The sequence below is a fragment of the Miniopterus natalensis genome, chromosome 7 (assembly GCF_054644295.1).
Source record: "Miniopterus natalensis isolate mMinNat1 chromosome 7, mMinNat1.hap1, whole genome shotgun sequence".
In the NCBI taxonomy this organism is placed as follows: Eukaryota; Metazoa; Chordata; class Mammalia; order Chiroptera; family Miniopteridae; genus Miniopterus; species Miniopterus natalensis.
Window position 1 is genome coordinate 22,503,076 of NC_142087.1, and position 72,089 is coordinate 22,575,164.

The 72,089-nt window shown below is 41.9% G+C and overlaps 1 protein-coding gene across 1 annotated transcript; it reads left to right on the forward strand.

Annotated features, from left to right (window-relative positions):
* The first annotated feature begins 15,104 nt into the window (after positions 1-15,104).
* On the forward strand, positions 15,105-30,139 carry BTBD3 (BTB domain containing 3). The gene is made up of 4 exons (XM_016212019.2): positions 15,105-21,382; positions 21,888-21,978; positions 22,550-22,668; positions 26,142-30,139. Exons 1-4 carry the CDS (start codon positions 21,048-21,050, stop codon positions 27,172-27,174), a joined length of 1,578 nt encoding a protein of 525 aa, XP_016067505.1. The 5' UTR covers positions 15,105-21,047; the 3' UTR covers positions 27,175-30,139.
* The last annotated feature ends 41,950 nt before the right edge of the window (positions 30,140-72,089 follow it).

Consider the following 72,089-nt stretch of genomic DNA (forward strand, 5'->3'; position numbering starts at 1 on the left):
GTCTCAGCGCAGGTAAGGGTGAGCTGATCCAGGTCTGGTTTTTTTCCAGGTAATCGCAGAATTATTTAATAATGCTGTCGTGCGAGGTGGTGTGCTGGCGGCGGTGCTGTTTCTTGAATATTCATCTCCCCCCGTCCCCCCCGTCTTCGCTTTGAAACTTGTTTAACAAAGTTCCAAAATAAAGTGGAAACAGTTTTTTAAGGAAACCAACAGTCTTCCTGCGCGGCACACAGACCTAAGAATGGTACCATCATTTCTCTAAAGTCCTAAAACCTTAACAGTTAAGACATTGTAAAAGTGAAATGTAATCCTGCAGCCATGCAAAAAAAAAACAACACCTTTGATAATGTGTAGCCCCCCCCGCCCCCCAAAAGGCAATGTCAGTATCAGCTTTTAATTTGTTTTGTTCCTAGAAAGCACTCTGCCATGATCCTTTACAAAAAGTTAAACGACTTGTAACGTTATACTCTAAACTAACAAAGGAAAGGCACAGTTTGTCCGCAGATGCGCCCACTCCTCTTCCCCAGGGCGCACACATCCAAACAAAGATACTTTAAAAATGTTAATTCTTTCATGCTCAAAACAGGTACTTGGTAGTCCTCTAATCCCAGTTTCCATTGCAAGGAACGCTTAAAACTGTTCTCAACAAAATAGTATAGAAATATGTCACTTGTCTCAGGCTCATTGTTTTTTGAAACCTTTCTAACTTTACTGTGTAAATAATAGTGGGAGTTCAATCAGTGAATTCCAATAGGCTTCTTAGTAGTCCACTGATTTGGAGCATGTATTGGGTGTTGAAGAGGTTTTCTCTTGCTAATCTCTTGCTTTATGTGCTAGTTAAATTTCAGTTAACTGGACTACCAAGCAAGTTCTGTAAGGCTAATTTTTCCAACTTCACTCTGAGAAAAGAATAATGATGGAAGATCCTCTCATTTGCTGGACCTCGTAGTTCAACAGTATTGCCCTCCTGCTAAGATAGTAACATCTCACCTGATCTTTCCTGTTTTCATTGCTTGTTTAAAAATTAAGGCTTTCTAAGCAGGCACAGTTAAGAATTTCTGTTGTTTCTGTTTTTTAAACATTTAAAAACAAAAAGCATTTATCCCTGTTGTAGACATTTTTCAGAAGTAACCCCCCCCCCAAAAAAAAAAGGTTAAGAAAATAAAAATCACAACAACTGCTCATGGGATGAAGTTCTTCCACTTGTCCATTTTTATTTGTCTGCACAGACATATTTTTAAACAAAATTGGCACTTTAATTTCACCTGTAATTTTAAATATTGCCTTTTCATTTAATCTGTTACAGATTTCCTATGCCCTTAAATCTTCTTTGAAAATAAGTTTAATGATGGATATGCCCACGTTTAACTTGTTTCCTGGTGTTTGACATATTTCCATTTTTAGTAGTTGATAATATGGTATTAAACGCTGGTTGCAAATTCTAGCTTGGCTACTTCTGATTGCTACTTACCTTAATTACCTAATTTTTCATTGCATTTCTTTATGATTGCAGGGTAGATTGAGAGTAATAAAGGTGGCCACAATGTAGAGTTTTGGAAAGAGGGAATGAACAATACAGGAGGGTCCTCCACAGAGTCTGACAAAGGAGGTAGGCTCAGAAAGTAACAGACATGCAGGCCCAGCTGGGATAAATGCCCTTGTCTGAAAGTCTCAGTTTGTCTGACCTATTTGGGTTAGATTTAAAGAGAATTTCTCAGGCAGAGGTGAAGTCTTTTCATGACTCCTGAGGCATGTTGCCAAATTGCTTATTCCGGACACACTGATTCCCTTGAGCGCAGAATGGTCTTCCCATGATGTCACCATTCCAATGTTAAATCTTTCCTAATTTTCTATAAAAATGGGGTCTTGTTTTAATTTATATTTTTTGGTAGCTAGTGAAACTAGTATTTAGTTTTTTGTTTTACCCTTTGAGAGTTTATTCAGGTACTTTGCCCATTTTACTCTTAATTGATGATTTTTAGAAATGATTTTAAATGCCTGTTTTATAAAATGTAGAAATGATTTAAATGCCTGCCTTTATATTTGTAGTGATCCCCCCACCCACCCTCAGGTCATAATTGTCTTTTACTTTATGGCATTTTCCAAACAACAAAATATTTTCATTTTTATATAGTCAGCTCTCTATATCTTGTCCTTTATGATTTTTCCTTGTGAACATTTGTTTTTGGAAAACCCAGAGGTGAAGTAAATGAAACAAAATTTTGAAAATATATTGTTTTTACATTTAATTCTCTATTAGTGTATGGATATGAATTGTCTTGTGCCACCTTCTCCCCTTCCCCACTAGCCAAGTCTATCAGCACCATTTGTTAAATATAGTGTATCCTTTCCTCACTAGTTAGTAGTCTTTCCTTTATTATATTTTAAGATCTTAACTAGTTTTTGGGTCTAGTTCTGTTTTGGGCCTTACTCAAATACACATTGATCTCTACTCTTAATCAATGCCAGATCTTTTTAATGTAGATTTAGAATACATAGAAATACCTGGTAGAGCAAATCCCACCATTTAAAAAACACACAACATAGTTACATGCATCTGTCCTGAGATAAAGAATATTGTCTTGTTATCATTAACACATGCATGAAGTTTAAATCTAAGAATACTAAAAGGGAGGCATCTGTCTGGAATGCTAGCAATCTCTTTGTATAGTCACTTTGGGAAGGTTCCCATGCTTTCAGGGTTGAAAGACTTACCTGTTTTATCTACTCTCTCAAGAGTCACTGTGCAGTCTTGCTGGGTTTGGGACTGTCATCCAGAGCTCTACAGTGAGGAGGTGGGAACGGCAGGCATCCAGGGATGTAGGACTTCTGAAACAGCCTTTACTAACCTTTTATTAGCCCACCCCCTTTCCCCTCCAGTTTTTGAGTAATCTGGAGTGCTGCTCAGCTTTCCTTACTGAAGAGTAGTAACTTCACTCTTTGGGCTCTGCTAAGTTGCTAACTTGTCCCTGCTTTTCACTTCCATGATTGTGTTTCAGTTTCTACTCCAGTTCTTTAATTTCTTGGGAGACGTCTTCTATTGGGTCTGTGTCTTCTAGAAAGAACTCTACTGCCGTTTTAGTGGAGTTTAGAGAGAGGATGTACTTGAATATTTTGTTAAACCTCCCATCTTCATCTGGAAGACTCTGCCAATAAATCCTTGGAACTAAGAAATGCCCAGTTATGTTGCATTTTTATTCTTTGGCAAGGACTGTCGTCTACACGTAGAGTAGTCAGTGTTTCTATTAAGGGTCATAAAAGGCTATTCAACCTATTGCTCCTAGCAGAGGTATATATACCTCTTTTCTCCCCCCCCCCCCCCATGTAAATCCTAATATTTCTTGTCAAGATTCTTAGGTATTTAAGTTTTTGTTGCTGATGTGATGGGTGCTTCATATTGGCTATTGCTGGTGTAAGATGGTGGTTGATTCTTGTGTATTTATTTTATAGCTGGCTCTTATTCCAAGAGCTTTGCAGTTTACTCTCTTGGGTTTCTAGTTATATAATCAATTACAGATATTGACACTCCTGTCTACTTTCTAATAATTACACCTTTTATTTTGGTTTTATGGCAGGCTGCATTAGCGTTAGCATTTTGGAACATAATCAAACAGTAATGGCGATAATGTACAAAATTGTGGTGTTCTTTATCTTAATAGGAAAAACAGTGCTATAATACTGCCTTTTGGTTTTATCATAACTCCTCATGAGGACAAAAGAAATTATTCTTTTATGTCCAATTTACATAGAGGTATTTTCATTTTTTTTAAGGGACAGGAATTGCATATTAGCAAATTGCTGTTAGTATCTGAAGTTTATCACTGATATTTCCTAACAAACTGCTGATTTGAGTCCCAAATATTAAACTGGAGTGAATCCTTCCTTTTGGTTAATTCTTTAGAAAAACAGATGCAATTCATGCAAAAATTGAAAGATGACACATTCAGTGCATAATCATGTCTTTTGGGGTGGGGTAGGGTGGATTGGGGTACAGTCATCGGCCTTTTTCCAAAGACAAGATTCCAAGTTGCTAAATCTAACAGTGAGTTCTTCATCTGTACTGTTAGCAGCATTGGATACAATGGGTCATCCCCTCTTTTTTATGACATGCTTTCTTCATTCAATTTTGAGGATAACACACTCTCCTGCTTTTCCTCCTATACCACTGGCCTACTGGTTTCTTTTCAGTTGTTTCTTAAAATTTGTGTTTTCTTTTCTCACCAACCTGTTATTTGAGAATGCTTTAAGGCTCAGTTCTGGTAGGATGCTTGTCCCAGTTGTAAGACTTCCATAAAATGCATGTAGTTGCGTAAAACTCCCAAATGTGTATTTCCAGCAGGGATACCTCTCTTAAGCTCAAGTTGCACGTACCTAACGACTTTTTTTACTTCTTTACTTGAGTACGTAAGAGATACCTCAGTTTTAACTGGACTAGACCTGAATAGTTCTGATCTTCCTCTGCAAACCACTTCTTCCTGCAGCCTGCTCTATCTTGGCTTCATTTTTCAGTTTATTCAGCCAAAAACCTTGGAATCATCCTGATTCTTCTTTTCCTCTCTCACTCTACATCCAGGCTGTTAGCAAATCCTGCAGTTTTATCTTCAAAATGTATCCAAAATCTTGTCTTCAAATAAGTTCAGGAGTCCAACCCCTTTCCACCTCTGCTGCTAGCACCTTTGTCCAAGTCTCCAGGACCTCTTGCCTGGATTACTGCAGTGGCCTCTTTCTCCTCTCTGGCTTCCTTTTGATTTATTGCCAGCGTAATAACCAGAGTGATTTTTTTTTAAGAAAATATAAATCAGATTACACTTAAAATCATCAATGGCTTTCCATGTCACTAAGAATAAACGATTTCTCCTAAAGGTTCACAAAGCCCGATACAATCAGGTTAGCAGTAATTCTGATCTCTTTCCCGCTTCTCTCCCTCTCACCCTCTCCATTCCAGTCATCCTTCCTTACCTCCTTGCTCATCTCCGAATGTGTCAGGCATGTTCCCACTTTTCAATGTTTGGGCTTGATTTTCCCTTTGCCTGAAATATCTTCTCAGATATATTTGTGGCCAATTCCCTCACCTCCTTTGAGCCTTCACTAAAATAGCACCTTGTTAGTGAGATCTGTCCTATTTAAAATAGAAAGCTTCCCCTTGTATCCTTATGATACTTTTCCCATGGCATAGGCATCTATTATTTTCTAAATTATTATATGACTTGTTTGCTTTTGGTGAATTGTCTCTTTCCACCACTTCTAGACTGTAAATTCCAAGTCTGTTCATTAATGTGTTTCAAGGGTCTGGTATGTAGAAGTTGCTCAGTTAATATTTTTGAATGAATAAATGTAGTCTGCCTTCTTCCCCCCACCCCTCACCCATGAATTTCTCATCAAGCAGCATCATAGTGCTTTGGCATTTGTGGCTCCAACATTGATTATTTAGCATCCCACCGGCAAGGGAGAAGTTCCAGAACATGTAAAATTTATAATGGATATAATACATAGAGTGGTTGTGAGGATTAACTGGGATCCCATCTGTAAAGTGCTAAACGGTGCCAATATGTAGGAAAAGGTCACTTAACTGTCAGGAAAGCGTAGCCAGTTGCCTCATTTCACATCTGAATGATGTGAATTGTATTCTACAACCTGCTCTCTTTGGATTTCAGTTTTTAGCCAAGGGTGGGCAGTGGCCTCATCTTGGGAACTTTTCAAATTCATGCCTGAGCCTCCTGGTAAATAGCAGTGATTTACCATTACAATATTTATTCTTTAACCAGCCTGTTAAAGTGGAATGTGACCATTTGTTTTTTCCTTTTGTGCTTTCTTGCTGTTCAAGACATCTCTCCATCTCTCATGTCCCCTTTAATCCTTTTTTCTACTGAGGTTCTAGCTGAAGTAAGTTCTTTTATTAGGTGATTTTGAAACCTTTCAGAGCCACAGAGAATCATATAACTGTACATGAAACTAAATCCACAAAATCAAAGGCTCTCAGTTCTTTACTTTCAGCTTCCCAGACAGGAGTACATTGCAGTCATCCATCCCTAGAGTGGTCATTTTTAAGTTTTGCTTACTGTGTTTCTAGAGTCTCCTTTTGTGTCCTTCAAGCCCAAGAATATCTCAGAAACATCAGACTCCCTTTCCTTCTTTTAATAGAGCAAGAAATGTTTGCATGGTTTGTACAGTTGCAGTCCCTGTGCAAATAAGTGGTGTCGGTGTGCAAGAAAAGATGATTATTAGAGAGCGTGTAATCGTAGAATAGACAGTAAACCAAATGTGTATCTCTATAAATGCAGTAATAGCTGCTACGTTAAAGCACAAAAATATGAAAATTACCACTTTTTTCCCTCAAAGCATGTCTAGTTTCTTATTTTTTAAATCAATTTAATTTTTCTGTAATAGTATGGGATGGGGCAAAAGTAGGTTTACAATTAGTATGGAAAAATAATACAGTAGTAAATAATAATACAAGAATAAACTCTGGTGTATTCACAGCTGTAAACTGCTTTTGCCCCACCCTGTGTATGTGCAAGAGCAGCCCCACATTCAGTTAGAGGGTGTAAACATTCTACTCATGGTTACCATACAGCACCACTATTTGAATGCATCTACATTATGAGTTTGCCTTGCCTTTGAAACTGATTAGCATTGTATCTGGGTTTTGTTATTTTGAAGACTTATTCTTTTGCAAATATCCTTGTTACTGTCTTATTTTATTTTGAACACTTTACAATCAGTCCTATTGGCCAAAGCTGAATGGAAAGCACTAACCTGCATTTCTGTGGCTGAATCACAAAATATCCCTTGTTAGGCTATTAATGGGTAGCCCAGTTAAAATACACACCTTGCTTTTATAGTTCTATACCTGGTTTGGGGACCTGTGTAAGTATTTGTTTTGTATGTAGATTTTTAAAAATTGACACCTTTCTTATATTCACCCAGTTTTTTGGAAGTGTGATCTTTCCTAACCTGCACCAGCAAACACACCTACTCTGTCGTGAGGGGCTCCTTTCGGCCATCACCTATTCTATTTCAGGCGCCTGGATAGACTAGGGCTTTCATATATACATACAGACTGCTACCTATTTTCATACCTTCTGTTCATGGAAAATGTAGTGAAAAGTTGAGTGTAATAGTCAAACTACATTTAGATGTGTTATTTAGGGGCTTATTCGGGAATGAGCTATGTTCCTAACTCTTAACTAAGGTTACAGCAGGCATCTCTTCCCAAAATATCTTATCATCAACATTAAAAATGGTAAGAAGCTACCCAGTAGCACCTCCTGCTCAGTTCAGGCTCCAAACAGCTTTTGCTAGCAACCCCGCCCCCCCCCCTTCTCCTGCTCAGCCCTTGCACCCACTGCCCTGTAAGATACCCATTCTGGCAGGGGCGTGTCCCAGAGTATAGCTCTCCCTTCCCCCTCTCCTGTGGCCTCAGGAGACCGAGGAAATGGTGGGAGCCGCCCCCCCCCCCCCCCCCCCCCCCCCCCCCCGTGCGGAGTGGGCACAGCAGCGGGGGAAGGAGGAAGAGTGCACAGGTAGGTCACTCCGATGGATGCCCACGCCCTCTCGGGGAGACTGCGCCCCTCCCGCAGGTGGTTCCAGCACGTTTTCATAAACAGTGTAGACGTTCTTTAAGTTAACTAGTAGATTTGCTAGCTAATGTAATGCTATTCAATAAGTGTTTCTACTCAAAATCCTCACCAGGCAGTGATGATAATATACTCTTACCACGTGGACGTTGGCCAGGGATGTCAGCGCGCAGTGGTGGTTGGGTTGGGTTATAGGGAAATCGGGCGCTCAAGATGGCGACAGCCTGTATTTTAATTTTACAGTCTTTCTAAAATAATATATAATTATTGAGTGTAAAGTAATTATGAGGATAACAATCCTACTGACATGCACATCTTCTAAAAATTTTTTAAGAATAAAGCTAAGTGTGTTTGAACACCAGCTCTTTAGATAAAGGCGACTTTAAAATGAAAAGCTCTGTTGATAGATTCAATATTTCTTTTGTGTGGACTTCTGCGAATTCCTAACCTAAACTGTATTTCCAACAAACTGTTTTCTGTTTAATAGGAAGGTTTTGATGTTATATAAAATCAAACATGGTACTATATAGAAACAGTTTATAGGAAGTGTTAAAATGATGTGGAAAAGGCAGGTTCTACCTAATGTGCCTCTCTTAAGTGAAGGAAAAAGTGAACAACAGATTCTTTAAATGTTAGCAGCCTTGCTAGGGGGACAGAGAGGTTGCTATGGAGATGTGATACAGGGGAAAGTAAATTATCAGAGAGAAATATTTGCTTTTTTGCTGGTTTATGTGAAGTTTCTAGGGACAGTTGTCTACTCAGTGTCCATTTAAATTTTTAAGGTCTTTAAAGAAGGTATCATCTGTTGCTGTGTCTTGTACCTTGTAGCCTGTGAATTTTCTGAGGTTGGGGCTAAGCTAAGATACTAAACAATGTCATAGATCAAATAGAATTTAATATGTGCAGCAGAGATTGTCATGTCCCTCCATTCGGTCTGCCTAATGCACACAAAACTCTTAGGATTGAATGGTTGAGGACTATGCTTTGAGAATCAGTCATTGTTTTCTAGAAGAGTAAAACCAAAACGCAGGGTAATGTGTGGAAACCTGGCTCTGATCACTTACACTTTTTATATTTTGTAAGAATCTCTTTTGAAAACCCCTAGTGGCTTACCACCAATCACACAATAAAATCCAAGCTCCTTATGATATCAGTGGTTGAGATTTGATGAAATCAACAATTTCTACTGCTTCTCTTCCATGAAACAGTACATTGATTATGGCAGAGGAGTGCACAGTACGTAATCTGCACTCACCTAAGCTGCTTCACCACTGTTCCTGAATCCCCCATGTGATTGGGGAAGGAAAGGCGACTTGACTGGCCCTTCAGTGCCTGTGTCCTTTGGCTGCTCAGGGTCCTCTGGAGTGACCTTCAAGTGGCTTAGAAACCAGTAGCTTCAACAGTAAAAAAGAAAAAAGCACAGAGCCAGACCATGGACCAGTCCTTATACATAGTTTGGAGCAGAGGGCTTTTCCCATGAGGGCTTTGGTTATATGCTTTACCACTTCCACATGGCATTGGGAGATGTCAGAGGGCTTCAGCCACTTGTGCCAGCTTCAAATACCTTCTTAACCATTGTGATGCAAAACCTAATGTGAAAATCATTCACAGTTTAAACAGCAGGCACAAAGCAGATGTATTTACCTCATTGCACTTTCCAAAACATACACTTTTATAAAAAACCAGTTAAGCTTATTTGGAAATTCACGCTGCCTTTTATTTTTTGCCAACACACAATTCAAGCCATTACTTTATAATAGTTTGTTTACATTATCAACCTTACTAAAATTTTAAAAAATCGTTGCTGGTGGTAAAAGTTTCCTTTCATAAATACGTCAGCCAAGCAAGACACTTTCCAGTCATGGCTAGGATATTCAGCTATTGATATTACTATTGATATTGCCATCTCCTTTGATTCTTACTCTAATATTTTTAGAGAATATATAGATGGAAGTTGAGAATCCCTTATTTTGGGGGAAAAACACTTGATTACTTAACACTGGTTCTGCATGACCTAGACATACCTGTGGGTGTGCTTTGCTACTTGTGCTGTGCTCTGACGTAATTAGAAATGTGACATTGCCCATCCCTGGCAGTGAGGCTTGTTGGCGGGGTAGGTGTGAGTTTCTAGCCTATTCATGTACTCAGCCCTGTACACACAGCCTGCTTTATTACTTTGTTTGAAGATGAGGTGTGTCTAATGTAGTGGAAATTCAGCCATTCAATGTTAAGGTCAGATGAAACACATTTCAAAGCCACATATTAAAGTCTCTTTAATTATCCATTTTTTTAGATTATTCATATGACTGTTTTCCTCCTTTTACGTGAATTGCATTTATTACCCTTTCCAGTTCATTAAATCACTAAAATTCTCTACTGGTGCTATAAATAAATATGCCAGACCATGAATAGAGACTAGTTGATAAAGGCAGCTTTGTCCTAGTAAGGGAGTCTTGTTCCTGATTTACCCACACTTCTCTTTGAATGTGTGAATATATTACATTAAGTTTTAGACTTCTGATGAAGCAGAGCCTTGCTTTGAGTACATGTGCAGACTTGCTTTAAGTCCTGCTTTAATACTTTCAGTTGGCCTAGCTGCAAGTTGAGTGCAATGTTATAAAACCACATTTGTGTTTAGACGTGTTCAGGAGAGCCTCAGGACACACTTAATAGATGTCTAGATTCTTTACCACTGTACCTTGTGTAGACCTGTGTCTCAGACAGCTGGAAACACCATAAACCTCAGTTGCAGACCATTTTAGCCCAGGACCAGTTGCACTCCACAAATGCAATCTGGGGTTCTAGGTGGACTTGGAAGTATTGGCCTTGTTCCTTCTTCCTGTTACTGATTGGAAACCAGGTATGGTTGTGGTGCAGTTAGCTCTTGTCGGGAGATAGGGAGATGCAGCCCTCGGAGAACTCAGTCTACTCATAAGGCAAGTTGAAGATGAAGTGCTGCAGGAAATCTGAAAGTGCAGGAAAACCTTCCTTGAGGTGTCTTTGGACTGCACCGTGAAGGATGCACAGGCTTCTGTTAGGTAGGGGCTGTAGGGAAGGAAGGGCAGTGAGGATGGCAGGAAGCAAAGGGCTCATTCACAATATGGGAATACAGTTGACCCTTGAACAACTGGGGGGTTGGGTACCTGCCCTCTGTGTAGTTGAAAATCTGGATGTCACCTTTGAATCCCCAAAACTTTACTGTTGACTAGAAACCTTACCAATAACAATCAAATAACACATGTATGTTAAATGTATTATAAACTGTATCATTACAATAAAGTAAGCTAGAGAAAAGAAAATGTTATTTAGAAAACCGTAAGACAAAAAAGAATTTATGGTATTTACTGAAAAAATCCACATATAAGTGGACCCACGTTTTTCAAACCTGTGTTGTTCAAGGGTCAACTGTAGTCTTGTTTGCACTGTGACTGAATAAAGAGCTTAGAGCCACGTCATGGAGATCCAGAATTCATTGCAAACCATGTGTCTTCCTCTCCCTGAGAGGTGAGGCAGAGTTCCTTCTCTTCCTGGGTAGATGCTGATTCTGCAGCCCTGGCAAGCGCCCGATAGAGCAGGAGAGACCCCCCCCTCACTTAACATGGTAACTCGAGGAAGAGCAGCATGCAGTAAGTAGTTGGTTAAGACTTGGCCACGTGACCCTTAATAAATATCCTCTTTTATTTCCTTTTTGTTGTGATATTTTAAATTTTATGAGAGAGTGTTATCTTACGAAAATTGACGTCAAACAGGTCTCCCATATGGATCATGGCATCCTGACTGCTGGCTAGTAAACAGAGACTGTTCTGCCTTGGCCTTGTTCCACCCATCAGCATACAGTGGATCTTGTATGAGTCCATGTAGCTCATGACTGTGGTGAAATGGTTGCTTCTGTGTGTGTGATTTTTTTAAAAAGTGCTAACAGTTGAGTTCCAGTTTTTTAAGATATAATTTGACTTCAACCCTTTTATCCTGGTCATTATAGTTAAGGCACATACACATGTAAGTACTGTTTGCCTATGGTTTGTTACATGATGCAGAGATTACTTCCATGAATAGTTTTGACTTTCTAAGTGAGACTTATTTTAACATTATTTTGCGAGCAATTGGATTATTTCATTCTGTACCTCTGGGCAGTTCAAGTGCTGACCTACTTATATAGTAGCTTTTAATTAAAAAGAAGACTTGCTGAATATATTATTAGAATTGAATTTTTGTTTGAAAAACCTCATTTTCTTTTTTCTGACACATGCAATGAAGCTAAGTGTAGAAGCCTCTCCGTTTTTATTCTGATTTCACTAGCATGAGGATGGAGGCAACAAGGGAGTACTAATCAGTGCAAATTATTTCCTGCAGCAAGTGGGGGCAGTCTCCGAAGGAGACTTGGTGCTGAAATAGTTAAGGTTATGCCAGCATTTACAGGACAGTGTGCCTTTATATTGTGTCTTTCACAGCAGTCATGGGGCATTATATACTTTAAAGCTAATAAAAAGTAGCATAAAACATTTTTTAATTTGGACTTAGATTTTACTTCGAATTTTTGCCAGGAGCTGGTTTCTATAATAACCTTCTGTCACAGGCTTTTAATTCTAGTTGAATTTTTTTGTTAGGCAATGTTTTTGTGACTCAGTTTAGAAATAAATGCATGTGCCTTTTTCGTTTTCATTTGGTGGCTTTCTACTCCAGAAAACAATGTATGGAAATGGCTATAAAGGTGCCTGTAACCTCGTGTGTGTGTGTTTTCCTGCAGCACAAGTTTTCTCATGGTGGTAGATCTCTAACCTTTAGATGTTGTATTGTTTGCTTAAAACAGCTATATTCTAGTCACAGACATTATAAAAATAAAGGAAGGTATTTTATTAAATAGTAGTTAATCGAGGCCCTTTGGTGCATGTGTGCGTAATGGTGGTCACATGGCTAAATCGGTAACTGATCTGTTCTATGTGGTTTTGCTAAAATAAGAAATGAAAGGATTTTTTTTCCTGACTTGCTTTTTCTAAACCTATTTTCTTCATTCTTCATTGATAAAAATTTAAGTCAAAAATAATTTTGTGTCATCCTGTACACCAAGGGGTTTGTGGGTTCAGTCTCCAGTTGGGCGCATGCAGGAGGCAGCTATCAATGTTTCTCTGTCACATCGATGTTTCTCTCACTCTTTCCTCCTTCATTGCTCTATCTAAAATCAATAAAAAATAAAAAGACTTCTCTAAAAAAGAAAGACTACATTAAAAAAAAATAATAAAATAATTTATGTCATAACTTCACGTGTTTTGAGGGGGTGGCACAAAGTTAAATGATAGGAGAGCAGTGTTCATTTCTAAGGCGTGACTAAGAGAACAGCACACACTTGTATTAGGGAGTCTTTATCTTGTAGAGCTTTTTCTCTAAGAGTGGTGGATGTTGGGAAAATTGGTCTGTGACACCCCATTAATAATCAGGATTGATACAGAATATCTGGTGGTTTGAGGGTTGTCTGGATTTTTTTCTTCCCATTCCGTGTGCTCACTGGAAAGGGTGCCTTTCTCAAATAAAGCTACACATTCTTCAGTTGAGTAAGCGAAGAGGCTTTGGATATTAATGATCTGATTGTGAAGATGTTGTTGTTGGTTATTACCCTCCTAATATCGGAAAAAATAAATATCTCCAGCCAAAGTAAAAAATATCTATGAAAACAATTTTGACTAAAACACATTATTTCCCCATCAACTAAAGCCAAGAAACAACCAGGAGGAAGCCGCAGCAGGTATTGGCAAAGTTGTTCCATTCTAGCATTTCCAGTAGGATCATGTACCCATTGGGTCAAAACAGTCTCCCTTTTGGCTTTCTCAGGAGAACCTCCTGAGGCCTGATTTTACTTTTCTTTGGGTAAATTGTTTTCAAGTATCTAGGAGGAAGTAATACATACAGTGATCATTGTAACGTGGTACTATTTCTCCCTCTTAAACTAACATTTTAATATACATTCTATTTGTTTGAAAATAATAATTTCTAAGGAATCATTTAGCTCCAGGTTTAACCTATGTGTAGTGTTGTTGTAAGTTAATCTTTGATAGATAAAATATCTTTAGCAATATTACCCAGAGAGTTAATAGGCTTTCATTAATCAGTTTTATGTACATGTATAGCTGCGTGCCATGAGAAAATATTAGAAACACATTGTATTAATGCTGGCTTTCTTACCAGTCCTGGCAATGGAAATTCTCATTTTGAAATTTTCATCTAGATTTTCTACCATATCATTGGTTGTCATAGTAGCAGTCTCAATTGAGAATTGTGAGTATGTACTTTATCAAATGACTACTTGATGAAAGCTCAATTATTCTAATGCTGTTCAGTCGGAATTCTAAGCCATCATCTTGCCTGGTTAGAGAAATAATTAACCAACCTAAAGAAGAGAGTCCTTTCTATCTCTTGAATTACATATTTCACTGTCTGTGAGGTGCCATCAGTTGTAAGACATGCCATTATTTTATGTACCAACAAGAAAGGCAAAAAAAAAAAGCCTAATAGTTATACTCATGAGATGCCATCAGTTTTAAGAGAAAATCCAATTTCAGCTATATTAAAAAGATGGGGGAGGGGGACGATCTTAAATCAATAAAATATGGCACATATATACACAGTTCTAGTTGAATATTGGACATAATCATAGTATTAAAGTGTAAAGAAAACTTTTAAATAAATTATTATTTCTGCTGAACATTATATAGATTCTTTAATTCTAGAAATCTAGAATTGGGAAAGATAAGAGATTATGTAGTCAACACTTACATATAAGGAAACTTACTGTGAGATCCTCTAGAGAATGTAAAAAATTTCAGTTGATTACTTTGTTTACCAGAGCATCTTAAATTTTGCAAAAGAATTCATAGCAGCATTTCTTTAAATATATATGTTTATATACATATATGTGTGTGTATATATATATACATATTTGTATATACATGTATATATACATATATTTCTTGACAAATTTTATGTATTCCTTTTCAAGATAACCCCTTTTAACATTCATGATAGAGAATGATGGATTTAGATGAGTATTCCAAAAGTATACAGACACAGCTATAATTACCAAATATCATGTTACATACCATATAGAATTTTAAAAAGAGTAGTTCTTTTAAACAATTGTCACATTCTACCTTTGGGCATTTTTTCCAAATTTAAAGTACAATTCAAGGTTAACTGGAGCTCTGTGTGGTGAAAAGGAAATGACTTAGTGAAACTGCCCATGAGCCTGGTCCTTCCAGCCAGCACTGAGGTATGCCTTAGTCAGATGTTTGTCTGTCTTACCACTCTCGATGGTAGAATTCAAACTGGGTCCTTGTTGAGAGAGGCCAAATTGAGTGCTAGTGGAGACATTGCTGGGCGGCTAGATGGACTACCTGCAGCTCCGGGCTCTGAGGAGGTGGGTGCAACAGGGTACCTGCAACCAGGTGATCTCATGGAGGTTTGAATGAAGCCCAGGGGACACACAGCGGGAGTGTGACTTCCAGGTACAGATTCAGGCATTGGGTGGGACCTGATCACCATGTACGACACAGATCTTGATTCTTGATTCTTGAACCTCCCCTGCAAAATCTGAGCAACCTGGGACCTGTTTGGCCCTTGGGTGGGGCTGGAGCAAGCCTGGGAATGGATGATATGTCAGTAGCTGTGAAGCCTGGAAGATTACAAGGGCAGGGAGCCAGATTAATCTTTGGGTTTTTTTTTTTGTTTTGGAAGATTGTATCACAAGTGCTTCCTGCTTTGGGTACAATTGTTGCTAATAGTGAAAGCTTACCTTTGCAGAATGTTTTCAGCTTTTATCAAAGTGCTTTCACAGACATGTAATCTTTCCTTGGAAATAAACCTGAGAGGGGTGAACTGGGTATAATTACCCCATTTGGCAGATGAGAAAATGAGGCTCACAGATACTGAGTAACCTTAAGGTAACTTGTTGCTGGTTCTTGCCTCTTTTCACTATACCATGCTGCCAGTGCTTGAGTCCATTTTTTTTTTTCAAATTTAGAAAGCAAATAGTCTTTTCCAGCAGCTGCTGCTCCCTTTAGGGACTGCTAACACTTTGCCGCTTACCTTTTTTACCTCCCATGGCACAAACATAACTTTCATGCAGTATTAAAAGCACAAAAGAAGCAAAAACAAATTACTCCATCATGACTTAACAGGTGAAATCTCTCTCCTCTGTTATATTCTATTAATAATTTGTGGGAGTGGTAACTCATTTCTCCAGTCCGCACTCCCTTGTTTAAACCTCAGTGAACCTCACTGCTGCAGCCGGGTCGGTGTCTTGTAGTAAGCCAAATGCAAGTCCAGGCAGAGTCCAGAGTGAGAACAGGTTAAACAAGAGCGGCCAGCATTGTCGACTTAGGATTTGTTGGTGTTAACTGGGAATGGCTGGTTTTCAAACTTTCATTTTACCTGGAGAGCCTCTGCTGTTTTTGAGAAGCTCGCTCCTCATGGCTCCTGCGCTTACATGGTCCTTGTTACGCTTCCTCTCCATTTCTTTCCAGAAAGTGTCTTTCTAGCGTTCTTCCTACAGGGTGCCGAGTATGTATGGTCATGGTTTTCATGTCTCTCAGTTTTGCACATACATCTTTATTTTAAAGTAGAATCGAAATATGAAGATAAAAAGCATTATGTAAAGACGTAGGGTAATTACTCTGGGTGAACATCCCAGTGAGTGGAACAGACAGAATTGGGCAGGCAGTCAGGAAATCTGCATTCTAATCCGGACGTTGTCCCACTACTTAATTGTGGACTTTTCACAAATCTTTTAATCTTTTGGACACCCAGTTACCTTATCTGTGGGCAGAGTTGCATTAAATGATTTCTAGAGTCTCTTTTGGTTCCAGACCTTATTCAAGACCCCAAACTGAACATACAAGTTTCTACTAAATAAAGGTAGATGTCTGGCACACCTCCTGGTGGTGGAGAGGATGATCTAATTAGCTTAAATTGATAATTTTGTTATTATTGGGAATTGAATGAAAAGAGATAAAGGTGACTGAACTTTCTTGCAATTATAACAATCATCTGAAACACTGTTATTAGCTAATAACCTTTTAAGCTTAGTTCCTAATCTTGCTCACCATAATGTGTCCAACACCTAATACACTGCATGATCAGCATGTTGTGTTTTGAGAATACTCTCGTAAAAGATTGATGGGCTTCTTGACCTATTTACTTCATTAGAGCAGATTAACCATGTCTCCTAACAGCCTTAAAATTAAGGACATGTAGGAACAAGTGATACAGTGTTAGTTGGAAAGAAATTTTAGAGGTGACATTTGACAATAGATACAGGGCTGGTATCTTTTCTTACCCTTCAACCCAGTGGGCGGTGTTTCTGGGTTACAAATTTCGTAAATGGAGTTTTAACTATTTATATTTAAGTCCAAGAAGAGGGAGAAGAGGCCATAGTTTGTATTTAATGAGATAGACTTATAGAAATTAAAGCAGAGAGTAAAGTGACATGGATATTTTGTATATTCAAGTCAATCTTAGATGTTTTTATAACATTTTATTGTGCCATAGATTACTCTGAAAGACAGATGACAGCTATGCTATGGCTTTTCTTCCAGAGAAATAAATGTAACGCTCCCAATTTTGCATGCAGTTTGAGAGTGTGTGGGCTCCCCTCAGTTGGTGCAGGCCTGCCTTGTTCCTCACTGGCTGTCCGAAGTGCAGGTGCTTCATAGAAAAAGACTCTGGGATGTTAAACCTTAAAAGCCTTTAGAAATAATCTAGGTCATTGTTACTTAGACTGTGCTGTGTCATGAAATCAGTGGAAGGAACCAACAAGACCAACATTAAAAAGAAAATGAAGTAGAAAATTTCCGAGTGTATCATAGCATGTTAGGAGTTAATTTTGTGAGCGGTCCTTCCATTTGTGTGTGTGTATTTGTGTGTGCACGTGCCACACACACCTTAGTACCAGGTCCAAATAGAAAATGCATGTCTTGAAGGTAAAGTCAGAGAAACACTCATCTATTCTTGATGAACCTCTTTGTTTTGTAGCTGAGGAAATTGAGGCGCTTACAGGCTAAATGATTTTTTCAGGACCTCCACCCCCCAACACACACATACTTTAAGTTTCAGTGGCTGAGCCAGGGCTGAAGCAGTTACTTGATTGTTAATTTTGCTGTGCCACAGCACTAATTGTTTAAAAGAAAATTGTGAAGTAGATTATTTTAAAATATTAAATAGCATCTGTTTCACACTTGGCATTTTTTAACCCTTTTATTTCCCACTAAAATCATCTTGGTGGTTGTCCTGGAAAATAATCTAGGCTTCAGCTTCTTCTCCAGAGAATTGAAAAATGTTTGGGGGCCTCTCAGCTGGCTGTTTACACACCTGAATTTTGACATTTAGGGCCTAATCGGAAGAATTTCAGAACAAGACAATGAAGGTGGTTAGGTTTCACGTACAAACCAAATTAAATTATTTTGAATTATTTCTTCATTCACTTGATAATTGAATGCAAAATGTGATGCCAGAGGTTGATACAGGATAATTGGGTAGACCCAGTGACATTCCTTAGTTATCTATAAAAGGTTTTCTCAAACGTGAGTGTCCTACAGTTTACCTGGAGGGTCTTGTTAAAATGCAGATTCTCATCTAGAACCTGGCAGAGACCTGGGTTCTAACCGGCTCACAGGCCGTGCTCCAGCTGCTGTTCCTTGAGCTGTACTTTCAGTAGCAAGGACCTTGGTACGTTTCCCATTGCCTCGATTTTATTAACATTTTCATGCTTTTCAAATTGGCTACAAGACTGTAAATGTCGTTCTTATTTTTTAATTGGGTTACTTTTTGTAGTCAAGACCGTATCTCTGTCAACAACCGAGCTCATCAGTCCCCACATCCTGAGTAATCATGTCCCTCCTCATAGCACCTTTCCCGGGCTTTCGCATTCAGCACTAATTCATGTAACTGGCAGATCTGAGCCTTTCCACAGAACTTAACTTTCTGCTTTCAGAAAGAGCATTTTCTAAAATAGGTAATTTCCTTTCTTAACGGGCTATCTGCACATTTTTCTTTATTTTACTGGAGTCAAGTAACACTGGTGGCACTTGTCGGAGGCTTTCTTAGTAAAGAGTGTTGAACTGTATGCAAAATGAATAAAAATCACAGAGCCTTCTAAGTTCATGTCTGCCTTTTATGCTGTTTCTATTTTGTCTGTCCAGCTGCCAGTTTCAGTGTGTCAGTCTCAAAGCAGCTCATTTCCCTTTCCATTCTAATCGATGACTGTCTGACCTGTCAGAAGGCCCTCCCTGTCATTGTGGCTTTCCTAGGTGGGTAGTGGTCACAAAGTTTTAGTAGCAGTTAAGTAAGAGAGAAAGCCTTTGATTTTTAAAAATCATATCCTGAATACTTAGCTCAAATAGGAACTCACTTGTTTCTGTTTCGTGGTTTTAAAAGCTAGTTTCTAGATCTCTCTCTCATTGAGTATTAAAATGTTTGAAGGAGACTTGGAAGTGTGTATTTGTGTGGTAGGTAGCCCTGTGATTGGAAACATAATTGTAATAAATAAGCAGCTTTGTAGGGTCCGTGTAAGATGGGGATGAATAACCTGCTAAAAAACCTCAGCCCTTTTACATAGCAGTGGCTTCGCAGACAGTTTTAAGAGTAACAATGACAATAAAGAGGGTATTCCCTGGATCAATTAATGATTTAGGGTCCCAGGGATCTAAGGTCTGATTTCTGGTGTGTTATCTTTGGTAGGTCATCAGTTACAATAGCAGTTGAAATTCCCGCGTGTTGAGCCCTCACTCTGTCCTGAACGCCTTATTCAGATGAATGTGCAACCAGCAGGGCTGTGCTTGTGAAGGGTACATTCAGTTGTGGGGTAGAAACGGCTGTTGCATTGGGGACAAATAGATAGGGGTGAGATTAAATCTCATTAGTCCCTCTTTAGGAAAGAATAAGCATGTGTGGAACCTACAGCAGGTGTTTTTGTTTTTTCTTAGCCATTCTTGCCTATAAAAAGCACATAGTAGTTTATAGTCTCTTGAATCAAAGCAGAGAGAACCTGTTTGCATTTTAACTAGGCACCATCAGAACATTTATCATGTTGAATTAGCCATGTTACAGTTTGTTCTGTTAGAAGTTGTGGATTATATTATTTAAAATCATGACAAGGCTAAATGTAGCCATAATATTTCAGTTGCACTTTGAAACCCTGAAAAGGGGCCCATCTGACATATTTTTAGTGAATTACAACCTTTTTCCCCCTTTATTTTCATTTTATTTTATTTATTTTACTTTACTTTTTCCCATTGCCATTTGTCCCCCCTGTACTCTCTTCCACCTCCCCTCACCGCCCTCTGCAGTCACCACACTGAATTACCCCCTTTAAACACTGATCACTGGGTTTGGATTCATCTCACTTCAAGCTTATTTTTACATCTAGAATTCGTCTGTGTTTCAGTGCAGTTAAGCCTACTGGTATAATCTTAGTCTAATTAACAGTATGTCGTGATCTGGGACTCCTGTCAAAAATCATTACGGGAGCTAGGAAACACCGGGAGGTAAAGTGAATACATGACCTCATCTCTTAGTTTGCACTAGATTATAACTTACATTCAAAGAGGCTGGAAAAAGAAAAAGAACAGTTTTTCCATTAAGCTGTGATAAATGTGTTTAGTATGGTTTTGCTGTTAATAATTCCTCCTAGCTGGTAGGGTGGAGGATTTTGTTTGAAGTATTTGAAAGTAAATGCTGCCGGGATAAAGATTTTACCGGTGATAGAGAGTAGACATCGGTCCCTACCCTTTGTTAACTGAGCCTGCTTGTGTAACTGGGGAAATAAAAGTGTACTGAAGGAAATCTGTGAGCACAAAGTCTTCCTGTTCCCAAATGTATTTCATAGGTTGTTTATCTTATTTAAATATACAGTAATATAGTACACGAGAATGCAACTACTGTTTCTTTAATATCAGAACTGTGCACGTTACAATAGGTGTCACTGTTTTGCTTGGTCCAATCATGATTGGTGACTTCAGCTATTGGCTCCGAGCACTGGCTGTCTGACTCCATCTGCAGGGCTGTAATACCTACTCTGCTCTGAGCCATTCCCCACACAACTTCAGCCGGCTGAACAGACTCGCAGACTCGCGCCACTCCAGCACATCTCGCTAACCTAATTCAGAAAACAAGTGTTGCGGCTCTCTGCCTGTCGTCTTCGCTCACTGTAGCCTTTTCAGGTGATCCAGGAAACTAGGCTGTTTTTATGAGCAAATAAGAGAAACAGGAATCATGCCGGGCATGTATTTAACAGACCCGGTACTGGATAAAACTTAAAGCCAGTAACTATTCAACATAGTGAAAAGGTCACCTTGCCTGGCTGAGAAAAGAAGCAAAATACCAGCTTGTTGGTTTCTGTTAACATCTTAGCTCGTGCCGGCCTCTTTTCCTTGATGTTTGTACCATCCTGGGATATCTAGCTCTAAAGAGAGACATACTGTACTCATGGTAGATGACAAGGAAAAGAACATGAAATGTCTCACCTTCTTCTTGATGCTTCCAGAGACGGTAAAGAACAGGTCCAAGAAAAGCTCGAAGAAAACAAATACCAGCAGTAGCAGCAGCAGCAGCAGCAGCATCAGCAAGTTGCCTCCAGTTTGTTATGAAATAATTACCTTGAAGACTAAAAAGAAGAAGATGGCTGCTGATATATTTCCCCGCAAAAAACCAGCAAACTCCAGCAGCACCACTGTCCAGCAGTACCACCAGCAGAACCTCAGCAACAACAACCTGATTCCAGCCCCAAATTGGCAGGGGCTCTATCCTACCATCAGAGAGAGGTGAGTGCCGGCCAGCCTGCGTACTTTGAAAGTTTTCCTGTGTTGAAGTTTCTGCTTTTGCACAACCCATACTGTATTTTAACATAAACCTGTGTTTCCTCTTTTCCCGGCAGCTTTATTGCTAATGGAAAACTGCCTTGTGCCTTTTCCAAAACAGTACAGCTGTTTTCCTCTTAGATAAAAATGTTTTTGCAAGCTGTAACATTTAAGTGACAGGGGTATGTCTGTGGGCCGTAGAAGACAGAAACCTTTTATTTATCCTTAGTCTGATGAAAAGTTTGGATAACTTTTTTTTTTTTTTTTTTTTTTTTTTTAGCTTTAGTTACTTCCCATGTGCTTGCAATGATTACAAACACAGTTGTTCAGTTGGAACCTTTATGTGCAGTTTTACCCTGAACTTATTAAACTGTTGCTTAGCTTGCGAATCTGTTTTGGGTTCTGTATATTGGGGAGGGGGTATTAAAAACGCATGCTGCTGTGAATTAATGATTGCTTCTGTTTATAGAAATGCGGTGATGTTCAATAATGATTTGATGGCAGATGTACATTTTGTGGTTGGGCCACCAGGTGGGACTCAGCGGTTGCCAGGACACAAAGTAAGCAACAGCTGCATTACCGGTTTAGTCCTGAGATTTACCGAGAGGGACCCTCTCCTCCCGCCTAGAATTTGGGGCGGGCAGCTTGCTGATGGCAGGCAGTGCATGTCTCACCCGATCGTTATGAAAGCTCAGCCTCTCCAAAGGGCTTTGGCCACGCTTAATTTTTTTCTTTGTTCCTTTTACCCTGCTTTATAGCTCACACAAAAACATGCCCTTTTAACTCTCCAGTCATGGGGACTTGTTGTGACAGGTTAGGAAAGTCATATGTTTGCTCTTCCCCTAGAAGTCAGTCAGATAAGCTTTTCTTTTATTTATTTATTTTGTGATGAGGGAACTTGTGCATTAATCTGTTAAAGCCTGGAGATAATTAGCAGCATAGAGACTGATTTGCATGAACATCTATCTTATTACTGTCACAGCGAGATACACTGTACCTTGGCTTGGACAAAAGAGCAGGTTGAGGTGCACTGTGTCTACTAAACCTGATTGTTTAGAGTTGTTTTTCTGGGTTGATTTGCTGAAAATGCTTCAATTTAGAGCATGAAATAAGATTTCCTTTTCTCCACAGTATGTTTTAGCTGTTGGGAGCTCTGTGTTCCATGCAATGTTTTACGGAGAACTTGCTGAGGACAAAGATGAAATCCGTATACCAGATGTCGAACCTGCTGCTTTTCTCGCTATGCTGAAGTAAGCATCATTCGTATGTTTGTAAAGAGTTTGTTTATGCTGTATTTGTACTCTGCCTATTTCACAGTTACATTTAAGTTCTGTGTAACAGAAAAGGGAGATTGATGAAGAAAGAAAGAGGGAGCTGCTTACCTTGTAAATGTTTTTGGAGAAGACTGTGCATCTTTTATTGGAAAGCATGTGGAATGATGCCGGCATTTATAATCACACCTTGGCATAGGATTTGGGCACGAGTGGGTTGTGATTTGATTGTTAACAACTTAGAATTAAAGAAAAATAACTATGGCATAGGCATTTTCTAATAGAGGATGTCATCTCTGAAAGCATTGTATGTGAAAAACTCTAAAAAGACTAATTTTTTCTTCACAATTCTGGAAATATATACCTTGTTTAAATACCACCAGTTAAGAGATTCCTAAGTTTTTTAGGAGTTATTGTTCCTCCCAGCAAATGTGAAACTTATTATCTGTTGAAATCATCTGATCTTTGCACACGCACATTCACACACTCCTGTATAAAATCGGATACCCTTTCTCAAGGGTACGGAGCACTTGCATTTGATAGTTGAGGGTATATTTTTGAGAGAGATGAGTAGTTTTCTATAGTTTTCTATGTATTTAAACAGAATAACTTTTAAGTGGCAATATAGCAATATAAAGCTATAAGGTATGTATTTATTAAAAAATAGTTTTATATCTCATGGGTCTTTGAGAATCCAGTACATGTTAATGAGGTAAATAGAGCCCACTTCTTTACATGTACTGGGGCTAGGCAGTGATAGCCTACCATGTTGCTGAAGTCCAATGGTTATTCTAAATCATATTTATATAATTTTTTGTTAAATACTCTAACACACCAGGTATATAGGAGTTCAAAGTTATCAGCTGCCATAGGAATTTTGGTTCACTAGAAAATAAAAATAATGTGTGTGAAAAAAAATTATTCAAGTTGGTCAACAAGTTGGACAATAACCTCACAGATGGTTAAAATGTTGTTGTGTATCGTCTGCTGCCTGTTGAAAAATAAGCAGTATAGTTAATTTTGTAACCAAGTCAAGCTTGGTGCATGGCAGCCAGGGATGCGAGTGACAAGGAGTTAGGGCAAAGAAAGCAACTTTATTCAGAAAGCCAAGAAGATGTCAGACTGACGTCTTAAAGAACCATTTTAAGAAAGTGCAGAATTCGGGCTTCTTTTATGTCTAGGGAAGAGGGAAACAGGAGAGCCAAAAGGTGATTGATGACTATAGACATCTAGGTACCAGCAGGGGTTCAAGAAAGATTGTGAAACTTCTTTTGTTTTTTTGCCTGTTGACCCTAGTTGATGTGAGTCCGGTCATAAGGTTAGGTTCCTGCAAATCTGTGGTAAACATTGTTTTTGTACATACTTCCTTTATCTCCTCGGGAGAGGCAATTTCTGGTGAGGGGCTGTTTTTGCACAACTGAAGCCACAGCCAAAGTCCTCTAATGATTAGGCTGTCTGTATGCAAGACCAAGCAGAAGCTATTAACCTAAAAGCCATGGGAACAAAGCAGGTTTGAACACGATGGTGTCAGAGATGCCAAGCAGTTCACTGTTAGAGTTCTAGAACTTAAAAGTATTTAATTATTTATTTGCATTATAGTTTTGAAATCTAATTGCTCCTGACTTAAACTTTCACAGTGGAAGGTAGGGAAGTTAAAAGCAAGTGAGCGTGTGAAGTTCCAAAATGTAAACTAATCTACCACTTTTTTTTAACCAACCAATACTTTATGACTTCTGCAGTTATTTAGAGATATAAGTACAGGAACCATTTTCCCCCCAGTCAAGCCAGCTTTGTATATTTGACATTGTTTTAGAGGGGAATGCCAACACTGGTTCAGCACGTTGGCTTCACTACAGTTGAGTAGAGTGTTGTGTCATTCCAGATATATACACAATTGGGAAACATGAGTGATAATCACAGAATCACATTTTACCTAAGTCATTTGACTGGTCACTTGACAAGCACCTTTTCTCACAAATGTATTGCCTAGAATATATCTTGATACAGCTTTTTAAAATTAGACAGGCCATCCACATAAAATGAGAAAAATAGTAAGATGCCATTTGCTGCTGTCCCATAGTTGATCAGTCCTGCATTGTCCCGAGGATACAGGAGGCCAGGCTTTCCTTATGCCTGTGTGTTGGGTGAGTAGCTAGCCTTTCTGGAAAGGGGTTGTAAAGAAAAAGGGAAGACTGCTCAGGTGATAGAGAACTCCAGGGTAAGAGCTGGAGTGCTGACTATGCTTCAGAATCCTCCCCAGGGTTCTGACTTTGGCTGGAGCATCTCTAGTGGTGTTTTATCAAGAGGTTCTTACCAGTGGTAGATGGCTTAGCCTATCAGAAGAGAAGGGGCTTCCTGGGAGTAAAAATGCCAGTTCAGTTTGGGGTTGTGGACATTTTTCTTATTGCCATTGCCATCATTTGTGTGTGTGTGTGTGTGTGTATGTTTCTACCTTACAGAAGCCACTGCTAATTTTTTGTTATGTGTATTTCACTAAGTTGAGATATAATGAATGATTAAAGGAGGAAACTTCACAGTAGCTAACCTTAGCCAGAAAGATTTTAAAGTGAAGTTTTATCAGCATGTATTTTTCACCCACATGTAGTTCTCTCTGACTCACTTGGTGAACCACAGCAATGTAAAAGCAGCAGGTGATTTTTACCTTTACATACCGTCCTAGGACTGCACTGCCCCTGAAACATTACAGAATCACAGAAATAGTACATATATAGGCTTTCCTACTTTTTCTCAATTAAATACATCCTTTAATTCTGAAGGTGGAAAGAATGTGGGAGGGGAAACAGGAGTTTAAGAGTTTAAAAAAAAAAGCCAACTACCAAACCTGTATTAGATTCTGTACAAAGGCAACTGGAAGATAGTGTTGAAGTCCATATTTGCTAGCCCTTTGAACTTAGAACTACTTGAAAAGTATCTTATTTAATCTCAGGTTTTATTTTGTGTTTAGGAGAAATCCAAGTCATACTTAGTTAAAAGTATCAAGATGGAATCATTGCTAACATCATAGTATTAAAGGCATTTTTTTCTGTCTGTATGTACAGAAAGTTTTTAAAGTAAAACATTTAATGCTTCTAAAACACTGGGGTGTTGTTCTTTTCATTAAATATAAAAAAGTACATGTAATAGAATTTTGCTGGTTTTTTTTTCTAATATTAACTATCTGATATGCCATCTTATATTTTATTAAATGCAGCTTATAACATAGAGGCTAGAATGATAACACAAAGTTAATGTCTTTATACAAAGTTACTACTGAGTTGAAATACTAATTTATGAACATATTTCAGGTGTTTTTTTTTAATCCCTAATCATTTTTGTAATTGCCACCTAAGATGACATTTTTTGAACTAGCTTGAAAGTAGTTGCATGTTTTCTTGCTGGACACACTCATTTTGTGAAACTTCCATTTACATGCTTGCACTTTTTTCTTCCAGATACATCTATTGTGATGAAATTGACTTGGCTGCTGACACGGTGCTGGCTACTCTCTATGCTGCCAAAAAATACATTGTCCCTCACCTCGCCAGAGCATGCGTTAATTTCCTGGAGACCAGCCTGAGTGCCAAGAACGCCTGTGTGCTCCTCTCCCAGAGCTGCTTGTTCGAGGAGCCAGACCTAACCCAGCGTTGCTGGGAGGTGATCGATGCCCAGGCCGAGTTAGCTCTTAAGTCTGAGGGATTCTGCGACATTGACTTCCAGACACTAGAAAGTATCCTCCGCAGGGAAACTCTGAATGCCAAAGAAATTGTTGTTTTTGAGGCAGCCCTCAACTGGGCTGAAGTGGAATGCCAGCGGCAAGATCTAGCGCTGAGCATCGAAAATAAGCGCAAGGTCCTGGGAAAGGCACTTTACTTGATCCGCATACCCACCATGGCCCTGGATGATTTTGCAAATGGTGCTGCACAGTCCGGAGTCCTAACTCTCAACGAGACCAACGACATCTTCCTCTGGTACACTGCGGCCAAAAAGCCCGAGCTGCAGTTTGTGAGTAAAGCCCGCAAGGGCCTTGTCCCCCAGCGCTGTCACCGTTTCCAGTCGTGTGCCTATCGGAGCAACCAGTGGCGCTACCGGGGCCGCTGTGACAGCATTCAGTTCGCAGTGGACAAGAGGGTGTTCATCGCCGGCTTCGGGCTGTACGGCTCCAGCTGTGGCTCCGCGGAGTACAGCGCCAAGATTGAGCTCAAGCGGCAGGGCGTTGTCCTGGGCCAGAACTTGAGCAAGTACTTCTCAGATGGCTCCAGCAACACCTTCCCTGTGTGGTTTGAGTACCCGGTGCAGATCGAGCCAGACACCTTCTACACAGCCAGCGTGATACTGGATGGCAACGAGCTCAGCTACTTCGGACAGGAAGGCATGACAGAGGTTCAGTGTGGCAAAGTGACTGTCCAGTTTCAGTGCTCCTCAGACAGCACCAACGGCACTGGGGTGCAGGGAGGGCAGATTCCAGAACTTATATTCTATGCTTGAAAACACTTTGCGAAGCAGTGTGAGCTCTGAGGAGCACATCTGGTTCCTACTTGCTTGATGCTTAGCTCATCTGCAGATATGTGATCAGTGCAGGTAGTTTGTAATGAATGAAGCTGTAAGCAGTTTCTAATTTCTTCCAACCTTTTAATTATGTACAGGCAAAAATGCAGCATTTGGCTTTTAACTATACGCTTAAAAGAGCCAAGTTCTTATTAGGGCTTTGTGGTTTTTAGAATTGCATTCATCTATACAGCTGGGGAGAATGTGCTTTTTTCCCTACTGCCCCCTTGACCTCCCAGTTTTGTCCCTCTTAAGACAATTTTTGAATCACCTCAAATTTCCTTCAGGGCTTTATTTTGACAAATAGAAGTACATAGTCTAAAATAATAATGACAAGAGTTATTTTTAAACAGTACCCCCCCAAAAAAGAAACAGATAAACCTCAGTGTACAATTTTGAAAGAAGTTTTGTTTTATAATAAGTAATAATTTAGAAAGTAGACAGTAGTCATGTTTAGCTTTTATTTCTTTTTAAATATTTTACTTCTGGGCATGGCTTTTTCTTAAATCCCACATTCATAAGATTGTTCCATATTAACCACTGCAAAGTGTCAGTTTAAAGCGGGAAAATAGGAAATTGGATGTTTGTTCGGCCATGACTTCTGCCACAAGCAGACTTGTTCTGTTAGATTAGAAAGAATATTGCAGTACAGACACTTTTTTTTAGAAGTAACTAAATTCTAAAGTTTTGTTGTCATTAGGAAAAAGTTGCAGGCCTATTATTTTAAACTAAAACAGTTTAAAAAGGAAACTTAAAAAAGCCCCATCCTACACGTGGATTAACTGGTGGCTCAATAAAAGGAACAGTTTGAAAAAGTCATGCTTTCTGCCCCCTTAGCGCCTGACCCTCACCGCTGGCTTGTGCTCGTGCGTCACACTGTAGAGTCCCGTTCCCTTTTCATGAAGAGAGGACCAAACGACGCTTCCGGTGAGCAGAGACAATGCGTAGCTCTACATGCTAGTACAGCGAGACACCTTTATCCACTGGGTGTGTTTTTTTTTAATGTGGAATATACTTTACCTGTTCTACTTTGACCACATACTGTCTTCTGAGTTGATTGTAGTCCTGTCTTGTTCCTGGACTGCTAGAATCTGGCCTCTGGCCATCTTCAAGTGCCAATGTGTTCCTGCAGGGTTTAAAAAAAAATAGTCTGGAGCGATACACCTGATCATACCTAATAGTCACTGCATCAGCATCACATCCAGCTCTCATTTTTCCATGGATAATGTAAGCAAAGGCGGGAAAAGCTCATCAAAACAATTCTCCTTCAGTGATGGCTTATGATGGTTTAGTGCCCCTGACCCTGGTAGTGTCCCATGTGCTCACTTCCAGTTGAAGCTTCTCTGTGTTTCTGGGCAGCTTTTCTGCTCAGTGTGATCCTGAGATGGCTCGCTTGCCACCCAGAGTGTGGTCCCTGGCCGCCTCCTTCTCCTGCTCTGCAAGCCCGAGGCTGGCTTGTCTGGAGCAGGGGTTAGTCCTGGGGTGGGGTGTGTGCGTGGGCGCCCATGTGCACGCAAGCTGTGTGCCGACTCAGGAATGGTCTCCTCCCTGCCTGGCCAATGAGAGGGGGGACAGAAATGTTCCCTCCTCTGGCCCCAGCAAGGCCCGGTGAGTGGCTGCCCTTACCGTTTTCACTGTGTTTCTGGGCCACTTCTTCCCCTGTAGACAAGGGCTTGTTGCTTTTGGCCGGCTTCCCTCATGGAGGAGAACACTGGATTATGGGAAATGTTTTAATCATCTTTGCCATTACCTATGTGTGTTAGCACAGAATCTGGATGATCAAAAGCTGTTACTGGCGATTATAAATGAGTACTCCAGGACAACTTTCTAAAATGACCTAACAATTATTCTTATTAGGGAAATGGCACATAGTAGTGTTGGCAAAGTATCTATGAAATAAAGGTACATTTTCAGTTTCAAAAATACTTGTACAAATGAGTTTGTTTTTAAATTATGATTAAACATTTCAAGAATTCACAGCTACTGTGCAAATTGGTAGACTATATACCTGATTAGAAGGCACTCATTTTTAAGCCAGAGGAGAAGGAACTTGATTTAGCACTAATTTCATCATATCAGATTGTAAGGGGGGTGTGGTAACCTTAGAGTGAAGATTGTTCATTCAGTAACACTCACTGTCCCTACCCGCTAGCCTGCTGCCCTCCCTGTGGCTAGGGACCTGCTGGGTGAACACCAGTGAGACCCTGTACACTGGGTGTAGAAGAATTGCGTGTTAATTCCTATTACCTAAAGAAAAAGACACCTTTACTACCTGATTGGCTGGTGCTGAGGGCTTGTGGGTTCTATTTGGAAACTGTATTTAAGAATCAGAAATTTTATATTTTAAACCCTATTCTCCCTTCTGCATTTTCAGCAGCGTGGAATGAAGGCTAATGTGCTTGCTTTATTTTCTTCGGTAATCTTAAATTTTGTAGCTTTTAAAACTAGAAACTATTGTTCTGACAAGGCAGGCAACTCTAGTGTATAAACACAGCTTTATAAAATGCTCTGTAGATGCTTTCCCCAATGTACCTGGCAGTCTTGGTCGTCGTTCATACTGGGGGTAACGGGGAACTAGGCTAGCAGTTCTGATGTAACATTCTTTAAGCATATCTTAATATAGTATTTAAGTAAATGGTCTCCTTTCTACATAATTATTGCACTGAACTGTCTTTTTTGTTTTTTAAGGTGTTGAAATAAGCTCCACTAATTCAAGCCACTTGTGCATCAGAGTGCTTGAATTTAGTAGCTTACAGCGTTATTTATGAAGGAAAATATATAAATATGAAGTACCTCATGTTGAATGTTATTGTACTGTATTTTTAATGTCACAGTGCAGACCTTGGTAGACACATGAATGTGTATAATCATGTTAAATGCAAATAAAAATAAAAACTGGTTCATAGATTTGTTTCCCTTGGCATTTTTGTAGGGCCCTGGAAATAGTAAAAAGTTTCATTCTGGCACTTTGAGTACCACTACATTTTACAGAGATGAGTTGGGCAGGAGCATTTGTTTGCTAAGTATTCAGATATCACTGATCCCTAAAGAAGTAAAAATTTGAGGCAAAAGCATGAGAGAAAAATGCTTACATTAATTAGTTGCATTGTCCAAAGCCTGACTCTAAGTTAATGAGAGGGAGGGCGTGGATGCATTTATATTCCCCGATGGAATTTGGGATTGGCTGGCATTCTGATGCTGTGGTTGCTCAAATGTCTGTGGATCTGGCTGTACAAGTGGGTGATAGTGCGTCACGTGTAGCTTTAGATGACCAGTCCTGCTTGTTCCTGCCAGGTTCTAATGGCTTATGTCTAGGAATTAAAAGAAACAGTCATATGAGAATTTTGAATATAATTTTTATGTGCTCAACTAGTTCTCTGTTATATTTCCTCATATCAAGTACATTAATACACACATTTATACATAATTATATACACATGTACATATACTATTTCTCTGTTGCTTTCATTCTAGAATTTACTCTGAAACCTTGTATATTTGCTTAACCACCTAACCACTTCAGTTTCTGTAGCATCCCTGCTGAAAGGACTTCTGGAATTATTTCCAAGAATAAGGGAACTAGAAGTACACATTCTCATCAGCTTAATTACAGATGCAACCTGAATTGCAAAGATCTTTAATCCAGGAAAGTCTTAACCCATTCTCTCTTCTCTGTTGCTATTTAAACTTAATTCACATGTGTTTGTTTTTAAAATCCCAAGACAGTTGGAAATTATCTTGCTCCTTTATTGGCACTCAGGATCAGCATGTTATTGAAATAACATTTTACCAGTTGACTGGGGCAAGCCTGCAAAAGTTATGGACTTAAACTTGGGTGGGGGGGGGGGGGTGGCGGGGGACACACCAGAAAAGAGGAAAGCATTCCTGGGAACTAAATAGTATGAAACTTGGAGGCCAAAACAAGAGCAAGTGGCCCTGAAAACCTGTAGTAATCATGTGCTAGAGCAGGGCTTTGCCTGACATTGAGATGCTTCAGTAGGCGATGACTACACTTTTGATTTCTAATTCCTACATTTCAGCCTTTTTTTCTGAACCATTTATATTTATTGACCAGCTACTCCCTTTGCTCAACACTTTGTCTTATGCTCCACTTGTTAGAACATATCATCTCACAAAACTAAAACGGGCAAATTTTCAAAAATAGAATTTTCTCATTTATTCAGCCATAACCAACATAAGCACTAGTGAAAAGAGCTTCTAAACCAAGACATTGTCAGGTAAGTGAGATGAAAATACCTGTGAGGGAGATGAAGGAAACGAATGGTTGATTCTCATGTGCACCCCACCCCCAAGCAGTGTCAGACACCAGCAGCTGTGGATCCACCTCTGAAAAATCTTTGGGTGCATTTCCCCAACTTGGGCACCTTGCCTGTGTTGCCTCTTCTGCACCTTTACTGAGGGAGGGCCATGGGGAGGGAGAATTCTTTTTCATGCAGACTCTAGCTATCTTTATAATCATTGTTTTCTATTTACCTGTTTACTTAAATGTCTGCTGGACAGCAGTCTCCTAGCAGACACTGCCATTTTATATTATACCATCTAAAACATCCCTAACCTCAAGATACACAGGTATATAAAACACACACTCCTTACTTCCTCAAATCTGTACTTAATCTGTATACAGGATATAATTAAAGTATCCTATTAGACTGCTAGTACTTAAGCATTAAGTTTATTCCTACTGACTTCCCTTTAAGCTGCTCTTGGCAGTAACCAGTCTAAGTGGTGTGGAGGAGGGGCTGTGTCAGAGACTTCGAGGATGATGTCCTTCCTTCATGTAACAAGAGTACATAAAGTTATTTCAAAATTAAGGCATACTTTTTTTTTTATTAATTTGGTGAATAGTTTATATTTAATAGACTATCTCTTACATCAATTTGTTTTTAGAGGGGCAAAATTATACCTGAATATTTGAAAAATAAGTCATACTAGTGGTCTTGTTAATTCTGACTTGAAGTGCTGCAGAAAATATTTATGAGCAACATAGAGCATAAAGACTTCTGAGAAACCAGAGAAGTCTATGAGATAATAGTTTGATATGTAGCAGTCTTTACTGTGGCTGTGCAATTTGCATTTTCCTCCCTAACCTACTATATTCAAGATATAGTCGAAAGAAAATTACTGTTTAAAGAAACTGCAAATAATCTTTGAAAGCCTGAAGCAGAGGCCATCACTTTCTACTACACAGTACAATACATAAAAATGCACTTTTGAGAGACATTCTATGCATCTTAGGGAACTTTCATTTTTGTGCCTGTCTTGGCCACCTCTAAACTTTAAGTTATTGCAGTACTCCTTATAATAGGGCTGAAACAAACTGTACTTGAGTCTTAACCAATTCAAAATTAAAGAACTGTTCCAGTTCTGAGAATATCTGGAGGCATTTATGGACTAAAGACTATTTAGTGTTTTACTGGATAATTTAGCTGCCCAGGAAGGAAAAGTAAAACAACATAATTTACTGCATCAAAGGGTTAACCCAACGTTTGTTCATTGATCCTTTGCTTTATGCCAGGCAGTGAGAGATGTACTGGGGAGCCAGAGACTGCTAAGGAACATGCTGCGTGCTTTTAGAAGCTTATGGCCCAGTGCAGTGCTGCTCTGCGCTTAGCACACAGGGCCATGGATTGCTGGCCTCCACCCCTAGAAATTGTGACTTGGGTGGGGCCTGAGAAATTGCATATCCAATCAGCCTCCACGTGATAGTGACAGCCATCAGCAGATCACCGTTTGTGTAGCCCTGGGGTCTGAGTGTGTGGGGAGGAGCCTGTATTGCCAAGGGGCAGAACAGAAATGCCTTTTACTAAATGAGCACGGAAAGGGGGCATCTAGATCCATTCTTGGGTGGAAGAAAAAAAATGACCCTTGCTCTGGATTGTGAAGGGTGCGTTAGAATGATCTAGTGAAGACTGGCTTTGCCAGTTGGAGGCAGGGGCAGGGATGAAGGGAGCTGCAGAAGGGAACAGCGGGAGGGAGAGAATGGCAAAGAGCTCAGCTCAGGATGGCTCGAGTAAAGGGCACCCGTGGAACAAGGCCACCTGCTGTGTGCCAGGTTGGGGCAAGATAACGAAGGGGGCAGGGACAGAGAGTGCTTCATCTGTTAGGCTACATCATCGGGCTTTTATCCGCAGAATAAAGCCACGACATTGAAGAGATTTGAGACCGACCAGACAACAGTTTCCTGTTTTAGAAACATCTTTCTTGAACTCGGAGGATAGACTGGATCAGTCTGGAGGCAGGAGGAAAGCTGAGGGCTGTTAGGAACACAAACGAAGACCAGAGGGGCCAGGGAGTGCAGGGAAGAGGGAAGAATGAAGATTCTGGAAATGAGGCGGAATTCCCCGGGGAACGGGATCTAACAGCCAGTTACAAGGGGCCTTGCTAATGTTGGAGTGAAACCTCTTGCCTTATATTTATGAGGGAAAGATCCGTTTCCACTCCATCATCTTCTATAGGTAATTGGTTTATAGGTACCCGGCCTTGATTTTAAGATTCTCTTAGGAAGAAGGAACAATGAGTGGCTCAGTGTGCTGGTTATTAACAGACTAGAGCGAGACGGCCCGGGTTTGGAGCTCAGCTCTAGCTGTGTGTGATGTCAGGCAAGTTACCTAATCTCTCTGAGCCTCCGTTCTCTCAAGAAAGACAACAGCAATACCAGTGCCTTTCTCGCAGGCTGCTTATGACAATGAAATAAATCAGTATTTCCAAGCACTCGTAACAGTACCTGGCAAACGGGAAGAGCCATATAAGGATTCAGTGAAACAATATAAAAGGCCCCAAATTAAGCCCATGCAGTTTCCTCTTAGCTTGCACCCACTTTTAACATATTGTCAATACAGACAATTAAAAAGAGTCATTTTGTTGCTGTTCCTTTAGTTCACTATGGTCAATAGCTAGGGAGTATATAAAGCTACCAAGAGCCGTATTGTTGGAGAATTCTCATATTTTAACTGAATTCCTAAGAAGTATTTCAACGCTGCCATGTTAATACGAGGCAAATGGCGTAGATGGATTCTAGCACATCAGGTGCCTTCTGTGCCAAGATATTACCTAGATTTTCTCAGAAAATTACTCTGTAAGCACTGGCTGCGAGAGCACATAACGAGTTTTTGAGAGACCTTTTGAAGACGTTTTCCAAGAAGAGTCTATTTTGCAGGTAAAATAATAGCCCTTTTGCTAGTGCTAGTTCTGCTAGAGTCGAAATAGGCTCTTTTTCTTGGTCTCCAGTCTTAGACAATTTTGTATATAATCTCGTCTCAGAATATTTTGGGATTTAAATCAGTTTGGGGATGAAACGCACGTTGAGCTTTGTAATGAGCCATGTGACTATTAGAAGGACAGTTGTTTTTATTCAAGCAGACAGGTGTGCCAGAAGTACTGGTAACTCTCGGTGGCACTTCACCTCCCGCCTGCTGCCCACCCCGTATGTGGTCCTTCATCTGCAAGCTCACCTTGTCCTGAGCTGGTGCTGGGGCCTCATCTGACAAAGGCCCTGAGTTCCTGGATGTTAACTTCTGGTTGCTTGTTCTGGATGCTCTGTTTCACAAAATCAACCTTCAGGAGCCTCACCCCCTAGAGATCCCCATGCAGGGGCAGTCACTTTTATTGGAGCTCAGAGTGGGTACGTGGGGATTCAGATACACATGAAAGGTTGAGAGCTGCTGGTGTAGACAAACCTCTTGGAGCCTTCCCTCACACCCACGGGGACACCTCGCTTAAGCACTGTGTTCCCTGAGGGGGACCCTGGTGCTACACACTCCAAGATACCAGCCTGGTGCTTATGCCTGAACCCATGAACCCTGGAGTGGACTCCAGACAAAATCACAGTCTGCAGTGGATGAAATAAACCAGGCGTATCTGGGGACCCAGCCCCTGACTCCCTAACTTCTTGACCCTGACCTCTGCTTGCCACCTCGCTTTTGTAGGTCTCCCTGTACCCCAGTCCTCCATCTGCACCTCAAACGCCCGTAGATCCAGTCCGTGCAGCAGTGTCCTCTTTCCAGCTCTGGTCCCCTTGACCATGTTTAAGTCCCGATCACAAGCAGCTGGTCTCAGTGTCGGCCCATGTTTGGGACTCTGGTTCTGAGCCGTCTCTAACCACTCTACTTCCTTCAGATATGTGCTGACCATGTCCAACAGACCTTCAGGATCTCCTCTTTTAGCCTCCAAAACCAGGCTGATTCTTCTGCCCACTGGTCTTGATGGAGGCCCCTGCCCAGCCTGTTCATGGCCCCCACTCCCTGTTTCTTTTCCTCTGACCTCCAACCTGACCCCCCCAGAAGGGCATGCTTAAAATACACTTGTGACAGCCCTCTGTTGCCCAAATTACATGTAACAAGCACATAAAACCTCAGTAACACCCAGCCATGCATCGAAGCGCTCACATCTAGGAACAGCCGTGGCTTGGCTAGGCGGCCCTGCGTACCTGACCCGGCTCAGTAGTGTAGGGTTGGCTGCCTTTGGTTGGGGTGACTTTGTTCTGATTGTCTCTCATCCGAGACTAGGCATGGTCTTGTGGCGATGGCCAAGGCACAAGAAAACCACCTGCAACGGGGGGATTTGTGCAAGGCCTCGAGGTTTGGGCTCAGAACTTGCATGCCCTCACTTAAACGCTGTATTCTGTTGGCCGAAACAAGTCACAGGCCACCCGGATGCAAGGGGTGGGGAGTGAGCATTTCACCGGAGTGCTGGAGGCGCCTCCCTGTAGTGGCTGTGCTCCTTCTGAACCTGGACCCCAAAGTCAGTACCACTTAAAGATACCCACAGAGCATCTCCATGCCCCCAAAGCCTTAGTGAACATGAAGATTTCACTGACGATGTTACAGCGAGAGCAGGAGGCATCTCTCATGCAGCATAAACTGCCCAAATGCCCTTCTAGCAGGTCCCTTCCCATGTAACTAGTTTGTTCTGCTAACAAGCGTTTCTTCTTGGCTCCAAACTCCCAGGCACAGCTGTATCTTCTCATCAGATCACATCTCACCTCCTAGCTCCAGCGCCTCCAACTGGAGCCTTCACCGGCAGTTAGCAAACACCTCGTTGGTGTAATATTTTTGTCTTGTCATTTATATGATTTCCACTCTCATCTACTGTCAGGTGGCATGCTTGTAAAGTTTCTCAAGAAAGCAGGCCTAGTATGGCAAGAAAAGATGGTGGAAGTGGATTGGAAGGACCCTCCCTGCTCTGCGTTTCTTCATCATTAAAGGCCGCACCCCTAGGAAACCTGAGATGGTTCATGAGCTTTTTCCAGGTACAGGACGGTAGGGAAAGACTAAGTGTTGGCTCTCAGAACATCAGGAAGAGAAGAGGGAGATGGGCTTTGCTATAACAGCTCAGCCCACCCTTGGGGCCAGGGGACACTAAAAACAGAGGGTTGGCCAAAGCTGGGAGGAATGATGGGGTCTCAAGTAAGCAGAAAACCTCACACAGCTTCTCTTCTGGGACCTTCTCTCCCGCTTCCTGCCTCTTCAGGAATCCCTGACCTGGCACCCGCCCGCAGTCGGAGTTGGGAGAAGAAAAGGAAAGGAGTGGCCTTCCTGTGGGTGAGGGAGTGACGTTCAGTAGTGACAAGCCACTGGGGTAGGGAAGGGGGCTCTGTTAGAACTCCCTGATCTGCCACCCCTACTCTGTAAGGAGTCTTAGTATGTTTGCTAAGCCTTTTACTCAAGTCCCATGAATGACCTTCTCAGGTTTGTTGCTTGGGAGCTTTTCAGCTTCTGGGCCTCCAAATAGATCCCTGAGTGCAGGCCAGACCCACCAGCCATTCCGGCTTGAGGAGTGCGGTAGGAAACCAGGTCATCCTAGACTCTTCTGCATGAAGTATTGCCCTTAGGCCTTGGGGCAGCTGAAAAATGAAAGGGCATTGCCCTTTGCCAGAAAAAACAAGTCTTGCTCCTGGTGACCTCAGACATACCTGGAGGCCAGAGGATGGTGTCCAAGTTTCCTTACTGTTCTGCTTTGCACGCCCCTCAGGCTGGGTGAAGTCAACCTCACATGGAGAGCCAGAGGTCCTCTTGACTCCTTCTTTTCTACCCTTCTTGCCTCAGTGAAATCCTACTGCTGCTCAGTGGCCTCCAGCTATAGCCCTTGAACTTGGGCAATCCATCTATTTCCTGCACCACCCTCAGCCCCACATTCATCAGCAAAGATGTTAAAAATGAGGAAGCTTTTCTCTTGCAGAACCGAGTTCTTCTCACAACTAAAAGACTACTTCACAACAGGTGGGAGAATAGAGAGGGACACATCAGGTGGAAGAGCTCATGGATGCCGGGTTGTCACTGTGAAGATGGGTGGGAACAGATTGGCAACTGTGAGCAGATCCCTGACCCCTGACCCGTAGACAAGAAAAGACAAGACAAGTGTCTTCTTAAGCCTATATAAAATAAGCCAGTTGTCAGGATTTGCCTTGTGATTGCCATTAAACAGGGGCTGTGCAGTTTTCCCAAACTCCCACCAACATGTCCTGGTTAGAAAAACAAATTAACGGTGTGCGGCCAGAATGCAATCTTTCCTAGGTCATTATCAGAGGGGTCTCTTGTCAATACCATGCCTGATTGGGAGCATCTTTCAGACTCACTTCGTTTCTCTTGTCAGAGGAAGCCTTTTAACTGCTTCCCGCTGTCCTGTCATTTAGTGCTAACCCCAAAAGGCTGCATTAAATTGATGTCATCTTTCCTATTTCATCCCAGAAGCATTTCCCTTTCTGGGTAACAATGGAAACATTTGCACAATAATCGGGGAGAAGACTGGCCAAACTTGAATGCTGTGAAAGCTCCTGACAGGGATGCAGGCATTCATTTATCAGCAGGTCCCCATCCTTCCAGATGACACAAAGAAGAAGAATGAATCTCATTCAGGCAGCAGGATCAATAAAGAAAATAAAAGCAAGCCCAAACCAAGAAGAAACCCATTGCCTTTAGTCAAGAAGCAGTTTGGATTTGAGACTATTGTAGAATTACCACCAAACACGCAATTGAAGGGAATGTTGATAGTTGTTGAACTGGATGATGGATACATGAGTCTCATTGTACAACCTATGTTTGTGTATGTTTGAAATTTTCCATAATAAAAAAATTTTAAGTTGTGGTAGGAATTGGATCAAAGAGCTTATGCATGTCATGTAGTTCCTAGGCAGAGAAAAATTTTCTCCTAAATTTAATTTGCAATGCAAGCAGAACCCATTCCCATCATTTACAGCTGAAAGCCTGTTTGAAAGTAAAACTAGTCTGTCTTAGACACACATGTGGACAAAGTGTTCTCTGGGATCAGCCCACCTCTGGCATCATATAATAGAGACTAAGGTTTTCACAAATGCTAGACTTCTGGGTTTTAGGTCTTAAATTACGCATCCTCCTAAATGCAGGAATTGACATTTATGCTTAGCTGCTTAAATGAAGACTCCTACTTTATAAAATTCCTAATTAAATGGGAAAAGCATTCTAAAGTCTTGATCTTGGTTAATTATATCTGGGAGAAGCCTGGATGTTTAGATCATGATTTCATTAGGGCATTCTTACAGTTCCCCTGGTGGCAACAAAATCTAATTTTAGCAAATTTTAATTGCAAGTGCAGTGAGGGTTTATTCGAATTGGAGTTGAATCAGATATTCTGGCTTCTGGAATTCACAACACCATCCACTCTACCTCAGACATTTAGCCATGACTGACCCTGACAGTTACAGGGCCCAGAGCAATCATACAGATGGCCATCTACACACTATATGTGTAAATATTAAAAGTTATAAATCAAGCTAACAAACCAGGTCTTGGAAAGATGTAAGTGCTCCATGAGCAAGTTTTTCTGCAGAGCCCCTGGATTGAAGTCATAGGCTGGGAGTGGTTTCCCAAACTCATAAAGGAGGTGGAAAAGACCTATCCCACTGCCTCTCATTATAGCTCCTGGAATGTGCAGGCGCTGGGAAGTAGATGGAACAGACACAGCCTGAGACCAAGAGCTGGGCCAAGCCCCCACTCAGTCTGTACCACCATCTGAGATCTAGTTTTGAATTGTGGGAGTGGAGGTACAGGTGAAGGCAACTGTAAAAATATTAGGTAGGGAGAGGTGCACACAAAAGGAAGTTGGTATGCATTGGGAGAGAATCTCCCATTTAAAATAAGCCTATAAACTAAAAGTCCCATATATATGAAATAATTTAATGCTAAAAAGATAATAAAACAAAAAGTCAGAATGTAAATTCACTCTTAGAAGATCTATGTATCAGTTAGCTATCGCTATGTAACAAATCACCCCCAAACTCAATAGCTTTAAGGCATTAGGTTTATAAAATATTCCAACAAAGACTTTCAGATCTATCTATCAAGCAGATCTATCTTATTTGCACTAGAAAGCAAATAAGAATTTATGAATCACAATCAAGTTTTGGATGTATAGAGACGCAACAGACAGACTTGAAGGTGAGGCAGTTGAAATCAGAAAGTGTCATTGGGGTCAAGAAGGGAAAGCAAAATAGCCATCAGTAAAAAAAAGTTATTGGCCATTTTCAGGAACTGGGCTGGGAGAGAGGAGCAGAAGTGTTAGGTTTAGTGTGAAAGCTCCAACCAGTAGGGGTTCCTCTGTACCATGTTTAGGAGGGAAATGCAGGCTGAAATGGGGAAATATGTTTCACTAAGGGGCCATCCAGCTTCTTTTACACACAGCACTCATGCATGCACAGATGTGAAGAGAAAGAGAGTTCCTTTCCTTTTTCAGCCAGACAGGTGAGCAACAGAGTTCAAAGAGTGGCTGATGCCTCTGAGAGCATGACCCACAGGAAGCCTGTTCAACAGGAGGGCATCGGGAGGCCTCCGGGGTGGAGGTGCAGGTGGCAGTGGCGGCAGCAGCAGTGGCATCAGAGAAAGCAGGCGCCCAGAGCAGTCTGTGCAGAGATAGCTTCATGGAACATTGAGGTCAGAGATGCAACTGCAGGTGACGGAAGCAGAGATTAGACAAAATTAAACATGAGACAAAGAAGACTAGCCTCTGCCTACTCTGGTACAACTGGAGAGATAAAGCGAAGGGATGGGCTGAGATCCTGCCAGTTGGCTCTGGTAGTCAATGAGTTTGTAGACTTTAGGACAAACTTTTTTTTAAATGGATTTTTGAGACAGAGATCGATTTGTTGTTCCATTTATTTATGAATTCATTGGTTGCTTCTTTTATGTGCCCTGACTGGGGATCAAATCCACAACCTTAGTGTGTCGAGACGATGCCCTAACCAACTGAGCTACCCAGCCAGGGCGAGCTTTTAAGTACTATTCCCTTGGAGCTGCAAGCTGGTGGGGCCGAGAAGACATTCAGGTAACACAAGACACCGATCTGGAATGAAACATACAGTTCTTTGAGCACCAACTTGGAGATCTAAATCTATAAAATCATTTATGGTAGTCAGCCTCCAGAATGACCTACATGATCCCCATGTCTGTGGGGTTCCACACAGGTTGAATGAGCTCATCTGTGAAACCAATAGGACGTCACACAAATAAAGGTATGATTTTAGCGGCTAGGCCATACAAGAAATCATAGCTCCTGAGCTACCTTTATGGATCACCCACTCTAGTGGAAGCCAGCAGCCATGTGGTAGGACACGCCAGCCATCCTAAGGAGAGGTCTGAGAGGTGAGGAACTGTGTCCTCACTCCAGCCTTGTGCGTGAGCGGTAGTGGAGGCCAATCCTCTTGCCCCAGTCGAGCCTTCAGCTGACTACAGCCTCAGCCCATATCTTAATTTCAACCTCATTAGAGACCCTAAACCGGAACCACCCCGTTAAGCGGCACCCAGATTTCTGACCCACAAAAACTGCATGGAATAATAAATGTTATAATAAGAATTGTTTTCTAAGCAGCTACATTTTAGGTTAATTTTTATGTGCCAAGAGATAACTAATATAGACGTTGGCATCAGAAATGAGGTCAGACAAAAGATACTTTAAATATTTTTAAAATGTGTCTTCTCACAGATTCTGTAGATTCAGAAGTCTCATGGGTACAAAATGCTCTCTGCTCCAGGTGACTCCAGCAGGCAAGCCTGGGCTTGTGAACTTGAGGGTGACAAGAGAGAAAGAGAAAACTTACACAAGCACTTTTCAAGCCTCTACCTGTGTAAATTTGCTGCTGCCCAATTGGTGAGAGAGAATCACATGTCCAAGTATAGAATCACATGGAGGGTTAATACTCAGGGGCATGGATATGGGCAATTGTGACAAATTGGGGTTATTAATACAGTTAATGTACCACAGTAATCTACTGAGGTTGCTTTAAATATGTCAAGTTATAGAAAAATGTTCAGGATGACAAACCTCTTATTAACATGACCCTGTTTTCCACCACTGTTTAATCTAATCCAATTTCCCTCAAATTTTAATGAGTGATTCCTTAAATGTACACAGAATTTTTCTTGTTAAATCCTCTGAAATCTATTTGGCCAATTTTCACACCAAAACCCCTTAGAGTTACCTTCTTTCATCAGTTGCCAGAGGTTTCCCCTAAGCTTTGATATGCTGTCTAGTAATAAAAGCTTGACTGCTTACAAATACTATTTTTAAAATGCCATTAGATTATTTTCTTTGGACTTCAGATCACTTCTCCCAGAACACACATTCCTTAGCTCTTTTTCTTTCAAAAGCAGAAGAGAGATTCAAAAATGAAAATGCAGAGTGTTTGCTAGCAGAAACCCCAAGATTATCTTTCCTCAGTTGTAAAGAAATATTATTCCCCTTCCCTTAATGGTAACCCTTTGCCCTTTGAAGTCCGACTGCCATTACTGATTTCATGCTGGATGATTCCTTTGCAGCATAACACCTGTTGGGTTAGCATGCTTATAGTACATGTGATTTATTTTCCTTTTTAAAACTTTATGGGTAATTTTTAATCTCTTTCCAGTTGCATTTCAAAAAACTTAGAACACAAAATTAAAAAGCATATTTAATCAAACCTTGATGGTGTTTTAACAACTGCAACCACAGTTATAAGGTGTTGTCATCACACTGACATGTATTGCGGGAGGAATCCCTTGCTACAGAAACACCTGGAGAAAACACAGAGTTACAGGCCTTGAAAGTCTACACTGGATGATTTGGGAAAATGTGCTTCTACTTAGTGCAGTCAGCTCTCTCCTTTGAAGACTTTCTGAGCTTCAAAGGCTTGGGATTTGGTCTCAATGTTTTTGATGTGGAGTGTGAAAAACCATTAGTACTTAAAACATGGGCATTGGTGGATTTGACATTGTGGTTTTAAGAATTTTCAAGCAACATGAAACTTCAGAGCAGTTAGTAATTTGTGATTTTGTTGAGATAGGGCATTTAATCTGAATGTGCTGCTTTAAACAAGAAGCATCATTATAACTCTACAAGTCAGCTGTGTGGTCCTTCTGATCTCAGCTGGGCTTACCTGTGTGTCTATGGTCAGCTGCAGGTCAGGAAGTGGTTCTGCTGCTCCAAACTGGACTCTCATGTGTATGGAAGTTGGTTGGCTGCAGCTTGACCCAGGTTGGGCTCAACTGAGATGGCTTGTTTCTGCTCCCTGTGGTCTCTCATTGCCTAAAGGAGCCAAGGCTTGTTCTTACTGTGGAGATAGGATTTCAAGTGAGAATGGAAATGTGCAATTCTCTTGAGGCCTCCGCTCAGAACTAGCACCTTGTCACTTCTGCCAGATCCTGTTGGCCAACTTAAGTCCTGAGGCCAGCCCAAATCCAAGGGGTGGGGAAATAAACTCCACTGCATCATGAGAGGAACTACAGGCTCATATCGAAAAGGGCATGGTTTGGGGGATAGGTGGAGAGTCAGGGCCATTTTTACAACCACTTACCAGTCAGAGTGAAATGTTAAGATCGACACTCTGTTTGGCTGTCTCACTTCTAGATGTGAACAAAGAAGTGGATGGAAATCCTCAGAGCTGCTGGCAGCCTTCATGAGGGAAGTGAGTGTGAGGACAAGGTCAACCTACAGGGGAAAACAGAATCACAAGAACCACAGAAGAAAAGTGCCACAACCCTCATGATCATGTGGATATCTGGATCATGCTGGGACTTACCCTGGACTTACAGATACTTATGCCAGTAAATTCTGACGTCGTCCCAGCCTATGTGATTGGAGTTTTCTCTTTGAAACAAAAAGACACCTGAATTATATTACAATTCAACAAAACAATAGCATTTTCTTCTCCCCGAAAATTGCCCCTCCCCCAAGAAATCCTATGGAAGTGAAGATTGGTAAGATTGGTTAGAGACTTCCTTAGAAGAAAGTCGAAGTTTCACATAAATTAGAGAGTGAAATATCGTCTTCAACAGAAATTCACATCTGTGATTCTAATCCTATATTTATGGAATATTCAAGAGTCTGAAAGGGTCACTTAAAACTTTCAGTTATAATTTACTGTCTCTTATAGAAAAAATTACATGTTTCAGTAGACAGTTACTCAAGCTGTTTTTTTAAAAAATATGTCTTTTGAAATTCTCTCTCAATTTATTTTCTCTTTATTCCCACCAGTGAAGATTTGTTGACCTTTGTGTTCTATTTTATGTTAAAACTACTACTGGTATGTTGAATGTGCTTTTCTTAAGCTATACACCATCCTTCATAATTCCAACAAAAATTTCTAGGGGGCAATGAACTCGTACCATTCTCACCCAGTTTGAGAATTATAGCTTTAATAGTATTTGAAAATGTGTAGACTCACAAAGGACCTCGGACTATATCTTTCCCAAATGTGGAGTGCCTCCTCTATTCATCATTCATTTAAACAATGAATGGATATATAAAGCTTAGTGTAGGCACCATTGGCCAAGTAATGTATTAACAGTTTCAAGTTCCAGTGGAAAGAACCCTGAGAAGAAGCCCAGATATGTTGCTTCTAAACCTAGTTGTGCTCCTGAATGGCTGTCAAGCATGAAGCAAGTCACATAAAGACTGCCTAGGAAAGTTTTCTTGTTCATTAAATCAGAATCACTCATCACCTTAATGTATTCACAGGCCTCAGCAAGTTCAAGTAAAAAATCAGTAGAAGTACCTTTGATTGACTTGAACTCAAGATGCAAGAAGTTTACAGTACACCATTGACACCAACAGTAGCAGTCAAGTTGTGTGATACAACTCTGAAGACATGGTGTCATTTTCACTCCTTTCTGATGGGAAATCAAACATGGGTGGAAACACTCTAAAAGAGCATGGGGAATCATGTACAATCTCAGGTCTACCCTAATTTTCAGGTAGAAAAAATAGTTTGATAGGAAAACCACCCCAAATTTTGCATCAAATGTGTTAGGCCTATTCTACAGTAAGTTGTCAATGTTTCAAAGACAAAGGACAAATATCAAGGGATGTCAGAGAATTTCCACATTAGCTTAATAATTTAGAAGTTTCCATCTAAGCAGGGCAGCCATGTACAGCTGCATAGTTAGCATTCTGCACAATATCATAGAGTACTGTTTACATAGTCTACAATGTGAATGGCTCCCTCACGCCTTATGCAGGCACAACATAAACACCTGTATGTGGCATCCTTGCTCTCAAGTCCCTTGTGTCATTTGTTAGTTGGGTTGACACATGTCTTCTCCAATTTCAGAAGCTGTGTATACATTTGCCCTGGCTGTTCAGTCTTCCAGCTTTTCCGTATTAAGGAAAAAGTAGTCCTGGAACATCATTATACTTAGTTGCCCCAAGTCCAAGGACCCAATGCCTGAGGTCTTTTTTCATCAAGCCTTTCCCAGGAGGCACACAATAGAGAGCTGGGAAAGGGGAGGGGCAGCATCTATCTGAAATCAACCAATCAGCAACTCCTTCCTTGGGTTGTCATCAGTCAAATGCATGCAATTCATCTTCTTCTTGAGAGCACTGTTTCTTCATCCCAGTCAAGACTATGTTTAAATATTCATCAAGCCTTTCCCACTATCAATTAATTAGTTCTACTAATACCTGTCACTGCTTATGTAGTTCTTTGCCCCACTCTTTTTATTCCACCCACTCTTTAGGAATGTTGTCCTCCCAGATAATGATAATGGGAAATGCTGTCGTTTACTGAGCACTTACTCGGTGCTCCCCATTGTGAGGGAATTGAACTTGAAGACACCAAGTTGGTTAGGTCAGAACTAGCACAGGATCCAGGAATTGTTGTCCCAAAGCCTTGGCTCTCAGTCCTGTCACTGGGGATTTCATGACTGTCTTGGCCTGGAGAGATGGAGAACCAGCCCTGGGCCAAGACACATGGGCAGCAGGGTAACCTCATAATGTTTTTCCTTCAATATGCTTTTCTCTAAACATTGGGTCGATGTTGATTTAAAAGAGAAAAAGGGTAGAGTGAGTGGCCGCCGGTAAAAGTTCTCAGTTTCTCCTTGGTTGTGTCAGGTTACTCGTTGTAAGTCCCAACTTGCTTCTCTCAGGTCCTACTGCCTTAGAGGGCAGGTCAGTGGCAGGGATGGATTTGATTCCATTAAGTACTCGCACTGCCTCGGCACTCTGCCACCCAGTCTCTTTAGCCAATGGGATGGTAGCAGATGGAACACCAGCCGAGACTTGAAAAGCATGTGTACCTTTCTACTCCTCTCTTTAATCCCTACTGCTACTCAGAGAACAAACCCAGGCTACCCTGCTGGAGACATCTGAGAAACACGTGGGATAGAGGCAAGTCATCATAGCTGAGACCATCCTGATGACCAGTTAGCAAACTGTGGACACATGAGGAAGCCACGCTGGGATTAGCTAAGCCCAGATTGACCCATAAACTCATGAAAAATAATAAATATGTATTTTTTAAAATTTATCTTTATTGTTGAAAGTATTATAGGTGTCCCATTTCCCCCCCAATTGATCCCCTCCATCTCGCTCCCACCCTCACCCCAGGCCTTCACCCCGTTATTGTCTGTGTCCATGGGTTAAGCATATACAAATATAACTTCTTTGGTTAATCTCTTCCCACCTTCCACCCCCCTTTCCCCCTTCCCTCTGAAATATGATCGCCTGTTGCATGCATCAATGTCTCTGGATCTGTTTTGTTCGTCAGATTCTTTTGTTCATTAGCTTCTTCTTAAAGGAGACCCTTCAACATTTCATGTAGTACTGGTCTGGTGGTGATGAACTCCTTTAGCTTTATCTTATCTGTGAAGCTCTTTATGTGACCTTCAATTCTAAATGATAGCTTTGCTGGGTAGAGCAATCTTGGTTGTAGTTCCATGTTTTTCATCACTTTGAATATTTCTTGCCTGCAAGGTTTCTGTTGAGAAATCAGCTGACAGTCGTATGGGTGCTCCCTTGTAGGTAAGTAACTGCTTTCTCTTGCTGCTTTTAAGATTCTCTCTTTGTCTTTAACCTTTGGCATTTTAATTATAATGTGTCTTGCTGTAGCCTCTTTGGGTTCCTCTTGTTTGGGACTCTCTGTGTTTCCTGGATTTGTAAGTCTATTTCTTTCCCCAGGTAGGGGAAGTTTTCTGGAATTATTTTTTCAAATAGTTTTTCAATTTCTTGCTCTCTTTTTTCTCCTTCTGACCCCAATAATATGAATGTTGGGCCCGTTGAAGTTGTCCCAGAGACTCCTTACACTATCTTCATATTCTGTATTCTTTTTTCTTTTTGCTCTCCTGGTTGGGTGTTTTTTATTTCCTCATGTTCCGAATGCTGATTTGATTCTCAGCATCCTTTACATTACTGTTGATTCCCCATAAATTATTCTTCATTTCAGTTCATGTAGCCTTCATTTCTGATTGGTACTTTATTATGTCATTAATGGTTTCACTCATTTTCTTAATAGTCTTACTAATATCCTTGAGCATCCTTATAACCATTACTCTGAACTCTGTATCTAGTAGCTTGCTTGGTTCTATTTAATTTAGTTCCTCTTCTAGAGATTTCTTCTGTCCTTTCCTTTGTGACATGTTTCTTTGCCTCCACATTTTGGCTGCTTCCAGGTGTTTGTTTCTATGTATTAGGTAGAGCTGCTATGTCTCCTGGAATTTGTAGAGTGGCTTTGTGTAGTGGGTGTCCTGTAGGGTCCAGTGGCTCAGCCTCCCCAGTCACCTGAGCTGGGCCTTCTAGGTGCTCCCCTGTGTGGGCTGTGTGCACTGTCCTTTTGTAGTTGAGCCTTGGTTGCTGTTGGCGTCACTGGGAGGAATTGACCCCCAGGCCAATCGGCTGGGAGGACCAGCTGCAAATACAGCCAAAGAGCTGCTGTGCTGGAGACACCCCGATGGAGCAGGATTTACTTCAGTGGGGCTTTGGTGTTCACCAAGTGTGCCCTTTGAGCGTGTCACTCATGGATGTGGTAGGGTTGTAATCCAGCGTGGTCGAGTCTGACCACCAGGTGCACTGTCTCTGTGGCCTCGCAGGAGATGCAAAGTCAGCCTCTGCCAGTGCCTTGCCCAGGGCCACCCAGCATGAGCTACTCAGCAAACCGTAGTTGGCTGCTGCTTGTGCTGGGCTTGGCGGTGTCCAGGAGAGGCCCAGCTATGAGCCAGTGCAGCTGCCGCTAGTGCCAGGCCTGGGGCCGCTTATCAAGCTGTATGGGGCCCGCTGCTGCTTTTTTGAGAGATTCTAGGAAAGCTCTAAGCATGAGGCTCGAGAGGCCACTTGCACAGAAAAGCCCCTGGAAATGGCCCGGATGAGCTGCAGGTGGGGAGGGGCGGGGCCTCTGGGAATCACGGGGCGGGGCCAAAGGTGTGAGTCAGGTGCTGGCGATTCAAACACGGCGCCTGCCTGCGGGCTGTGTGCGGGGAGGACTCGCCAAAGGAGCCAAGGCCTTCGCCAGCCCTTCTGCCCGGGAGGAAGCCGCCCCGCCAGCTCTCGCCCCGACTTCTGGCAGGTTAGTTCCTCCCCGAGTGTCCCGGGTCCTTTCAGGCTGCTGCCCGGCGCTGGGCTCAGAGGGAGCGTCCGAGTGAGTCCCTGCCGGGCCCTTTAGAGGAGCTGCTGGGGCTCCCGCAGCCTCCCGACCTCAGGGACAGTCCCCGCTGGTTTCACAGCTCCGAGGTATGGGGTCGTCTCTCCCCGGCCCTGGAGCCCTGGGCTGGGGGCCTGCTGTGGGGCTGGGACCCCTCACTCCTCCGGGAAACCTCCGCCGCTGAGATTCCCTCCCGGGTTTACCCGCGGCACCGGGTATGGGCCCTGGGCCGGGTCTCCAGGATTCAGCCCTATCGGCCTGTGTCTCCGCCCCTCCTACTGGTCTCGGTGCTTCCTTAGTTCCCTAGTTGTGGGGCTTCTGTTCAGCCAGATCTCAGGAGCCTCTTAGTGACGGTGGTTCTGTATTTTAGTTGTCATTTTCATGTGGTTGCGGGAGATGGCGGGCACCACGGTTACCTGCGCTGCCATCTTGTTCCTCCCACAAATATGTGTTTTAATTCAGAGGTTTTTCAGGTTGGTTATGTAGCAATGGGTAACCGATACAGTTATCACGCGTTGGAATGGACTTTAGGCTTCGAAGTGTCTTCCCCAAGTGGCCATTGGATGCTCAGATGTTTTATGGGAACAAGGTGCACAGCACCTTCAGCATTCCCCAATCACACTCCCTTGACGCTCCTCCAGGTTCCTGGACCAGTTACTACAGTTTTTCGGGGGTGGATTGGGGGAGGCAACAAAGAGTATCCCTCCTCCCACCCAAGTTTTGAACCGAGAAATAAAATTTTAAAACTTGCAGATGAAGTAGAGTTTTTAAAATGGAGCTGATATGGGAGAATGTGGCAGGTATCTGCGGGAACGTGGGTTCCTGGATACTGAGCCCTAGTGGGATGCGCTGGGCAGGCTACCTACTCCAGTGACTGAACGAAACACTTGCTCCTTTTAGCCAGCATTCCCTGTTTCTGGAAAGCATTTCCCCCACATTGTTGTGCGGATGGCTTTTTTATCATGTACATCTTAGCTCATAATTGACCTTCTGAGAGTGGAGCTTTACAACACGTCTACACATTCTTTGGCACTCCTCACTCCTGAGATAGGGCCCAAGTTCCCAGTCCTTGAATCCGGGCCAACCTGGAAGACTGTTAAAACCAACACAACGGCAGAAATGACTGCACAACTCACGTAACTCCTGAGGTCAAGTTAGTAAAGGTGATAGTTTCCCATTGCCTGCTGGGAACTTGCTTTTGGAGCCCTGAGCCAGGGAGTTTGAAAACTGGCCACCCTGAGGCTGCCAAGCTGGGAGGAAGCCCAAGCCACACAGAAAAGCTACAGGCTGTTGTTCCAATCAGCACTCAAAGTCCATGTCCCAGGTGACAACCAGCATCAGCCACCAAACGTGCACATGAGACACATTCAGGCGATTTTATCCCGTAGCCGTCGAGCACCCCAGTCTTATAATCCTCCCAGGTTAGGCCTAGATATCATGATGGAGACCATCTATCTCCACTCTGCCGTGCTGAATTCCCAGACTACTGAGTCCATGAGCACAGTTAAATGGTTTATTTAATTCCATTAGCTTTTGGGGTAGTTTGTTATGATGCAATAGTAATTGGAACACCCCATTTATAATGTTTTTCAGAGTGCTACTTATCACTGTCACAAACTACATTGTTGATTGATTGATTGGTTGGTTGCCTATCAAATGTAGGTGAACTCTGCCAGTACAGGGACTTGTCTGTCTCAGACCTGGACCGATGTTGGCACACAGCAGGCAGTCAATAGATATTTGTCGAATGAAGGAATGAATAAATGTCTTTTCCCTTGTAGAACAGAAATAAGAGTTTTTGAGAGAGTATTTCAGTTTTTTTATTCTTCATCTCCAGGCCCTGGGCAATAAAACTGAGGCTGTTTCTGTGAAATATAAAGTAGATCGTTCCTTTTATAATATCCAGGCGAACTATCCTGTCAAACATTCAATTATTCATTCAGTGATATGGACTGAGCTTACCCCACAAGCCAGGCACGGAATTCTCAGTAGGGATACTGAGGTAGAGAAGACTGAGGCAGTCCTCAAGGAGTGACTGTCTAGAAGGGGTTGGGACAAATTAGAGGGTGGGGAAGCAAGCATCTTTAGCAGAACTGGGCCTCAGAGGCAGGCCCCTTCAAGGGCAGGACAGTGACTGCTGTCCTCATGCCACCATATCTCCAGAGCGCCTCTGGAAGCCTGGCACAAAGCAGGGGCTCAAGAAACATTTGTTGACTTGTGCACAGAGGATATAGAGATTGTTCTGAACTGGGCAAAAAGCAAAGATGTGTGTCAGAGAGAAGGGCTACTATGCAAAAGGGAAGTCTTGTTAAATGTCTAAGTGACATTTGGTTCTCGCTCCAAGTATTCTGCCCTCATAAAGAATCATTACAGAAACCAATTTAAAATACCAAGGAGCCCGGCACCAACATGCTGCTGGGTGTGTGTGTGTGTGTGTGTGTGTGTGTGTGTGTGTGTTTAGGCAAGCCCATTAAAATGACATGAAAAAATAATGGCATCTGCCTCAGGTTTCTGCTTGGAGATAGATTCGTGCAATCTCAGCATTTTATCCCGAGCTGCTCCCCTCAGAGGAGGCACTGGGGAAGCAATTTGTATGTATTTCTTTTAACGAAGGCAAGAAGCCTTGAAGTCTATGGGTTGTCCACTTCCGTGGATCCCAGTCCAATCACGGGGAAGGTGTCAGATCTGAAGGCTTTGTGGGCTGTTAACTGCATGCAGTTTTCCCCCTGGTATTTACATCTAAGGCAATGCAAAGCCTCTGATTTTACAGCCGAGTTAGGATGCTGAGAATATTCTTGAACAGAATGTGCCTCAAATTAATTATGATAGCAAACTGAGGCCCTTCACCAGGAACAGAGGAGGTATTGAATTATTACTTGTTGAAAGAATGAGTGAGAATAACTCATAAGGTTGCTTTATGCTGTCTGTGGTTTTGTGCATTTCAGATGCAGTCTCATCCAGCTAGGCTTTATCAACATGATTTCATAGAGACAGAAAGGAAGTTTTAAAAACACAGCTCGGAGAGCAGTCACTCAGCGCAGCAGGGACACAGCAGTCACTGAATTACTGAGTTCCCCACTCATGGTGCTTTTTTGCCATATTGCACTTTGGTGACTACTTTTCTGGGCCTTTCTGTCCCCAGAAATATCACCATCAGAGAAGTCAAGGTGCCACCCAGAACACAGACAGAAGATGAATCAGTGGGCAGCGTTTCCTGGGGAAAGTGTGAATATCAAAATAGTGATCTCTGAACGTCCTCAGCATTTCAGCATTGCTCTCTCGTGCCATTTAATCCTCAATAACATGCCTGACAGTTTTCATGTGTGCCTCTCATCTCCCTTCTATGAAGTAGTATAATGTCTTGGGGAAAACACAGGCATTTAAGTCAGAAGGTTCTGTTTCCCAGACTTTGTAAGCCCTGGGTTCCTTATTTATAAGCTAGTGACTATCCTCTTATTGTAGAGTAAGTGCGAAGATCACATGTTATAATGTCTATAAAGGGAACTTATACATGGTCTTCCACAGAGTAAGGCAAACAAACATTAGTAGCCTGTCCTTATTGTTAAGCCAGCATATAAGATCCTTGAAGACAGAACGCTGGCACAGCGCCTTGTATATGAGAAGATTTTATGAATATTTATTGAATGACTGAATGCGTGACTAACCATGGGATGAAATAGCGTATTAATCAGGGTAACTCAAGCAGCAGAAACACATTTCAGTGGGTTATCAGAATAGAATGTTATTGCTTACTCACCTAAGAGTCCAATTTGGGTGTTCCAATCAGCAGATGGCTTTCATACACATGTTGATTTATGGACCCAGGCTCTCTCCAGCTGATATAACTTGGGCCTTGGTGTCTTTGTAGATCAGACCCAACTGCTTCTTAACACCAGGCCTGGAATAGAAGGAACATTCACCACTTCCACTCACATTCCACTGGGGAGAACTGGTCCTATGGCCACATGGGGATGCAAGGGAAGCTGAGAGGTAAGATCCCTCATTAGGCAGCTGCCTTTCAACTGTACACTAGGAAAGAGGGAGCCAATTGTTGCTGCCAAGATAGTTTTAAAAAGAAAGAGCCAGAAACTTAGAGATGGGTGAACAGATGATAATTTGAGTAGCAGGTACTTCTATAACTTGCTTTAACAAGAGACCTTACTTAATAATTAGCAAACTTAGATGCCTATAGGAAACAGGTAGCTAATATAATGAGCCAGGTGTAGGTCAGTGGGGATAAAGGGAGCTAATTGGCGAGTGCTTACCTCTCTATCTCAGGCTTCTGGAGTAGGGAGTTAGTTAAATTCATCAAACTCATGTCATAGGTTCAGACTGAACAAGAACCCTATTTTAACTTATTTCATTTTATTTTTACTCTTAATTAGAGTGTAACATATCTACAGGACAGGGTGTAATTGTAAGTGTGCAACTTGATGAATTTTTACAAACTAAACACACCTAGTACAGCTAGCACCCAGATCAAGAAAAAGACCGTCCTCCCTATCCCGGAGTTCCTAATGCTCCTTCCAGTCAGATCTTCTCTTACTTCAAAATAAGCTAGAAGTCTGAAATTTAAAGTAAATTTTTCCTGATTTTTTAAGGCATTGTATGGTAGCCATAGAAGAGACATTTGTAGGCTAGACCTGGTGCAAGGCAACCAAGATGCCTGCAAGTCCCTCCACTCAGACTGAGTGTCTGTTGTCCCTTGTACCTAACAAGCCACCACAAAATGTAGTGGCTTAATACAGCAGGTATTTATTATTTCCCATAAGGCTGGCTAGGCTCACACAAGCCTTTGTAAACATCTAGAAAGTCATCTGGGGCCATCTAGTCTGGGATGACTTCAGTAGATGGCTCATCTCTGCTCCATGTGATGTCTCAACCTCCAGCAGTCTAGCCCAGGTTTGTTTACATGGTTGCTGCACAAAGTGTGAAGCCTATACTTAGAGGCAGGAAGGAGGTAGGAAGGTCAGAGTCAGAGAAGGCAATGTGATAGTGGAAGCAGAGGTCAGCTTGATGTGCCCAGAAACCAAGGAGTGTGGGCACCCTCAAGAATCTGGAAAAGGCAAGGAGCAGATTCTTCCCTAGAGCCACCAGAAAGAACACAACCTTTGACTTTAACTCCATAGACCCATTTCAGATTTTGGACTTCTAGGACTATAATATAAATTTGTGTTGCTTTAAGCTGCGAAGTCTGTGGCAATTTATAATAATAGCTATAGTGAACTGATATGCCATGTTCTTGCCATGTTGCAGGCTCTGCCTTTCATAGGTCCCTGTGGATGTTCTTATGTGGTCGAGACCATTACCGCCCAAGAGCCAGGCAAGCAGGCCATGCTTTGTACCCTGCATGTCAGAGACAGTCCCTCTCTGGCCCCCTTCCAGCTCTGCTCCTCCTCATGGAGCAGGGTTCTTCCATGTCCATGCTGTTCCAGTTGGGTCTGCACAGCGCTGTGGTGGCACCACCTCGATGTTTGTTAGGTGTGCCAAGTCATGACTCCCACCTTAGACCTACTGGGATGATGCCCAGGAATCTGTGTAGGCTTTTGAAATAGGCTTATGATTGATAACCACTGCTACAGGGTCTGTAGGTCTTTCTCCAGGGTTTCTCCTCCTAAGGGTAGACCATGCTAGAATGTATACAGCCTGCATGCTGAGAGACAGCTGCCTGGAAGAGGGTTGCAGAGGGTCAAACTTAGTTATATGGACTGATGTGTCTTTCTCGTTGCACAGCAGGCCCTGGTTGTGCTGGAAGGAGCCAGGGGAAGCAAGAGAAGAGAGGTTGGACTGGATTTTGTACTTAATCTCTTGTTTCCAGGGGTATCTAGTCATAACAATGAGCTGGTAGAGGGAAGATGCTTTGAATAGTACTGAATTCTGTAAACTTGGAAATTATGATCATCACCTCATTTAGGAATCAAAATCACTTTTTATGGCATGACTGTAATAATACAAATAGTTATAATAATAGTAATTATTGTACTTATAATAGTTACCATCTAATCCTGGTTCTGTAGAAGCAGATAAGGATTTACTTTGTGTGAATGGTTTATTGAGGATGTGCTCTCAGGAGGAACCTGGGAGCAGAGAAAGCAGGGCAGACGAGGGGAAGAAGCCAAGCAAGGCCGCAACTACAGGCAGAGCCCCAGCCCCAGCCCCAGCCCCAGCCCCAGCCTGATCCCAAGGGAAGCTCTGGAATGGGAGCTACACTCAATGTCTGCTGCCCAAAGGCAAGAGAGTCAGGCTTTATGACTGCTGACCCCAAACTGTCTATTTGGGATGATAACTGGCAGGTGGATTCCCTGTCTGTGCAGGCAAAAAGGCTCCAGTAGCCCAGGGAAAAAGGTTTGAGGTGCAAGCTGTTAGCAGCAAAGCACACAGGACCTGGTGGGTAGGTGACCAGAAGCACGACTCTGGGTCTCAGAGGACTGGATAGGGCACTGAAAAGTCCCTTTGGCTCTCATGAGCTCTTGTTCCATGCCAGGCATGGGCACTATTCTCAGGGCTTCCCTTGTATTTATTCAGCAAATAAATAGAAGTTAAGAACAGTTGGCATCCTCAAAAAATGTGATGCTTGAGGCATAGGGAGATGAGGTAATTAGACCAAGGGCCCACCCAGTTATGAGGTGGCTGGACTGGGATTCAAACCCGGGTCGTGCAGTCCTCAATCATTGCTGCCCATGTTCCCCTCCTGCCTCAGCTGTCCCTGGGATCCACCTGCGGCCCCTGCCTTGGGCTCCTTGCAGGGAAAATACTTTGAGGGGCAGTAAGAGGGTGGTTCTCCAAGTCTCCTTCATCTAGGAAGTCAGAATGAGGCTTGTGAAGAAAAGGGAATATTTTATCAACCAAGAGAAAAAGTCTCAATCTATATGCTTAATTAGGTTCGATACCCGTTTTCCTCTGAGTCTTTTCTAGTTCTTTGAAGTCAGTGAAAGCCCTGGGCATTGGAGAGGGGAAAAGAGTAGAAAGAGAATTGGGAGGAAACCTCCTACGTACATGCATAGAAAAAAGAAATCAATCGTCAATCCTTTTTAAGAGTTGAATGCAGATAAAGTCAGCTATCAACCTTATCAACATGGAAAAAGGTGCTTAAAATAAAAACTCAGGCAGTCCCCTGAAGGAAGGAAAGCTTCCATCATCGGAAGACTTTTCCTACCTTATTAAGAGCCTCCCTGCCCGCTCTCTTACTAAAATACTGAACTTGTTTGTGGTCAATTCAAAGATTCTTTGATGATTTAGATATTTTAGGGAAAGCAGAAGACTTAAAATACAGATTTGAAAATTTCAAGGAGAGATGAGGGTCATTGCTGTGGAGGAGAGTGTGCTGGGAGGGCAGGTGCAGCTGTGGTGGGTCAGGCCTGACTTTCCTATGCTTGTCCTTGGAGACCAGGCCAGTCTATCCACGGGTCCTTTCTGTGACCACATAAATATCCTGTACTTGCTGTCCTATACAGTGGCCACTAGCCACATGTGACCATTAAGCATTTAAATGTGGCTAGTGTGACTAAGGAACTGAATTTTTACTTCTACTTTATTTCGGTTCATCACGTTGACTTTGTGGCTAGTAAGTACCGTATTGGACAGCTTAGCTTTAGGCCTTAACCTTTTTTGAACTTGGTATTTCAAAAAGCACCTAAAAAATAAGATCTTTATGTCCCAACTCTTTATGTACAGACGAAGAAACCAAGTGAGTCAGTTAAATTTGGTGGCATAACAAACCACCCCCGGATAGTGGCTCGAAATAACAATCACTTATTTAGTTCATGATACCATGCGTCACCAATTTGGCATGGGCATAGCTGGACAGTTTTTATTGTCTCCTAGGCTAAATTTGTGCATTTGTGGGCAGCTCCCGCTCAGCTGGGAACTGGCTGGTCTAGGATGGTGTCAGCTGGGAGGGCTCATCTCAGCCCCATGCGGTCCCTCACTCTCTCAGAGGCTCGCCTGAGCATTTTGCACATGATGGTTGGACAGGGTTCCAAGAAAGGGAGCCATAGTGTGCAAGCTCCTGAGGCGTAACCTCAGAACTGGCTCACTGTCACTGCGGCTGCATTCTAGCAAACCCCAAGACCGGGCCAGATGAAGAGGTCTGGAAATAGGGTGCTCCTCGTGGTGGGTGCCCTAGCAGAGTCACATGCAGAGTGTGGACATGCGAAAGCATGAATAATTGTGGCCACTCTTATAATCAACCACGCTGAGGCCCCAAGGGTACAGTGATGCCTGAGGTCACAAAAGAAATGTTTAGTAAGCTTGACTCTCACACCAGGGCTGGCCCTTAGTTAATTTCTTGGATTCTCTGTATAATCCTTGCCTTTCAGATTTACCTTCAGAAAGATGGAGAGACAATGATTTCTCTGACTTCCTTCAGCTCTCAGTGTAAGTGTTGAACTTGGCGGTTGCTTGTAGGTAGGGTCTCAGCAAGGGGCAAAAACATGGGTGTGGCCAGATCTGGAGAAGTCTATGTGGAATTTCTGAGGGCTGCCTGAAGTTTATAGAAGGTCCAGTTTGGAAAGGATGGAGTTCTTCCCAGGTTTTTCTAATTTATAACCCACCTACTTCCTTTTCCTCTCATAAATATGATGTACGTGAATGGAGTGATCTAAATATCGTCCTAGTTCCAGAGGCTTGACAGTATTTTCACATTGATCCCCCATTTGATAAATCAAGCCTTGCAGACCTGTGAGCTGCGACGTGAATAAAATTCTCCTGGTGGAGAAAGGCCACGCTTCTGCGTGCCCAGTCCCCGCGAATCTCCGTGATGGCACTCCTGTTGAGGCGACGCCAGGCGGCAGCCACTGCGTGACTGTCAGTGCGGATTTGTGTGCTGCGCCAAAGCGCGGGCTCACCGGCCCTTACTGTGAAGTTGAATGGAAACTTGTAGGAGGGAAATTCTTCAGAGTGAAGGGACCTTGGAGAAGGTGGCGGTAATTATGAAGGTGATGATGAAGATGATGAGCTGGAGAGAGAGGGAGAGGAGGGGGAAGGGGAGTGAGAGAGAGGGGTGCAAAGGAGAGAGGAAGAAGGTGGGGAGGGAGAGAGGAGGGGGGAGTGAAGGGGGAGCAGGAGGGCCAGCGGAGCAGGGCAGGGAAGAGGGCCTTACGGCTCCTGTTCTGAAGGCCAGGTCTCCCGGGATGCAGACCGCTGCTCTTTCCCCTGCACGACAGGCTTCCCTCTCTCAGGGCTGTGAATCCAGTGGGAGACCCTGGTTTAGAGATGGAATTGAATGTGACCCAGAGGGAAGGAGCCCTGAATTTGTTCTGTCCTCTGGGACTGTGTGGCTTCCGATGAGTTGCTTCACTTCTCCTTGTATTTGTTTTCTCACCTATAGATAAAGGCTGGGCTATAAGAAGTGTTGTGTTTTTTGTTTGTTTGTAACTCTTCCTGGCTAGGAAATTCTACCTTCGTGTGAACTTTTATGAAGAAACCTGTCCCGCAGACGAACAAGACTGCTCTGTGCTCAGCTTGAAGACAGTTGGGTTAGACCAGCTTTCTTAGGTTGGGATCTTTGGAAACAGACCCCTGGAGGAGGTTCATGAGCCAATGATCCCTTCAGGAGGTGCTCCCAGGAAGATGTTAGGAAAGCAGGACTGGGCTGGAGAGAGGCCAAGCAAAGGTGCCATTCAGACAAATTCCCAGCTTCAGCCTGGCCCTGTGGGTGTTCTGGAACGTTAATTATGTCCCAGAGTTTATCCCCATTGAAGTGAAGAACTGGGTTTTTATGTCCTTGGCTAGAGACCAGCCAGGAGGACATAGTGCTCATCACCTTCCCACTCTCCCTGCTGGTGAGGAAGCTTCAGCTGCCCAAGGGCAACACCCTGGAAAAGGTTATGGGGGCCACTCCTTAGCAGCAAAGCACTGCTAACCTGGGGGACTGGCACAAGCAACCAGCAGAAGGGATCCTTGGGAATTTGGCCAGGACATCAGTGAGGTCTCTTATACCATCTGTATGAGTCTTCCCAAAAGCTAAGGTCTGTGGGGAGCTATGGTCCTCAGAAAGTGAGACCATCCTAGACCCATGAATGCCTAGGCCGCCCACCAGCTGACCACATGATGGAGTCACATGATAGAGCCCAGCCCAAATCAGCAGAACGGTGGGATAGGCCCACAGAACTGTTAGCTAAATAAGCGATTGTTATTTTAAATCATTGAATGTTGGCATGCTGTGTATACAGCGAAAGCTATTGAATACAAGGGGAAAGAAATTATCTAAATCATCAGTCTAATTGCTATCCCATTAAACATCTGTAGGTAGAATCTGAATGGGGCACTGAACTTCATGAGACACCGGAGAGTTCTGCCTAGAAGGAGGCAATGAGACTGATGTCTCCCTAGTTATTGCTGAATTGATACTAGACAGTCGATCCTTTCTTTCAAATCATCCTAGCATTTCGCTGCTACTGGATTTTAACCTACTGCCTTACATTCCTCGAGGTCACTCCTACAATGGAATTTGTTCTTGAAAGATAACTCAGCTTCTTTAAAAAGAGGGCATAACATAATATGAAGGAGGAAAGAATAAAATAAAATTACATGGCTAAGCCAAAAAATGAAGGGGAATAAAAGAAGAAAAAAGGAGAAATTAATTGAACTGTGCTTCGAATGATTGGCTTGGTGACCAGCTTCTTATACAGTGAAGATTCCAGTAGGGAGGTTAGGCCAATCACTCATACATATCTGTGACATCTCCGAGGACTTTAATTAAAGTTATTTTTAAGCTTCAGAAAAGTCCAAAATACAAAAGTTTAGTTCAGTGTGACCTTTCTGGAGATTTTGTAGCTCGTGTGTGCATTAAGGATGTATCCTAATTTGTCTGAACTGAGGTACCTAACACTCTGCTTGACTTCATTGCTCCCTTGAATCACCATATTTGCATAAAAATTAACATGAAAAGTGTGGTGAGCCTCTAGGCAGATGGAGGCCTTTGACTAATTAGATGAGAACGGGACAACTTTGGAAACATACTTCAGAACAGATTTAGTGCTGACAATGCTCTGTGAATATGGGAACACAGTGTCATTTTCCTGGGACTTGGAAGGGAGGAGCCACCAGTCTCAGAAGTCTGGTATCTTGGCTTTAGAGGAGCAACTGAGAGTCTGGTCAAGGCCCCTTTGGGCTCCACATGTGACAGTCCTATTTGAAAAGCTCCCAGAATGCCTTCTCAGTTCTTGTTAGCACCTTTCTTTGTCTTCTCCCTGACTCTGAGGACCGGAGATTTTCTGTCCTGTCAGTCCCAGACCCTGTCCTTGATTTCTTACACATACCAGATGCATACCTGGTTCTTCTCGCATCTGGACCACTCATGTCTTGGTGTGTAAAAGAATCACCTGAAGGTCTTGTTAAACCCAGAAACTGGGATCATATTCCCAGGTGTTTGGATTCAGGGCATCTGGGTTGGGGCCTAAGGTCTTACATTTCTAACCAGCTCCCAGATAGCTCTGCTTTAAGGAAGTGATACATTGACCTAACCACAGGGTTTCAAACTGGCCCCTTACACATCAATTCTAGCCCACAGACCAGTTTTATTTTCCTTGTTAATATTATAAAGGGAAAATTACCCCCAAATATCTAGATGTTTTGTCTTCTTTTGTAAATAAAAACATCTGTCATTGTCAGTGGTGCCAATTGCCTTGACATTAGTACCAAAATCCCCGTTTAGAGGGGAAATGTATTCTTGAATTTGCCACAGTCCCCACTAACCCCTCTCATACTATACCAGGCCCACTTCCATTGTTTCTTTTATGTGTTGGTCTCCATTTGCCCCTAAGTTTGCGTACCCTAATTTAAGTTTTCATAATATTAACTTCACAGGCAACATACTTGCATTTTTACAAGGGCTTTCAGGTGATGATGCCTTAATTCAGAGGTGTGATACTGATGGTGGAAATCTCAAGCTGCAGTGGTCAGGTGCTGTAGAGGATGTGGGGCTTTTCTAAGGACCTTGCAGAACAGTCATCTGCCATGTCTCCATAAGGGGGTTAACCAGGTTTCCCAAAAGTTGACATGTAATACTGTGGAGATAGATAAGAAAAGTCTATGTTTGCCTTCTTGGGAAGGAAGAGCCTTTATAAAACCAGGTTCTTTTTTATACAATGAACCTGGGTTAATAGAGACTTACACTCTAGGGTTCTGCTTATGGAAAACTCCATTTTCTCCTTCCATTTCTCTTTCCTCAGTTCTTTGAAAGGTGCCATGTGTAGTTGACTACAGTTTCTGGAGTATTGCCTGGGTTCAAATTCTGGCCTGGCAATTTACTTTCTGTATTGCCTTGGTTAAATTACTGAGCATTGAAGTATTTTGGCTTCCCCACGCATAAATCACTCCAACCTCATGGGGTTAAATGTGATGATTAAATGAGATAAGGCATGTAAAGGTCATAGAACAGTATGATGCCTAGTGAATACTTGATAAATGTCATTACCATCTGCTTCCCATTGTAGAAAGTACATTGGCAGAGGGATCAAGCCAACTTAAGCTCAACTTTCTATCCTACCAGGTATTGGTCATGTGACTTTGAGAAATGGTGCCCTTTCTTTTATTCATTTCTTCAACAGATATTTCTTAAATCTGTATTTCCTCATTGGTCAAATGAAGATGATAGAGTCTACTTTATAGAGTATCTGTAAAGATTAAATAAGATAATCCATATATAATAGTGTCCGACATGTGAAAAGCACTTAATAATGTTAGGTTGGTTGACATGAAATGGGTATTTTTGTAAGTCAGAAGTGGCTGAACTAACAGCTTTCTTCAGTTTGAACTATACAAGCAGTTGTATTATTGATTTTAATGCTGTTGTTGCTGTATTATTCCTGTTAACTCCACAAGGGGTATATCAGTTAGCTATTGCTGTGAAAAAAATCTCGAAACTCAGAGGGATAAAACAATGAACCTTATTACTTATTAGTAGTCTGTGGACCAGCTGGGTGGTTCTGCTATTCTAGGTCAGACCTGGGCTTGCTCATGAGTCTGTAATCATCTGATAGAACGAATGGGGCTGACTGGTCTTGCCTGGCCTCACTCACTTATGTGGGATGATAGGGTGACTGGGCCATGTGCCTCATCTTTTAGCTGGCTAGTCTGGGCTTATTCCTGAGGGGATGACCAAGTTCCAATAAGAGTGCAAGACCTGTTCAGCCCAGGCTTGGTACTAGCCTAGTACCACTTCCGCCCAAGTCTTTCAGTCAAAACCAGTCACATGGCCAAACCCAGATTCAAGAGTTGAGGAAACAGATTCCACCCTTTGATAGGAGGGGCTGAAAAGTCACATTCCCAAGGGCAGGCATACAAGGAAGGGAGGAGAATTCAGGCTGTGCGTGCTTGTTATTGTTTATCAGTCTAAGACAGGTACAAATAATATTTGTGTTTCCTTTGCCTCATCACTTATATTACTTCTTTAACTGAAAGAATGATTTTTGAGAAGCATTAAAAATCTCCATCCTTGGATTGTTAGGTATTTTTATCTTCCTGTCCTTTGCCTCTCCTGCAGTTTTAGGAGGTCTGGCTGGGACATGTGTGGGCGGTCTTCTTTAGCACCTTGAAGACTCTCTCTCTATTAAAATACAAGAAGCAGAATCACCACTATAAGAAAATAAAGTAACTACATAACAACGTGGTTGGATGAACTCAGGGGCCACTTGCAGATGAAAAACACAGGTGCTCTTGATATTCTTTTTACCCAGCACCTCTAATCACCAGAAGCACTTTAAAGAAGACACTGCTAAATGCATAGTAGTCATCATAAGGAGGGGAAAAAGATATCTGGTTTCTCCAATGTTTAAGACCTCGGTTAGAATGAACTTGTTAAGACTTTAGAGTTTGAAATAATAAAGGCCAAAATTGTTGTGTGATTCTGTATCTGCATTAAACTGTTTTCTTCTCTCAACATTCTGATGAAGTTATTAATACGATTCCCATGCCAGTGGTTTAAGAAGATGGAGGCACAGAGGAATTAGAAACTCTCCCAAAGTCATATAGCTAAGAAGTGTGAGAGTCACGATTTGAGCTAAGGAACCCTTGGTTGGGAGCTATGCACTTAACCAATATCAAATTTGCAGTAAAGGAAATGATTGTCCTCTTTCTACCCAAATGATATTTAGTCTTTTTCAGTTCTCCTGAAGATTCAGAATCCATGACTAAAACCAGTGACTTGAGAGAGGCAGGTTGCAGCTCAGTATAAAAACAAAAACATATCCCAACTTTTAAGAGTTGCCCAACAATGAAATGTGTTGTGAGGCAGGGGCTCCCAGATACAACTGAACATCACTGACACAAGAACTGAAGTCTCAGAAACTGGGTTCAGATCCTGGCACTTCAGTTTCTTACTGTGTGAAAGTGTCTAGGCACCTAAGTCATCTTTAGCCTCAGTTGCATCATTTTAAAGAGCAAACAACAAAAACAACAAAAAATAACAACAACAAAAAACAGCTGTAAGTAACTCCATAAATTGGTGTGAGGCTAAAGTAATATATTTAAAGCTCATGATTCATTATCTGTCACTATCAACGATTCATTTCCTTTCATCTACCATCATAGGAGTTACCCAACAGAGCTTACAAGACCTTTTACATGAACAGGAGCCGAGGGATTCTGTGTCAGGAAGGGGTTAGTTTAGCTACTTGGTAGTAAAAGCATCACCTGAGAGCTTGTTACATATGCAAATTCATGAGCTCCAGCTTTGACCTTCTGAATCCTGTCATCTTGGGGTGGAGCCCAGCAATCTGTGCTCTTCAGGTGATCCCCATACTCTATACACCTTGCAGTACACTGGCCTAGGTGACCTCCGGGAATGCTTCCAGCTTTAATTCCGTGGTTCCTGTTAACCCTCCCTCACAACCACCCATCTAGTAATTGCTACCATTTGTTGAATACTTCTGCTCAAACATGTGACTAAATACTTTGCATGCATTCATTTAATCTTGCACCAGTGGAGCTATTATCACCCACACTCTACAGATCAGGAAACAGAAGTTAAAGAAGGCAGACTAGGATTTTGACCTGAGTCAATTTGGAGCTCTAGCTACTAAGCAATCTGCTAAATTAATCATAATTCTCATAACTCTAAGAAGGACCCAGAGGGGAGCTATTTGTCTTCAAATCTATTCATCTGATAATGGAATGAGATAAAGAAATTAAGCTAATGATCCCAGACAAGTCATAGAGAAGGTCCATCTGGAAGGTCACTGGCTGATAATCTGAGTCTTCTCTAGAATCAAAGATGCTGGGAGGTCACGGGGCTGCAGAGAAGGGGGCCTGGCAGTTCCTCCCAGAGGATGCTCAGGGAGGAGTGACCTGGTAGATGGAAATGCTGCCTTAAGTGCCCCACAATTGAGAAATGCAGATATAGGCAATTGTTTTTTCCTAGCTATAAATAAAATAATCCTAAAAGAAAAGGGAGAAATAGCAGTTGCGGGGGAGCTTCACTCCTGTTCTCCCCTCCTCCATCAGCTGCTCTGGATGACAAAGCGAGGAGTTGGTTTAAAACGCTTCCCTCCACCTGCTCCCTTTTCTGCTGGTGATGTCTCTACAGGGAACAGGTCTGCAAGCCGAATTATGCTCAGCTGAGCCTGCAGAGGAGGTGCCTGCCTATCTTTCTGCTCTGTGGTCCTGATGTCGAAGAAACCAGCAGCACAGATCCAGACAGTGTGTGGAGGGAGAGAGACCTTGTGTCCCATCACCCTGGGGTCCTTACCTCCCCTTTGTGTCTGCTTTAGCCACATGGGTGTATGTGTCTTTATTGTGGTGCTCTTGAACCGAACTTGCAAGTGTGTCTGAGGTCTGCGTGTATAGACAGTGGTCAGGATTTTGGGCGATTGGAGAAGATGTCTGTTGGGCCCAACTCAAACCATCTCCAGCACCAGAATTCCACACGAACACCATCAGTCCTTTGGCAAAGCATTCTTAGGCTTGTAAAATGGCAAGTACTCTTGAAGATGGAAACATACCAAGCCTCCCCTCTCAGTTGAATCTTCATGGTCAAAAGTCACTGTCAACAAAGATGATTTTGATGGATTTGAGGAGGAAAAATAAAAAACTGTAGACTTTTGCTCCTCACTGTGTGATTCTGGGTCAGCAGCGTTGAGCCTCTTGGGTACCTGTTAGAAATACAGAGTGTTGGGCCACTGTCTCAGACCTCCTAAATCAGAATGCATGTTTTAAAACATCCCCAGGTGATTTGTGTGCATACTAAAGTTTGAGAAGCACTGATCTAAACGTCCGAGACTGAAACGGGGCCACCTAGCAGCCACATAGGGGAAAGGAAAAGAGCCAAAGGAAGAGCTAGTTCAGCCTGGTGAGCACACATAATCTGGGAATGTAGGCAAAGTCCTTAAAATGTTTGCAGAGCAGAAAGAAGCTGAAAGATCAAAGCTGAATCTCTAACCATGGGTCAACTTTTAGATCAATAGCAACATCTCTTGGTGGCCTCACGGGGACAAAACCCTGTACCTTCAGTGAACAATAATGAAGATAAGGATGCCATTGCCTAAGTAATCTTCTACAGCAAAATGCTGGTTAACAGAAAACTTCCAAGTGTGGTGCTGTGATAAATTGTAAGTCATCGAGGCATCCACCCAGAACACATTTTGGTTTGCAGCCTCTGTTGAATGTTTTTCATGAGGAGCTTGACTTAGAACCAACCTATGAGCTTCCTGGAACCTTGCCTCGATGGCTGAGGTCCAGGAGTCTTCAAGTTCTTGATTCTGAAGGTGGAGAAGGATCATTGTTTTGGGCACTGTAGGTGGAGGAGGTATGGAAGGGCAGGGCTGGAAAAGCCTGTACTGAGACCTGCGGACCCTCTGTGGAGTTTCTTCTGATTAATTCAGCCAAGCCTGCCACAAACCCTTGAGAAGGGACTTATCTACATAGACTATGTTGCCTCTCATTGTGTGGAATTGGAGATAAAAGTTCAAATTAAGTTATATTCTTGTTCTTAAAACATTACCATAAATCAATATTTTAGTAATTTCAGTGAAATCTCATAGACATACACTCAGAGTTTGTCATGTCCAGTGGAACTTGAGCTGATTTAGATTCTCTGGTACCAACTTCGTAATCAGCGACTTTGCAGGTATGATCTGAAATGCACAGGAACGGGGGCCCTACTTTATGGGAGTCCACAGTGCATCCCACTGCAAAGGGAGGTGACTTTGTAATTCAGATCACCCTCAGGATGAGTTGCGGTTCCAGGTTAGAGTTTATCATCTTCCATGAAATGGAACATACCTACAAGATAATTAACATAAATAGAAATGTTGAATCCTAATGAGATACACAGAGACTGCTCTGGACCTATGGAATCTTATTGCTGATGTCCTCCATGCTATTTATAGAAGATATAAACCTCTTCACCACCTTTGATTCGGTCCTCCTGTATTTCATCCTGTTTTAAACTCTTGAAGATTAGTCTCTCATACCCATATAGAGCAAAAACTAGAGACCCTGGAGGGTGGTAGCAATTTATAAAATGAAAATAGGTAAGCTTTAAAGTAAATAAAATAGATATGAACTACTTAGTGAAATGAAATGAGAAAATTCAAATGAGGTACTTATCTGGTGCACAATCTCATCAGGTCTAGATTTTCAGGGAGAGGCCATCTCTCTTGTTTACAAGCAAGGTTCTTATTGCACAAGGTTTACCATGTGTACCTCTTCCCAGCCATGAGGGCCCACCTGTAATAACCTCAAAGGTTGTATCTGAATTATGAACATTTGAGGGCCCATGGATGGGTCTCTGTCCAAAAGCCTGGATGAATTCCTTTAATCACTGCCCTTCACATTACCAAGGAATGAGATCTGCCCATGTTCCCTTTCCTTCACTCATTTACGCAGATTCTATTCTAGAGATAAGGCAGGTCCTGCTTTCCCTGGGTTTACAGTCTAGGATACAACCAATATACATTCCATAAATGTACAACTAAAATCATGAGAATGGAAGAGGTTACTAAGATAAAGTGTAACTAGGGTAGGTGGGCTACCTATTGGCCATGACAGTCAAGGAGGGTGAGGTCTAGACAAAACAGCAAGAACAAAGGCCCTGAGGCAAAAATGAGTTTGGCATGTGTATTGTTTTTTTTTAAACAAGATTTTATAGCTTAGTATAGTACCAGGAGCTGATCTAAGCACTGTGAAAATAATATATCATTTAATTCTCAAAGAAACCCTGTGAGATACAGTACTAGTATTATTTGGAAGATGCTACATTTTACATATGAGAATGTTGTAGCACAGACAGCTAAAGTAGTTTGCCCAAAGTGACAGAGCTGGTTAATTGTGGAGCCAGGATTCAAATCCATGTCCGATCCCAGGGTCTGTGTTCATAACCTCTTTTCTGGTGGTTCCCCAACTGCTGAACATTGGAATACTTTAGGGATCTTTATTTATTTAAAAACTTTTTAAATTACAGTTGCTGTACAATATTATATTAGTTTAGGTGTACAACATAGCGATTAGACATTTCTATAACTTATGAAGTGACCACCCTGATAAGTCTAGTGCCCACCTAACACCATACATAGTTATTACAATATTATTGACTATATTCCCTGTGCTGTACCTTACATCCCCATGACTGTGTTTATAATTGGCAATTTTGCACTACTTAATCCCGTTCACTGTTTTCACCCACCTTCCCAATCCTGCGTCCCATCTGGCTCTCATCAGTTTGTTCTCTATGAGTTTGTTTCTGTTTTGTTTGTTCACTTAGTTGTTTGTTTGTTTTTTTTAATTCCACATATAAGTGAAATCATATGATATTTGTCTTCTTCCATTTGACTTATTTCACTTGGCATAATACCCTCTAGGTCCATCTGTGTTGTGGATCTTTATAAGCTACTGATGACTGGCGCCCTCCACCAACCATTTGGCTGTAGTCGGGGTGGGCTGAGAGTTGGGCACTGAGATGTTTAAAAGCTCCCAGGTGATTGGAATGTATAGCAGATTTGGAGACTAAGGACACTGTGCTGTCCCAGTTAGCATTTGAGCATTTGAGAGCCTGTAAGAACATCAGGGTGTCCAGGCTTAATGAGCAAGGGAAGGACTTGCATTCCCTCTCAAAAGTCACCCTGCTGGTTGACTTTTGCCTTTTTATCTATTTGCCAGAATCAAAGGCATCCACACTGAAGAAGTCATGGTCTATTTTGAATCAAGTGGACCATGGTTACATCCTTAATATTATTCACATCAGTGGTGCATGCTTGCTCTTCATGCCAGCTGCACAGCCACCTTGCTGCCTGACGTCAGGAGAGCATCCCACAAAGCCCATCAGATGCCTCTGGCAGGAGCAGGAGCAGGAGCAGGCAGAGCTAGATGATGATATTCCCATTATCTTAATAGTCCATTTACTATTTTCTGCAGAAGTTGGTGCTCAAAGTTGACCCTGGTTCTTCCTCACTCCACCAATGGGCTGATTTGTACTCATGCTACAAATCGCTGTTCCCATTCACCATAAAGTTGGGTGAAACTGGCTAATAGCTGACCTCTGACAGTGGGGGAAAGTCCATTGTATCTGCATTGTGATCACAGTCAGCATGAAAACCTAGAGAGACCCCAGGGAATTTATTTTGTCTGTAGGCACCATGGAACTAGGTAGGGACAAGAATTATGTCATTGGCTCTGATATGTAGCCCAGACACATTCCTAATATCTCTCCAAGGTGGGAGCTAAGGTATTTTTCTGGTGTCAAAGTTCTGTTTGGTAGAACTCAGAGCATGATCAGTGCTTACTGTGGGCCTTGGCTTCAGTTTTGACTGGGGTGTGGGGAGATGGTTTGAGCATCTGCAACAGGCCTTCTGGAGTGTCCTACACCTGCAAGAGGGAAATGACTGCTCTGGAGGCTGAGGAAATGCTGATTAAATAAGAGCACAGGGAAGCTGAGAGAACTTCTCGGCACCACCTTTGCCGAGTTGCTGAACTGGAATTGGAACTGGAATTGGAAACGAGGGAGTCTTTGCCAGGCGTGCCTGATTAAACTCCACACCCCTATTCACGTGGAAGGAAGCCTTCCAAGGACTCTTAAGTGAGCAGTGAAGCGAAGAAAGGAGGTGATTAAGGCACAGATGCCAAGAGCAGGCTCTATATTACTTACAATCCTACAGCGTAACATTGTATGTGATTATAATGTTTCACGAGGGTAGCAAAGGCTGCACTGTAAAACGCCCCATCAAAGTCCCAGCTGGCGAACCAGGGATTATGAAACAAAGCTGCAGGTCGGAAGCCAGTGTCATCCACAGTCTCCATTCATGTTGTGTACAATTAGCATTCACACGTAATGGCTCACAGCTGACTCCCAGTGTAAGGATTTATGGGGCTTTCCACAGAGCAAAATGTCAGATACACATCAAAGACACTTGATTTGTGTCTGTCCCTCCAAGAGTCCTCAGATTATGACATACTTAGGACCAAGATGAGCTTTATTTGGTCCTAACTTCAAACACTTTGGAGAGCTCATGAAAAGTAATATGTTAAGGTAAAGTTTTAAAATGTCGGTGATATGTGATAAGTATTAACTAAGTTAATTAAATGACAGACATTTATGGGTTCCAGCCTGTGAGCTGTGGAGAAGGGATTGTGGTGAAGGGGAAGTGGGACGATTCACACTCTTGGCAGGATTGGAGGAGCCAGGCATCTATTACAGGGAGTATAAGTCTGTGTGTGTTTGTATGTGCATGTGTGTGTACTCATGTGCTACTTAATGATATAGATACATTCTGAGAAATGCATCATAAGGCAGTTTCATCCCTGTGTGAACATCATGGAGTGCACTTACACTAACCTAGATGGTATAGCCCACTACACGCCAAGGCTATACAGTATGCCATTCTTGTGTATGAGGTTCATTGTTGACCAAAATATTGTTAGGTGGCACAATTGTGTACAGGGTGTCCCCAAAAATGTATACACACCTTAACAGCTGATAGCTCAATTTTGAAAATGAATTTTAACAAACACTGCCTTTATAATTATTCAAAGTGTGCAAAAACATTTTTTGGGACATTCTATATATGTGTGTTTGTGTATATATGCATATGTATGTATATACAAATGTTTTTAATTGAATGTATGTGATAATCAATCAGTTGAATAAAAAAGTTTACTGATTTCTCATTGGCTTTCTGCCATTTTCTATTTTTTTAATCAACGAACACTAGAACATTAGTAATAACTACCAGGGTCCTTCTCTTTGAAATTAAAGGAATTAATTCCTGTGTTAATGATGGGGTGGTAATGAAACCAAGCACAGACAATGTGGGAGAATGTACATCTGCCCTGTCTTTCTCCTGGCTGGGGAAATTCTAGGTGGAAAATTCTAGATCTGCCACGAGATCCTAGTCTGAATCAAGCCATTGGCCAGACTGATGGGACTCAGAGGGCCAGGTCCTGTAGGGCTGGTCCACACTGGGGGGCGAGGAAAACTCTCACCTTAGGATTTTGGAAGAATGAATCCAGGGAGGGAAAAGTTTGGTGCTGATATTTCTGAAGTGCGATGGGTCTGGTTGAGTGGAGAATGAAGAGAGTTGTAAGAAAGGGAAGAGAGAGAAGACAGTGGGGAAGCTGCTATAGATGTGAAATGTAGGGAAGGACAAAAAAAAGACAAATATTAGCAAACAAGAATTAAAGGTGTTCTAAAAGTTAAAATGGACTAATGGAATCCCCTTTCAAGAGAATTCTGGAAGGATTCACCTTGCATTGCAGATGCTGTTTGGCTGATGGGTTATTATTTCCTTGAGTATAACACCAAGCAGGAATGAACTTTAGGGTAAAAGCCATGGGAATCCTTCTCTTATATAGGTTACGATGACTCTGCAATCTCTGTCTTTTCTCTTTTTTCTTGCCAGACTGATACCCCATGAGACTGGAGAAGCCTTTTGGACCTAAGGGGCTAGAATCGCTAACACGGCAACTAGATTTGGACCTTGTCATTCTTAACCAATGAATATTAAAGACTTTGGTTTTAGTCAGTGTAACTTTCTGCCAGTAGCCGAGGTATAATTCTAGGTAATAGATCAGCGAAAGAGGTCGTGAGAGGAAAGAAATTAGGGTATTATATTTGCTGTCATTTTTGAGGGAAGGGGAAGAGTTGACCAGAATTTGGGAGTGAACAGCTTGCCTTTGCAGATGGTCAGAGCCGTTATTAAGGGGAGCCAAGGGTCAATCATGACATGAGACAATCCGATATTAATTTGGAGTTACGGAAGCCCAGGATGTGCTGCCAACCGTAAGCTCCGTGCCATGTTCATCTTCCTGCCAAAGGTGAGCGTGGCCATGAAACACCAAATGCACACTGGTGCCCACGGTCAAGAGGAAGGTAAAGGGCGTGAGGGACACTTCTAATAATCTGCCTCACCAGAGAGAAGGCTGAGTGTATACAAAACTGAGAAACTCACGTGAAGTAGAAACCTTAAGACTCAGGGGCCTTGGTTGTTTTTTTCCTTTTTTTAAAAAAAATATGTTTTTATTGATTTCAGAGAGAAGAGAGGGAGAGAGAGAGAAATGGAAACATTAATGATGAGAGAGAATCATCAATCAGCTGCCTCCTGTACTGGGCCCTGACCTGGAATCAAACCATGACCTCCTGTTTATGGGTTGATGCTCAACCACTGAGCCATACCAGCTGGGCAGTTTTTCTTCATTTGTTCTCAAAGCATACTTTAATTTTCATTCCTAGTACTCTTTACAATTACAACTGATTTTTGAGTAATTATTTGTTAAATGCTTTTCTTTTTATATATTTTGGAAATTTACCCTTTCAGATGTATCATTGGCAAATATGTTCTCCCATATAGTGGGTTCCCTTTTCATTTTGATGATGGTTTCTTTTGCTGTGCAGAAGCTTTTTAGTGTGATGTAGTCCCATTTGTTTATTTTTCCCTTTGTTTGTATTTCACAATACATGCTCTAGGAGATGTATTGTTGAAAATTCTGCTACGTGAGATGTCTGATATTTTTCTGCCTATGGTTTCTTCTAGGATTTTTATGGTTTCACGACTAACATTTAAATCTTTAATCCATTTTGAGTTTAATCTTGTGTATGGTGTAATTTGGTGGTCTACTTTCATCTTTTTGCAATTTTCACAACACTGTTTATTGAAGAGACTGTCTTTACTCCATTGTATGTTCTTGCCTCCTTTTGTCAAATATTAACTGACCATAATGGTGTGGGTCTATTTCTGGGGTCTCTGTTCGATTCCATTTTTCTGTGTGCTGGTTCTTGTGCCAGTACCAGGCTGTTTTGATTACAATGGTTTTGTATGTAGTACAGCTTGATATCTGGTATTGTGATCCCTCCAAATTTGTTCTTTTTCTCAAGATTGCTGTGGCTATTCGGTGTCTTTTTGGTTCCATATAAATTTTGGGGTTATTTGTTCTAGACCTGTGAAGTATACTGTTGGTATTTTCATAGGGAGTGTTGAATCTATAGATTGCTTTGGGTAGTATGGACATTTAATGATGTTAATTCCTCCAATCCATGAACACGGTATATGCTTCCACTTGTTTGTATCTTCCTCTATTTCTTTTTTCAATGTCCTATAGTTTTCTGAGTACGGGTCTTTTACTTCTTTTGTTGTTGTTGCAATGGTAAATGGGATTGTCTTTTTAGTTTCTCTTTCTGAGAGTTCATTATTGGTGTACAAAAATGCCATCAATTCATTTTTTAAGTCTAGTAGTTTCTTGGTGGAGTCTTTAGGGTTTTCTATGTACAATATCATGTCATCTGCAAATAATGATAATTTTACTCCCTCCTTTCCAGTTTGGATACCTTTTGTCTTTTCTTCTTGTCTGATTGCTGTGGCTAGGACTTCCCCTGACATCACTGGATAGATCTTGCAGACAAAAAATCAACAAGGAAACAGTGGCCTTAAATGATACACTAGATCAGATGGATCTAGTTGATACTCACAGAGCATTTCATCCCAAAGTGGCAGAATATACATTCTCCAGTGCACATGGAACATTCTCAGATAGATCACAAAACAAGAGGTTGCAAAAA

Excerpts from the sequence above, each read along its gene's own strand:
- BTBD3 (XM_016212019.2), top strand. The coding sequence starts at position 21,048 with ATGGTAGATGACAAGGAAAAGAACATGAAATGTCTCACCTTCTTCTTG. Across the intron at positions 21,383-21,887 it reads TATCCTACCATCAGAGAGAG|AAATGCGGTGATGTTCAATA; the intron begins GTGAGTGCCGGC and ends TTCTGTTTATAG. Across the intron at positions 22,669-26,141 it reads GCTTTTCTCGCTATGCTGAA|ATACATCTATTGTGATGAAA; the intron begins GTAAGCATCATT and ends TTTTTCTTCCAG.